At 43.0% G+C, this 72,089-nt stretch overlaps 2 protein-coding genes and 1 pseudogene across 4 annotated transcripts; all 3 read left to right on the top strand.

Annotated features, from left to right (window-relative positions):
• LOC125749489 (ubiquitin-conjugating enzyme E2 E2-like) overlaps positions 1-21,474 on the top strand; it is a 30,175-nt pseudogene extending 8,701 nt beyond the window's left edge.
• Positions 21,475-25,564: 4,090 nt separating this feature from the next.
• LOC125749491 (ubiquitin-conjugating enzyme E2 E1) lies at positions 25,565-35,714 on the top strand. 3 transcript variants are annotated; one of them, XM_049026795.1, is made up of 6 exons: positions 25,565-25,828; positions 26,650-26,810; positions 27,292-27,342; positions 31,774-31,906; positions 32,625-32,772; positions 33,889-35,714. In XM_049026795.1, the coding sequence occupies exons 2-6, from the start codon at positions 26,656-26,658 to the stop codon at positions 33,984-33,986; spliced, it is 585 nt and encodes a 194-aa protein (XP_048882752.1). In that variant the 5' UTR covers positions 25,565-25,828; positions 26,650-26,655; the 3' UTR covers positions 33,987-35,714. The 3 variants fall into 3 exon arrangements, with proteins under 3 accessions (XP_048882752.1, XP_048882751.1, XP_048882753.1); XM_049026794.1 differs by having other exon boundaries at positions 25,569-25,828; positions 26,628-26,810; XM_049026796.1 differs by having other exon boundaries at positions 25,580-25,828; positions 26,719-26,810.
• Positions 35,715-40,982: 5,268 nt separating this feature from the next.
• On the top strand, positions 40,983-48,969 carry nr1d2a (nuclear receptor subfamily 1, group D, member 2a). The gene is made up of 8 exons (XM_049026779.1): positions 40,983-41,353; positions 42,881-43,093; positions 43,753-43,841; positions 44,666-44,810; positions 45,308-45,993; positions 46,465-46,650; positions 47,009-47,219; positions 47,823-48,969. Exons 1-8 carry the CDS (start codon positions 41,335-41,337, stop codon positions 48,017-48,019), a joined length of 1,746 nt encoding a protein of 581 aa, XP_048882736.1. The 5' UTR covers positions 40,983-41,334; the 3' UTR covers positions 48,020-48,969.
• The last annotated feature ends 23,120 nt before the right edge of the window (positions 48,970-72,089 follow it).

Below are 72,089 nucleotides of genomic sequence, written 5' to 3'. Positions count from 1 at the left end.
ATAATAGGCCCTGTGTGTGTGTGTGTGTGTGTGTGTGTGTGTTTAATGTTGCTGTTTTTCTGGTCGTTTTGTCTACAGTGGCATTATTATGCAGACCTGACTTATGTTTTTATTTTATTGTTCCCTTGTTTGTGTAAAATGGGAAAAACAACCTCTGACCTGAGAATCACAAAACAACTCCAATTAGCCGGGGTGGGGGGCAGGAATTGCCATATACATGCTGAATTTTGTAGTAGCGCTGGAGGTGAGTGTCAGTGTGCTTGCAATGAAAAATTATTAAAGGTTAAAGCAGCTTCATTTCATGTGTAAAAAGATTTTTCCGGTGTTTATTGCATTGGGTTTAAGAGCCAATTGTAATTGAGATACCACAGGAATAAGATTTAATGAATCATCCCGAGTGAATAAATGTCACAACCAGGGGTCACGGACTCCAGAAAACGCAGTACATACCAACTGAAGCGGAATTATAACTGACAAGCCATGTAACCACCAAGCGGCCAATGAGCGTGACACAGCTGTGCCATGTGACCACAAAGCATCTAATGAGGAAGACATAGCCATGCCCTGTGTCCACAAAGTAGCCAGTGCAACACACAGACATGTCGCGCTCATTGGCCGCCTAGTGGTCACATGGCTTGTCAGGAAGTCGTGATTCTGCTTCAGTTCTCATATCCGGCAGAGGTGGGGATTTCAGGTCCAGAGAGTACAAATCCAGACCAAGATTTTGTTTCAACCAACCAGTTGAGTATAAAGAGTAACAATGACAGAGGACTCAACTGGTTGATTGAAACAAAATCTTGGTCTGGATTTGTACTCTCTGGACCTGAAATCTCCACCTCTGATATCCAGTATATTTCATTAATTACATCCCTCAGACAGTTGATGGCGATTCCGACAGGGCTACCCCCCCCCCCCCCCCCCTCCCCATGACCTGTTAGGAGGATCACTCGCTGTACGAGAGGACGCCGTTCACCTGACAAGGTTTTCACTGCGTTAAACGGCCAACTCGTGTATTGATGATGCCTATGGCCGTTGGCCCCCGACTGCATCAATTGTCTGTATAAATTGTAGGCTGCGCAGAAAGGCTTTGCCACTAATAGATGGATGTGTAATAGATTCAAGCCGGCAGAGAGAGAGAGAGAGAGAGAGGGAGGGAGAGGGAGATGCAGGCTACATGAAGATGACGGACTCTGAAAAGACACTACATGACAAGCCGAGGATTTTCATTCCTCATATCAGCATGCTGCCCGGCGCGAGAATTCTGGAAATCTGCCATCTCTCTCCCTCTCTCTCTCTTTCTCTCTCTCTCTCCCCCTCTCTCTCTCCCTCCCTCCATCCTGCGATCATATAGCCGATTAATTCTCACGCCTGGAAGAAAATGCGGTCCATATCTTTTACATGCGCTCAGCGGCCTTCTAACGGGGACCCCTTTGCACTGAGCTGCATTTCTGGGGACCCCCCCCCAGGTAACCTGTCCCTTGGCCACGCCTGCATTTTCTGATAGATTATTAGCCTTTGATTTAATTTAAGTAGACTTTATGAGCTGAAGTTCAGAAAACCACATATAACATAAAATGCTTTTCATCAGCCTCTTAGGACATTTGTTTTTTGTCGGTCAGGCTGAATTTCAGTCTTTCTGAAGCAAGTCGTTACCCCTAATCTGAAAACATATTGTACTCCTTTGCTAAATTCTATATTTTATTAAATGTGTCCAGCCAAAAGCGCAATAGTACATAATTAGTGGTCTGCTCGGGGTAATGTATTGTTTAGTGCGTAAACATGCCTCAACAGTACATTTTAAATGCCATTAGTGACTTTAAATTTAATCTTTCAGGATTTAGAAAATGTCTGGAGTGTGTGTTCTGTATGACCTAATCATGTGTCATGGGAATAAAGTTTTCAGCAAGGATTTTTTTTAATACCCCAAGTACTTTGAAGCATTGTTTTCGCCAGCATGCACATGATTAAAGGAAAAATATGTTTGGATCGCTGCTAGGAAAGTAGAATTGAGGCCTGATTTTCCCCACAGTCTCAAGGTGGCTTTACTGTGCTGTGAGTCTAGCCTGTGTAACATGTGTTTGACATCTGCGACCTGTGCAGTGTCTCATGCCCTTTCACGGTTAAAAGGTACCATCTACTGGATCTGTTCAGTCGCTGTGCTCATGGTTCCACGCGATTCGTGGGGATGTTTACATGCACTGGTCGTGAACCCTGTTGAACATTGAAGGAGGGGATGTGTTTTTTGGGTTTGGGATAAATTTGTGATCTGCAGTTTCGCATCTGCTCAGTAACGTTTCCCCCTCACTGCCCTCTGCATGTCTAACCTTTCTCAAGGTGAACAAAATGCAGCCTGGGGTCTCAGGATCACATGACGCGCCTGAGCATTTTTCTAAGCTGACCACGTGGGGCTGGCTTTGTCGAGGTGGTTTGGCCAGCCGTGGTGGACAGAAGGATGGTGGGGATGCTGTGGGGTAGGAGTGAGGTCTGGCCACGTGGCCGGTTTAGCTAAGCATGTGCCGCTTTCGATCAGAATTAGACGTGACGATTGACTTTTTGACGCCGATGGGTATTTGCTGCGGGCAGAATCGTCAGCATGACCGACGCCCTTCAGGGTAGTAGATCTCCAAGCTGATGTCTAGCGTCCTTCGCAGCTTGTGTCTCCTGGTCGTGGTTATTTCTCTGGCGTGCAGCTCTCACCTTTCATGTCTGACACCGCATGTTTGACTTGCAGCTCCCCTTTTCCAGCCCTTGTTTGGCTTCGCCGGCGGCTCCTTTATCTCTGCCGCACAAAGCGGAAAAATGCGCTCAGTGCCGTTTTTACAAAATAAGCAGAGTTAGTCCTGTTTTTTAAAAGGAGATTTCACAATGAAATGCCGTTCCTTTTTTTTGGTGGGGGGGGGGTGTCCATGGGGCCGCGGGGGTTGTAATCCGCGGCTGATGCGCGAGCAGAACGGCAGGACCTTGGCACGGGAACAAATAGGCGGAAAGCAGACGCCCGCCCTGGGATTCCATTACCGTTTTGGCATAGATATCATCGGGAGCAGAATGGATTCCTCCCGGCCACAAAAGCAGCACTGGCATTTCTATTGCCTTCCGCTATCTGCTCTCCGGATGAAGTATCCGCGCTTGGCGGCGGCGCGGTATGAACCGGCGAGCGGAGGAAATAATTACCGGCAGAGTGACACGGCGCGCGGGATGGGCTGTGACGAGGCCGCATTTACAGTGCAATCACGTAGGCCTCCTGGGGGGGGGGGGGGCTTCATTTCACTCGTTTTAAAGACTCTGAGCTACAAAACGAAGCTGATGGATTATGTAGTGTTGTGCTTCTTTTAGTCAGACTTGGCTTTGAAAGGTCTGATTTCATTTCTCAATGGCGATGCTTTTACGTGTATTTTATCTGTAGCGATTTTTTAGGCTGCTTAATTTAATGTATTTCAGGAGTGTAACACTACTGTGGTTCGGTTTTATTGCCATGTGTGCAAAGTACAATGAATTTCTTACTGCCGTACTTAATATTACGGCACCAATAAATACAGAACAATAACAGTAAATATCAGATAAGTAGCAGTAAGGAGCAGCATCCCACTAACAGCACCTCATGTGTGAACAGGTCACTCTGCGTGCCATAGCACACTAGCAGATGTATGTCCTCCATTCTTCAAACATGGCAGACTGGAATGTTCCGTACTTCATCCTTCCTGTCTGCACGACGCTGTTGGTTAACTGCGTCCCGGACGGACAATAACGTGCCCCATACAGCTGTGGGTTGTTCACGCAGAAATGGGATTTCACTTGGCCTGGGTCTCGTTTTTTGGATCGGGTGTGATTATGGTAAAAGACCGCAGGGGTTATTATTGCCTGTTAGGAGCATTACCTGTTAAATTAGTTTTTTTTTCTGTGGGTGATTTGAACGCTAATTGGTAATCTGCTTTTATTTACTGGTACAGCACAGAGCAGAACAGAAGGCCTTTTGTTCTTAATGTAGCTGTAAAATTTGACAGAGCTCAGTTTCTGAACTCGAGCTGGAAGACGGGCCAGGGAGCAGCCTAGGTGGTGCATCTCAAACCTCAAAGACCCTATAACTGTACACAGACCACCCTCTCAGGAAATCTTTTTTCGTCACCCCGTGGCTTTAACACCTCCAAATACCATAAAAATATTGGGCGTATTCAGTTTTTATCACCATGCAGTGTAACGTCAGGTATTTGAAATAAACACACACTGACGCGCCGCCGGACACGCCCGAGAGCGCCCTCCACAGCCTGATCGAGGGCGCGCACGTGTCCCTGTGATCAAACGTCGTTTTGGGGTGCTGGTATCATGCGACTAATCCTGCCTCTCGTCAGTCGTCACATGAAGAAGGGAAAATGCCATATTAAGCTGAACTATAATCCTTCCTGTTGATACCTGGGCCGTATGCAGATAAAACAGGGGGAGGGAATGACCCACAGCGGAGAGGTCTTCAGATCCAGTGGCCCCACTGTCTACTAACTATTCCCACTGTTAGCAAGCAGGAGGCGATGGAACATGGATCGACGGTGACGGGAGACAAAATCCATTTTATAAATCCCTCAGCCCCCCCGCCCCCCTCCCCATCCCACATAGGTAGGCGGATAATTTATTCTCTGCTTATCAGGCTTGAAAACAGATCGCGGAGATAGTAACGCTTATCCGCCGTCCCGCTTGACTCCAGGATAATTGCCTCACCGAGCCTGTGTTGATATACACTTAGCAGATGCCCCGTGCGATTGTTCCGGGGGACGGTGATTCTGCCTGCGCAGGGCTGTCGATTTTACCGGGGGAGGGGGCCCGATTTCAAAGCACGCTTAAAATGTCGATGTCCTGTTGAGGGAACAGGGGACGCTTTATCTTCTCAAAAGTCCGCTCTCGTTCTCCAGATGGGGCTGGTCCATACGGGCCGTACAGGTGCTGTTTTGAGTCTGCTGGGGCGGCTTTTTACTGACTGCCCTTCTTCTGGGTTTCAAGGGAAAGATATGGAAAATTATCAACTGGTATTTAACCCCTGCATGCCTTTCATGAAGACAAATAATTATTATTGAATGTAGTATTTATTTTTTGGTGCGGCATGCTGGTGCAGTGCTTAGCGCTGTTGCCTTACTTCCCTGGGACTCGGGTTCGAGCCTCCTGCCTGGTTCCATGTGTGTGGAGTTTGCATGTTCTCCCCGCGTCATTGTCAGGTTTCCTCCAGGTGCCCCAGTTTCTCCCCACAGTCCAAAACATGCTGAGGTTAATTGGAGTTACCAAATTGCACATAGGTGTGTGTGTGTGTGTGTGTGTGTGTGTGTGTGTGTGTGTGTGTGTGTGTGTGCCCTGCGATGGGTTGGAGCCCCATCCTGGGTTGTTCCCTGCCTTGTGCCCTGTGATGGGTTGGTGCCCCATCCTGGGTTGTTCCCTGCCTTGTGCCCTGTGATGGGTTGGAGCCCCATCCTGGGTTGTTCCCTGCCTTGTGCCCTGTGACGGGTTGGAGCCCCATCCTGTGTTGTTCCCTGCCTTGTGCCCTGTGATGGGTTGGAGCCCCATCCTGGGTTGTTCCTTGCCTTGTGCCCTGTGATGGGTTGGAGCCCCATCCTGGGTTGTTCCCTGCCTTGTGCCCTGTGATGGGTTAGAGCCCCATCCTGGGTTGTTCCTTGCCTTGTGCCCTGCGATGGGTTGGTGCCCCATCCTGGGTTGCTTCCTGTTTTGTACCCCCCAGGATAGACTCCTGACCCCCAGTAACCCTAAATAAGACAAGCGGTTACAGAAAATTGATTGATGGAAATATTATATAATCATATTTTTATTTTAGTTAAGGGCAATAGAAAGCCAAGGAGCTCTGGCTTAATATTTCCAAAGTTGCACAGTTTTCTTGGGGATATGGGTGGCTCCATGGTTTATAACCAGTAGGTCACTGGTTCAAATCCCACGACCGACAAATTAGTCATATCACAGTCGGGCCCCTGAGCAAGGTCCATAACCCCAGTCGCTCCAATTTGACTTTGTTTTGAATAAAACTGTCTGTTAAATAAATAAATGCCGGGTGTAATTAAATCGATTTCTCTCATTCATGTTTCCTGTGTATCGAAGACCATCTGTCACAGTGTGGACCTTGACCCCATCCTGTACAGCCAGTCTGCCTCCACACGAGCACTGTAGCCGTCACAGTGTGTTGCGGTTCCTCGTATTTATAATGAAACTTCCGTTTCTCCCGCACATGTATGTACCTCACACTGTCTCCTCGCAGCAGGCCGCTCTCAGGCCTAGTTCTGAGCGTGGGTAGGAGGGCGGTTTTCGCAGCATTCCTTTTTCTGTGGGGTTTCAGAGGCTGGAACTTTGCTGGCATGGGTGACTCTCGTCAGTGAAGTAAAAGGTATCGACTGTCCTGGTTTGGGGTCGCTTAGACCCCGCCCACTGCTAGCCTGTTTTATTGCACTGCACACCGAAATCAAACAAGGTTAATTTATCTCTTTGTCTGTGATGTAATGAAAGCTTAAAAAGAATGTGAACTTAATCTGAATAAGGCTCTTTATTACACAATAATGGAGGCAGATGTGGGAGGAGGATCTGTCATTATCTGTTGTGGTTCTGGGGAATAAATTAAATAATCAATGAAAAGCACGCCCGCTGGTTTTAATGGGAAAAAAAGCATATTGACGATTTGATATCAGCCGTCTAGAAGAAAATCCCCCTCAGCACTGAACGATTGTGACATATTTTCAAAACGGCAATTGTGCGTTTCATTAGCATTTGAAAAGTGCGCCGCTGTCGCCCGCCCACGAGACAGGCCGCGTGTCCTTTCAGAGCGGCGTTTTAATCCGGCCGTTTCTGTCCCTGAATGAAGGTACTGCGTGGGCAGCGCGAGTCGCGCTTCCTTTGACAGAAAGACAAGGGCGATTGAAAATTCGCCGGTTTGATATCGTCACATCCGAAAGTGAGACTGACCTAAGAGTCACATCCTAACAGACTTTGAAAATTAATTTGTGACTGGTGGCCAGAATTGTGGACACACGTAGCAATTTTTGGCATTACGATTGGCATTGCAGTGATGTTTATGAACAATCAAAGAATGCTTACAAATATTATACATTGGATGAAATAATTCATGGGAGAAACTGGGATAAAGATCTGCAATCTCTGAAATTTGGAAGCGTCAATTTAAACCACCAGTGTATGTGCTTGTGATTAAGGTTAAAATCCGGACAAATACATACAAATGTAAACGGTCTTTATTATGATGCTGTCACTTCCCTCACACGTCCAAGGTTGTGGGTTCAAATCCGACCTCTGCACCCTGTGTCCGGAGTTTGCGTCCTCTCTGAGTCGAGTGGGTTCCCTCAGGTAGGTCCCAGGCTCAATGCAGCCCTGCAGTGGGTAGATGGTTATGAAAGATGGAGAGATGGATGTACTTATGTGCTTGCCAGAAGGTTATCGGGGCAATGGGCAGCCTGTGAGGTTCAGCCTTTTCAGCTGATGTGGAGTGACTGTGTGTTTTGAGTCACATCCTACCTACATTTCGATCAGTAAGACCGCCTGCTAAAGACTGTGTTTTAAGGAGGGACTGACTGGTTCCATACATTCAATATGGGTTTGTATTTTAAGGAGCTAAAATTCTAATGGTAAATAATATTGGCTGATATGATTTTATATGGTCGGGAAATAGAAAACAGACACCCAGTACTTTTAGCTAAGCAGTGCCTTACTAAGATATGATTGTTCCAATACGACAAACTTAAACAGAAGAATACAGAAGTCCTGAATGACTACAAATAAAGATCCAACCACTTCATGACCATCTATTGCTCACATTTAACCACTGTATCTTAAGATTGTTATAAAACTTGTGATCCTTATTTGTCCATAACTAAACACTTATTGTGCCACAGCTTAGACCGAAACGTAACCCTTCCCACTCTCACCTTCGTATTATTGGTATGTTGTAATGTTGGATGTGCAGCTTCTCCTCATTTTCTCCAGTGAGAAAAGCTCCTTTTCTTATCATAAATGTTTAAAGAGGCATCATTGGTTTTTTATCGGGGGGTTTTCTACCAATGGACTCGTAGAACATTAATAAAAACCGATTTCATCAACCAAGCAATATATTAAGCCCTATATTTAATGTAGACTTTGACATATTTCCTGGTATTGAATTCGTGCTTTATCAAGCACTGTGTGTGTGTGTGTGTGTGTGTGTGTGTGTGTGTATCTACACACACACACACACACACATATATATACACACACATTTTATTTTTAACAGCATTAATTTTGTTAGGTAATGTCTAATTAGTACTAGATAAAGTTAATAAATCTCAACAGATTTATGAACTTAGCTGTAAATCTTTTTATTTCTAATTGAACATGTTGCATTAACTTAATCCATCGTTACTTAACACTGCTGTTTAAGACACCAAGCGGGCAGGATTCCCAGGGGTCAAATGTTAGGAGTATTTTAGTGTGAACCCTGCTGTAATGCCCTGAGCTTTGCACACCGTGGTTTTCAAGCCGCCTTTTTGTGGAGTGAAGAATCTTGACATCCAGCTTGTTCAGAACCTCGCCAAAAAGTTTGATATTTTTTAAATTTATATGTTGGTGTGTTTTTACACACACATTGAGTGCACGGTAGCTAAAGTGCCAAATCTGATTTAAGCCTGTTCCCAGCACTTACTGGATAAATGATTACAAATTTGTTTTGCTCCTAAAGCAACCAGAGACAATGCAAATGTGGATGTTTTATTTATTTATTTATTTATTTATTTTTGTTTAGGAAAATTGGTCTGTTTTGTGTAAATCACTATATCTGCTCAGCCCTTCCAGAAAAAAATGAGAATTCAGTCATAGATCCAAATGGCAGGATGCTGTTGGGTGCTTAGTTTTATTTATTTATGCTTAATTGCATACGTAGAGGTTAAAAGGTCTGGCACTTGACTGTATACAAATGGTTGCTGACCATTAGGGGGCCCCTGAGCCAAATTTAGCTGAGGCTTGTTAACAGAAGCTACTACAATGATGAACTTGGAACATTGTCTCTGGAAGCTGAGGAGCTCATGTTTCAGCCCAGATATTTGAATAGTCACTTGTAAGCATTAGTTTTGGTGAATGTCACAAACGCAATAAGAAAAGAAGTGTGACAGTGTGGCTTAAAAGGGATTTGAGATGTACAAGCTTGGTTTTTTTTTATCTTCAAACTGGGAAGTGCGCCAGTTCCCGCTTGGAGACTAATGGTTTTTCCCTACTGTGTGACAGACAGTTTTTCTGTTGGGGTCAGAGTTCATCAGTACCTTCTTTTTTCCCCTTTAATAACCGAACGGGGACCGAACTGAGCTGCTGCTCTGCTGGGGGCTTCTGGATGTGGGACGGGGGGGGGGGGGGGGGATGACGGGGTTTCCAAGCGCGTGCAGTCGTTATGCTAACACGTGGTGCCCATGGCGGATGATGGGGAACAGACAGGGCGCTGTGGTGCGTTCCAGCTACCCGGAGGCCTGTCCGGTAGTGTGCGTGGAGTCGGAGCGTGGGGGGGAGCGGGGCAGGGGGGGGGGTGTAGCTACTGGGAATAAACAAACAAATATATCATTTAATTAACGGAAGAAAAGAAAGGAACTGCTTTGTTATCCAGTCAGGTTGGGCTGCATCGGAAACTCCCCTCCATGGGGGGGGGTGATCCAGGGAGGGAGGGTGACTTCTTTGTGGATGAGAGCACAAAGCAGAAGGCCTCCCCCTGGGAACGGCGCCGGAATGTGACCCTCGGTGCGAGGAATGTATTTGGGGGGGGGGGGGCATTGGGGCTTGGAACCCAGCCGGGGGGGGGGTGCTGAGCGCCGGATGTGGCAGGGGCCCACGCTCTCAGACATGCAAGCGGCAGGCGGATGCAGTGTCGTGTGCTCCAAAGAAAGGAGCCCTGCATGCCACCTTGCCCACTCCTACAGCCACCACACTGCCCCCTGCAGGACAGGAGTGTTACCCGCCACTGCTGGCTGATTTAATGCCCCTTGTTGTGCCATTGAATCGATTACCCATCCCATGCAAATGATCCCTGGACACTCTATTTCCCACTTGGACTGCGCTCTGCTTAAGGTGTCGGTTTAATGAAACAGGACACACCCCCCTGACCTGTAGTTACTGCCTAACTACGCCAGTTCCCCTAGAAGCCCCACCAACCCCCCCCCCACCATATACAGCCTCCATGGACACCAAAATAGGATTTGAAAATTTGAAAATGAACTGCAAGTGCGAATGCTCCCCCAGTGGTAGTCACTGCACCCCCCCCCTCCCCCCACACACACTTTTTAAAATGGTGAGTTTTCACCCAGAAATAGTCCAACATTCACACTACCCCCCCCCCCCCCCCACACACACACACACCTGCCAGGGTGGTGAACTTGTCAGAAACCCCCTTAATTTTCACAGCACACATGTCTTGCTGTAAAACATTGCTTCAACCAAATACAGTCAGTCTTGGGGGGCCGTGAATGCCAAGGAGATCCAGCTGCCGGCCCTTTTCCCATGTACTCTTAATCCCGGCAGAGCGATTCAGGCCTTTTCTCACAGTCACCCCACGGACACCTCTCACTTCCGGGACACTTGTGGCCCAGAAGCTCCCAGAGTTCGTCCCGCCGTTGATCACCAGCAGCCTGGCCATACACATTCCTCTTGTAGTTACATCTACGCCTGTCAGCTTTAACTTTTCCGTTTTAACCAGCATCTTTAAATCATTTTTAAATAATTCATATTATTTTTAGCAGATTCTTTTATCCCAAAGCAGTATCCAAAACTGCTTATGTCAAAGCAGTACCAGTCCCTGAGTAGCAGGGGGGTTTAGGGCCTCACTCAGGGGCCCAGTGGTGAAATCCCTTCCCCGACCACAGGATTTGAACCTGCAACCGTCCGACCCACAGCGTCCTAACCCTGTAAGCCACTCGCCACCCCCCTCATCTTAAAATTTATCCTCACTTGTGGTTCCAAATAGACTTCAACTGTAGAAAAATTTCTCTTGACCCCTGATGGATTTTCGCAGTGCCGTCATTTTCCAGGCATGTTTAGCACCCATGTGTGGAAGCTCGCTGGCCAGCCTGTCAGATCCGTTTGCACATTATCCTAATGCTGCTGTGTTTGCTAATCTTGGAAACACCTGCCCTTCGAATTTACACCCCTTTCCTATTAAAAACTCTGTTTTCTGTCTGAGCATCTGTAGTTCTTGGGTTCTACAAACATCTCATTTCCCACCAGAGAAACCGGAGACTTTCAAGGTAACAGTTTCTGCTTTTAACTGGTTTTTTTTTCCTCGTGAAAACATTTGTATCATCGGTAGGTCAGTCTTGTTGGTTTTTGACTTAGGAAATGGTCTGGTCATGAGGTTGATTTCTCCAGTACCCCGAAACCAACAGGAAGCAGGGGCTATTATACCTTTAGGAACCAAGGTTCCTCTTTTGCTTGGCTGAAGCCACCCGACACATACAACATGCTGCTGTTGGGGGCTCGAAACCCCAAGCGTTCGAGTCCTCGGCTCGGTCGGCCACTACGGAGCGACATTGTCCTCGTAACGTGGTTGCCAGGCAACAGCCTCAGCCAGCAGGTGTTCTCGCAGTTTACCTGCGGGTCAGACTGGGACCCGCGGAGGACAGCCTGCGCGCTCTCCCGCGCCTCATCTCTCCACAGATTCCTTTTTACCTGTTCGGTGATCACATTTTATTTTTATGCTCGAAAACATGCCTGTTGATTGCTAGCAAAGTGCTTCCAAAGGCACGCGCTCACCGCATTGACATCAGCTCGCTTTAGCTAATTATTTCTGTTTCTTTTACGGGAATTGGCTCAGTAAACAAATCATTTGAGTAGCTGTAGTTGGAGTGAAGTGTACATATGGTAGGGGAGTTCACTTATAAAAATTCACATGCACTATAAAAAACAGGGTTTAGGATTAATACAACAATGCTTCACTTGCGTTTTATTTATGGAGATAAAGTTGAAGGTTGGTTTGTAGACTGTTCCCCTGAACAGAACTGAATGAGCTCCCAGGTCATGTGACTCGAGTGATGTAAACCGTGGAAATCATTGCTGCATGTTTCCGTAATTTTTTCTTTTTTGTTGCTTGTGTCTCCGTTAAGAGGTACAATAATCTCAAACTACTAACATTATGTTATTGCTGAAAGGGGAGTTTTGAAAATGAGCTTTTATTTCGGTGTGTATCTGTGAAATAGATCAGCGGCCAAGTTGGCGCTTAACGCAGATGCCGCGATGCCTGGTGTTTTACCGTAAAACTTCAGTCGTTTGTTTATAGCGAACTGGGGCCTTTCCATGAGAGGGAGTGATTTGGATAAAATTCTAAATTATCGCAATCTCCAGAAATCGGCTAATGAGTGACACGGAATAACTGCAGTGATCCGTCCTCCTGCAGAGTCCTACCAGCCATTAGTACACGCACTGTGAGGTAGGACTCCTTTCCTGGGAGCTCCTCTGGGATGATCCTTTGTGTGATTCGTCTCCGTCAATATGCCTGTTACTAAATAATACATACTTCAGGTGACAGGAGATGCAATAAGAAATCTGGACTGAGTGATGATATCTCCCATACACACTCGGGCACGGTGTGACTCCCACATGGTGCTTAAATATTGGTTAAGCCATTTCATCTTTTAAAGCTCCATTTGTACATCTTGGCAGCTGTTTGCATTTCACTCCATATTCCCCCCCACAAAATGCTTTATTTTAAGAACATTCTGGTGGGAATCACATCGCCAAGCTATTGTGGCTTAGCTGAATGCTGTTAATGATTAATGTTGTCATTCAGCATTCGCTTTTATTTTATTTGTATTCTTTAAGAAGTTTGCCAGATCTATAATTGAGACAACAGCCAGGCAGGCAGGAAGGCTCTTTGTTTTTGATTCCTTTTTCTCAGCTAAATTGCGTTGGGATCAAGTGTTTAAGGGGTTGAACGCTTACGGAAAGCCAGATGAAGCCTTTCCCTTGAAGGGACCCATTTGGGTCGCTGTCCGGGACTTCGTAATTGTGACACGACCTGAGCTCGAACCCTGGCTCAGACCGAGTTGGCTCCATTGATATCCATTGCGATTTGTGTGCCTTTGTCTCGCATGGCCATTAAGACCCCGAGAATCCGGGGACGATCCCGCTCGTGCCCGTGTGAGTCGGAACATGCTGAATAATTACCCCCAAACCTGGGAAGCTGTTGTTTTCCTGGGCTCTGTAAACTGGATCTGGTCCCAGAGTGGTTCTGGAGCTGATCCAGTAAGGAGCTCGCTGACCCTTCCAGGGGGGGGGTTGGCGAGCGGATTAAATCCTAAATATGGAAAGAAAATTCATCTCAAGGGGGTGCAGCAGATGTGGCTCTGTTTGCCCAATTCCTACCAAAATGATTTTATTAAACAAATAATTGGTCAATTTTAAGATTAAGCTTCATTAAAAAATATATTTTGGGCTTACAGTAGCTCGCATATATGTGTGTCCTTTTCTCTTTTGTTGTTTATGAGAAACAAAAGAATATGTTTGACTGTTTGACTGTGGAAGTTTCTGGAAGTCGCCACACACCTGTTGCGAGTCTGAAGTTTTCCTGGATGTGCCTGAAGTTTCCGGCGAAACAGACGGCATTTTTCCCGAACACCCTCGGCTCCTGACCTCGGGGCAGGGCGGCGTGGTGGGTGTTAGCTGGACCAGCCGCGAGTGTTTAGGAAGCAGCCGTGAGAAAAGCCTCTTACGGTGGGAACCGCCGGAATGAAAGTGTGCTTGGATTTGGGAGTGAAAACAGCCCCTGGCAGGTCATGCGCCGGGACGGATCTGTCTCTTTGTCTCGTGCCTGCCTGGTGTTCCATTTGTGTTATCGTCTTTGTTTTTCCTTCTGCATATGCAGTGGATCATGTCTTTGTCTTCAGGATAACAAACCTCAGGCTTGCTGGGATGTGATCTCTCTGACCCAGGCGAGCTACACCGAGATATCAGAACTATCGAACGAGATTCCATTTTTAGTGTAGCGTCGTTATTTTAAGGCCTTTGATGATGTCGTCTGCTGATCTCTGTCTGGAAAGGTTTCACTTCGGTCCTAGAACAAGTCCGCAAGAACGTTTGCGAGGGTCACCTGGGGTAGAAGGTGGCTGTCTGGGGGCCGTAAACTGACGGACGTGCGGCGTCGAGGGAGGAGGGGAGTTATGAAGATCTTTCCTCAAGTGCTTCCTCTGCCTGAGCCGGAGGGGTGGCTCCCCCAAGGGAATTCCGATCTTCGGTGCTCATTAACCTCCGAAGCGAGAGAGATTGAGGACCAGAAGACTATGAGGAGGAGAGTCCACGGGTTCCCCTCATGTCCCTCACTGGTCTGCTGGCTTTTTGTGTAGAATGGGAGTGACAAAGTAGCTTATGAATGTACGTTAGATGCTTATATAATTTGTAATTAAAATCTTTATTTATGAACAATACCTGTTTTGTGTAAGTAGCTATAGAATATATGACTAGTAGTATTTTAATATGTACTACACAAGATTATCACCAACTAAAACATTTTCATAAACCGAAATTGAATGATATGAAAACTACAAAAAACCAAAAACCATGAATATTGTTTCCAAAACTAACTGAAATAAAATAAAAACATATGTCAAATACTTTCATTACCATTTTTATTACTGTTTAGCTAAAGACATGATTTGTTTATCTTTAATTACCATTAATAATACCTGGGACATTAATTGGCCATTTTGGGGACATAATGCACATTGTCTTCTTATATGATTTTTTAGAAACACAGGAAATAGTTTTTAAAGTTTAAAAATTAAAATTAAAAAATTAATCCAATTACACTGAATAATAACTGATTTCAAATGAAAATTGAAAATAATATAAAAAAATATTAATAAAACTACACACTGGTGCTATTCCAAATTCGAGGTGAGTAGTTGCCCTGATTAGACCTTTCTCACTGGTAAGCGCATAGCTGACTCCATTTGTCCGTGTAACAGTTGCTGTTTTGGAAAGTGGGTATAAGAATGAGGTGAAATGGTCCGTGTGGCAGCGGAAAGCGGAAGAAGAATTCTGGTCCAGGAGCGAAGCCCACGGCGTTCACCCTGAGGCAGAACGCTGGGCTCTAGCTGGCCTCTAAATAGCGAGTGTCTCCGCTTCTGAGTGTTGGTCTGTTTTGGCCATTTGGGGGGGGGGGGGGCACAGACATGTTAAACGATGGGAGGGTTCGATTAGATCACTCCTGCGCATGTCGATAGAAGCACATAGCATCAAACAGAACATTACATTACAAATAAAATGGAACAAACTCTCATTAGCTAGCGTGAATGCTGCGCCCTGAGGTTAAATGCAGTCTGAGTAATTTAACTCCGGATGAGTTTTAACCTCGCAGCAGGTTACGAATTGCGGCATGGGAATGACCTTGTCGCCAAGTGTGGGACCAAGCCTTCAAACAGACGGTCGCTTTAGCGCTGCCGCGTAGAATTAGCACTGTAGCATTTTGTTAAGCGGCCCGTTATCACTTGAATAATAACTTGCGATAAGAACAGGAATAAGGGCATTTGAAGACTATTATGGTGTTTCTGCCATTTGTCGACGTGGATGAAAATGGGAATCCTGCGTTTCTGTCTGTGTGCTTCCTTGACAGATGTACCGCGCTAAACCCTAGTAAGACTCGGCAGTCTAATGGTTTGTCTTGCACCGACCTTTGAGCTTAACCCACGGCAGTTACACATGCTTGTTACTCATGCGGAAGCCCTGATTAGTCATTATATACGTGCCATACACATTCCACTAGCACAATTCAATGTTCTCGTCCTATTTTAACCGAGGCCTCATGTACGTCCCTGCACCTGTACACTGTCACGCCCCCAAACAGGCAAACGTTGGGGCACCTTCCTCCCTCGTCTTGCTCACCTCCTATGAACAGAACAAAAAGCAGTTGGTAGTGAAGCCTTAAAGTTTCTACACAAAAGTATATAGTCATTACTCTCTTGTTGCTTGTGTTGCCAGGTAACGTGACTACATTTACATCAAAGAATATCTGTTTTCTGTAAATGATGATATTCTTGAATGGTTATTGAATAAAACTGCATTGAAGATTGGTACCCCTGTTAGTTATGTGAGACCTCGCAATTCTCAAGTTCTTAAAATATGTGCACTTGATGAAACAATTACCTCTTGTGGCGTCTGATCTCTGAGGGAAGGCTGGGCAGGGAGTCGCGGAATGTGCCGGTAATTGGCACAGTGAGACTATTTAAGCACAAAGTAAGACTGACTGAATGAACAGTCCCTCTCCACTCCCTCGGTGACTTGAGAGTCGAGAACGTATTGGTGTCATTATCGTATTAAATACACTCTCTCTTAGCCAGCCAACCTGGGTGCTTGAATTTGATTTACAAACATTTGTTTATTTTTGCTTTAATTTGATCCGAACGTGGGACTGAATTTCAGAGCTCCACACTCTTACGCATGCTGCTATTCCTTGTATCCTGTCCAGTGCTGGTCCAAAAGGAGACAACATCTACGAGTGGAGGTCCACCATCCTGGGACCCCCCGGGGTCCGTGTACGAGGGGGGTGTCTTCTTCCTCGACATCGCCTTCACGCCCGACTACCCCTTCAAACCACCTAAGGTGAGAGTTTTCCTTCGCCTCCGATTGCTCACAGCTGCTAACTTCTTTTCGTTTATATCTTGGCCTCAGGACTCGCTAAATTATTCCATGGGCTGGACCTGAACTTGGTTCTTTTGGATGTCGATATTGTGGAGGATATTGTTGCTTACAGCCTTATGTACATATAATAGATACGTTATTTCCCTCTTCGTCCGGGCCCATGCTCAGCTTAGTGCTGTGGTCAGAGTATCCGGATTTTGGGAACCTTTCAGGGCCTCATTTTCAGGCTCGGTAGGGGGGACGTTTTGGATAGCTAGGGGTGAATCAGTGATATTGGTCTTTGGGAGAAAGAAAAGTTACATTTCGAGGTGTTAGGCAAAACCTTGTTTGTAGATGTAACGCGAAATATGAAAAAAAAAACTGTAGTCATACAAGTTATGATTCCTATGCAGTTATATAACGGCATGGAGCTTGAAATTTGACTGTGCTTGTGTTTTGTACGTTGAGAAACGCTAAATGGTATTCCACAGTGGGGAATCAAATCACGATCTGAATAGTCTGTTTCAGTATTTGATCTTTTATTCACGCAAAGGTAGCTGGTTACGTTAAAATATTCCCTCTGTATCGTTAATTATATCCACATTACAAGACCTACGTCACGTGCCAACATCTTGATTATGCTGGACCGAAGGAGCACTTTATATTCCATTATGCATAATAATTCAGTGTGTTTGAGGTAAAATAAGGTGAAGTAAGAGCACCACAGGGGGCGGCATGGTGGTGCAGTGGTTAGCACTGTTGCCTCACACCTCTGGGACCCGGGTTCGAGTCTCCGCCTGGGTCACATGTGTGTGGAGTTTGCATGTTCTCCGCATGTCGTCGTGGGGTTTCCTCCGGGTACTCCGGTTTCCCCCCACAGTCCAAAAACATGCAGAGGCTAATTGGAGTTGCCAAATTGCCCATAGGTGTGCATGTGTGAGTGAATGGTGTGTGAGTGTGCCCTGCGATGGGCTGGCCCCCCATCCTGGGTTGTTCCCTGCCTCATTTCCATTGCTTCCAGGATAGGCTCCGGACCCCCCGCGACCCAGTAAGACAAGCGGTTTGGAAAATGGATGGATGGATGGATGGATGGAAGAACACCACAGTGAAATACACCTCTATATCACATGCAGCTCTGGCTTTGCTGGCTCTCTCCCTCACACGCTGTTTCAGAAACACTGTCACACGGCCTGCGCTCAGGCAGCGGGAGCAGAGCGCGTTACGCTGTGTTACGCTGTGTTACGCTGCGTTACATTAGTTACAGGTGCTACAGGTTGTTATTTTTAGGGACTGGAAAGGTGTTTCGATCAATATGGCAGCTGTTGTTAAAATGACACTTGTGGCTGCAGGAGCTGGGTGGCCTGTGGATTATTGCCATTAAAAGGAGAATGTGCGTCTGTAATGTTTGGCGGGAAGGTAATTCCCCGCACGGCACAGCGGAGATGGTGTCACCTCAGCACACGGTGCGGCAAACGTCCGGCTCTTTGAAGCTCAGCCGTGCGCCAGTGACCGGGTTTGCTGCCAGGTCGCTGATGTCATACTTCATCTTCAGCGAAGAGCAACTGGACTCCTAATCCTGTCACCCCCCCCCACACACATATACGCACTGTTACCCTCCCTCCCCTCAGATATATGTCCTGTTACCCCCCTCCCCTCTCATATAAACACCGTTACCCCCCCATATACATGCTGTTACTCCTTCCCTCTAGTATTAGCACTCTTACCCCCCCACACATATACACGCAGTTATCTCACCCCTCCCCTCACATATAGACACTGATAACCCCCCCCCAACACACACACACATATAGACACTGATAACCCCCCCCCCAACACACACACACATATACGCACTTTTCCTCTCCCTGTCCTGGCCACCTAGTTAATCTTCTGCTGCAGGCAACACAGGCAGTGCAACTGAAATGAGTATTTTTATCACGTCTGCATATAATGTGAGTAATATTATAAAGCCCTTCTTTTTATGTCATTTTTAATATCTTATTTAAAATAAAATGTGATCACTTGCACAAAACTGACACTGAGCCCAAATTATATATTGAAATTACGTTTAAGGTAATAATTATTCCTAGGCTTTCGACGTTATAATGTGAGAGTGATTAAGTCCTTAGATTGGTGATTCTTCTTTTCCTCATCTCCCCCTTTGCATCAGGTAACATTTCGCACAAGAATCTACCACTGTAACATCAACAGTCAGGGTGTGATCTGTCTGGACATCCTTAAGGACAACTGGAGCCCAGCTCTCACCATCTCCAAAGTGCTGCTGTCCATCTGCTCCCTGCTGACCGACTGTAACCCCGGTGGGTGTCTCTGCGGCTCTGCGGTACTCGTCTGCCCTTGGAGTTTTCCTCTGGCGGCAGGAGGAGGTTAACTGCTGACCGAAGATTAATCTATGGCAAGAAAATGTCAGACCGCGTGATGTGGCAATCACATGTATTTAGGCATGATTTTGGGGCGATTTCTCAGAATTTGGGTGCATCCATAAACCTATTTCCAGTTCCCATTCGTACATCGTTTTATTGGTTTATATGGTGTCGGGTGGTTCGCCAGTTCCTGTTCACACGTTCCCAGTTAAGACGGCTAGAGGACGGACCGACGGACAGAGAGTTAGAAGGACGCCTCCCTTCACTCTCTCCTCGCCGAAGGGAAAGCGAGAAGTGCTCCCCGTGCTGCTCTCACACCCGCACGTCCGCTTCGAGGGCATCCAGTGATTAGCCGTGATTTTGAGCGATATCTCAGCCCTGGTGAAAAGAAAGAACCATCCAGCATTTAGCGAACCAGGTTCCTCCTGATCCTGCCGCTGGGTGTAAGTTACAGTTGGCTGCTGCTTTATTATAATCGATCTGATGTCCTGTTAGCGACACGCCGGCTGTAAGGGCTCCGTTTGCCCCCCCCCCCCCCCCCCCCCCCCCCCCCCCTCGCATCCCAGCCATGGCTGAGCCGGAATTCCCAGGTGGTGTGTGGGACAGCTCCGCCTGAGAGCAGAGGAGCACAGTGACCGATAATTAAACCGTCACGACCGTTCATTATCTCGCGTGGCGCTACGCTTTCCAAGCGAAGGCGTTTGTGCGCTGTGTCAAAACACACCTAGGAAACAGGGTGGGGGCAGGGGGGGGGAGTTTTACACAAAAACCACTAATGATCTCTCTGTTGCACCTTAATAGCGCAGATGGTCAGAATGTTCTGAGGCGCCTGGATGCTGGGTCCTCAGTTCTAAATATTTATTCCGATACCTCAGCCAGGGCCCCATGTCTGCGTGGGTCATGTTACTGGGCCGTGTATAAGTCTCGTAGCTTATAACATCAGTGTCCATTAGGATTTTAACACCCTCTAAACTCTTAATCACCATCACTTCTGACATCTAGATATGTGTCGCGCCGGTAGAAGTATGATGGATGTCTGGGGTTCTCCAAACCACTTTATTTAACGTAAGTTGAATTTCAGCGAATCAGAAAGCAGGAAAATGAAACGGTTGTTCAGTTTCATTCTTGTATGAAAATACTTTTTTTTTTCCTTGAACTGATATCAATAACAGAAATAATCTTATGGTGTATATTGTAATGCTCATTTTTTAGGCAGCTAATAGTACTGCTGTATACTTCAGCCTGTAAATCCACTGCTAGCATACACATTTAACATTGTATTGCATCAGCGTAGACCGTTTCCCGTAAAGATTCACAAAAAAAACACATTTTGGTTAACAGTACAAAATCTGACCCCAGAACTCTCAGTTTAGGCCAAAATCAGTAAAGCCTGGTTATGTGTTTTGTCAAACGTCCATCTTTGTGTTATGATGTCCAAGCACCTCACTGAACCGGCTTCATTCTTGGTGTTGATTCATGATGTTTTAAAGTTTTCCTCTACATTAGTGTTTCTCAAACTGTTCCTCGGGGGGGGGGGACGGTTCACATTTTTGCTCCACCCAGCTCTTGGTAAACGTGGACTGTCTGCAGGTCTCCCAGGATCGGATCGGGAGCATCGGCATGAAGAGTCTCCTTAATCTCTCCTTCCTTCCTTCCTCTTGCAGCTGACCCGCTGGTTGGAAGCATCGCCACACAGTACTTGACCAACAGAGTGGAGCACGACAGAATAGCCCAAACAGTGGACCAAGAGATACGCCACATAGACTCCATGGCGGCCCTGTACCCCTCCCTCCAAAAAAAGAAAAAGAGAAACAAAAAAACACACTTCCTCTCTATCCCTTCTGCACCTCGTCAAAGCACACTCACTAAGTGCGACCGTCGACCCCTCTCCCCCACTGCCGTGAACCTTTTGTTTACCTTTTGTTGAGAAGACCTGTCCTTTTTTCCTTGTTGACTTGAAAGCTTCTTTTTTTATACAAAGAGTAGATTGGGATTTTATTTTTCCAATGACTGAATGTTGGATCTCTCATAGAAAAAGTATATATTATAATTATTGTCACCCAAGCTTGTAAATGTGTGTGCGTGTGTTTTTTTTCCTTCATTTTTAAGTGGCCCCACGGACAAATTGCAGATTTCTATCTTGTTTCTACTTTATGGTAGTGTTTAGAAGTTTTGTTTATTTTTTGTACCGGAGTCATTAATGGTATGTGCATGTTAAAAGGATCGAGGTTGATGATCTTTATCATTCTCCGCAGTCACGTGACACCAAAAGTAGCGTTCATGCCCTACCTTCACGACTTCTGTTTGTTCGTATTATTTTTTAAGATGGGCTGTTGAGGCGGACTGCAGAAGTATCAGCTCCGCTTGTGAAGAGACAGGACTTGTAAATTTTCCGAGCTCCCCGCCACTCGTGACACTGGGAGCAGTTTGTTGTACACGCGCATTATTAAAGTACTCAATAAAACACTGTGGTTGAACCGCGGCAAAGAAACGTGTGTTGTTTTCCGGCTCTCGTCTACTGCTTTTTCGCTAGGCTGCTCACAAACAGAGGCCTGTTTACTCAGACTGAAGAGGTGACGTCAGCTCACTCGCTCTCGTTTTGAGTTCAATCTCATTTACTTCCTGAAAATCGCTTCCTTTCTGACCGCAGACGTTACTGTAATTTCTCTCTGCCGTTGTTCATTAGCCCGGCATGGCATATGCTTGCTTGTGACTCGGGGAGCAATCTGTGAAAATATGGGAAGATGCCGAGATATGAAGATACTAGTGGTGACCTGCCATTAAAATCTAACATGGTGTCCGTTACACAATCAGATGCATCGTATAAGATTGTACCTTGTGGACGGGAAACTGACGTGTAGTGTTTTCAATCGGGAGATGTTTATAGTTTTAATATGGCTTGAGAGATAGATGGATGATTCTTCTCCAACTCCAGTCAATGCCCTGAAGGAGTATGCACCCTGCACACCTTGAACATTGAACCAACTGCTTGTTTAACATCAGATGTTTTAGTATGTACTGGAGATCTATGGGTAGTAGCTTGTCCTGGCCGTCCTCTCCTGTGTGGGCCTCTGACTGTCTTCTGTCCATCGATTTCTCCAAGTCTCCACGCTCCTTTTAGGACGATACTTAAATAGCCAGCTCCGCTTTCCAGCTTTCCATGAATCCATGGAACTAAAAAAAATAAAAACTTTTTGGTGCAGATTTTTATTGGTGATGTGTAGAACAAACAAAGTATGACGTCAAAGTATTTTGACATGACTCTACTTTTCTACGTGTGCTTTTGTGAGGAAGGGGATGTGGAACATGAGAGTGCCATATGCCTTGGGTTTAGCTACTCTGATAACTACAGCGCTGTAAGGATCCAAGGGCATAACATTTCCCTCTGGACTAAGGTCTGATCCAGTACTCCTACATAGTATTATATATCCTACGTAGTATTATATATCCTACGTAGTATTACATGGCAAGCTGTCTTCATTATGTTGGCTCTAACAGTTCAGACTTCCTGCTCCCAAGTGCCGTTTATGCTTGTTGATTACAGTGAGTAACACATGCAGAAAACGCACCTTTGCAGTAACCTTATTTCCACTAGGATCACAATAGAGCCTGTGAATATAGATCGGCGTGGGGAAAAGGTCCATTTTTATTTATTTATTTTTTTAACCTTGCTTGCGCCAGTTACGATTACTAAGCCTGTTTCTACATCAATGATCCCATTGGCGCCAAAGGTTAAGTAGCCTGTGCATTGTATTGTATAGTGAGTGGTAAATTAGAATACTGGTAATTGTCCCACATTTCCTTTACACAAACGACCTTTATTAAATATGGGTGTTCAATAGAGACCCGGTGTTTCCAAAACGGTAGTTTTACTCAGGGTTTTTCTTAGTGCCTCGTTCCTTTCTGGTATTTTTGGTTTTCCTGCTGTAATATGACATCTCATCTCTGCTGCAGTCGGGGCATCCACACTGAACTGAATCTCTCAGCTGCAGTCAATTCAGATCTCTGAAGCTGCTTATGTTACATCAGTACCATTCAAGGCTGTTCTGTAGCACTGAGGAATCCCCCTATTGCATTCCCTGTTTAAAGAAACACAACATAGGATTGTTGGAGATAAAGCTGCGAAAAGTATTAGCAGAAAAGTAAGTAACAAGCTAAGAGCTCACAGTGAGATAAGGTTCATATTTATGGGCTCTGCATATTCTTGTAATGCCTAAGATAAGCTGGGCAGCCGAAGCAGAAGAAACTGCTCAGGGTAAGAAAACGCAGACCTGGTTTTTCCTGAAAAATTTACACGGGAAAAATGCTGATTTTCTTTTAGCTGCACCTGAGTTCCAACGCTTGCTGAGATAATCTCCACGCATCTACCGAACTGCTCGCACGGCTTGAACACAGATAGCCGCCCGGTGGCCTCGTGCCACCCAGAGCTCGATTCCTGCCTCTGCGTGCGTGTGTGCTTGCACGCCTCTGCAGTTTGCACCTTCTCAACGTGCTTGCCTTAGTTTTCTTTGGTTTTCTCCCACAGAATATGCCATTCAGGTGGAGTGATGTCCACAAATTCCCTATAGACTGTAAGTGTATGTGCCCCCTGTCTGGAGTACTGTGCTGGGATAGGAAGCATGTATGCAGATATAGAAGATGGATGTACCAGTACATATGTAAAACAGTACTGTCCTCTTTAAGAGTCTATGCTCCATTCCTCAGAGTCTGCTCTAGCTGTTAAATCATAGTGCTTTCTGTGGTCTTTTCTGCAAGCAGAATGGGATTATGCTAGAAGACTCTAGTCTTACAGCACGGAAGATGTGCTTTTCAGAATAATACCAAATGTTTGAGAGTCTGAGGAAAAGGAAGGTCCCTAAATTAAATGCCAGAATCTCTTACACCCTGGGTTTGGTATTGTGTTAATATGTCTTGCCCGGATTGTAGTAAACTACAGTCTAACTCACTATTTTTGGTCAGGTTTCTTAGATATCCATAACACTGTGTTAGTGTGTGAAGGGCCGTTGTTTTATCTATTTCCAGCAAGGCTAGTTGCACCGTAACAAAAGAGTGCAAATACAAGAATAAGCCAGTTACGCTCTTTAGCTCTCGGCAGCCACACATTCTGAGCAAAACGGTCTTCGAGTTTAAGGAAGAGCATTCTGGACAAAACAAAGATACAGTGTGTGCGTGATGAATGCACAATGGTCATTGTGGCCAGGATGTCAGGCCTGTTTTGTGCGATTCTTATGGAATATGGCATTTTGAGCCATCTACGGGCCTCCATTGTCATTTTTTTACGCAGCATTCTCAGAGCATAGGGATGGATTTCAAAGTGGAACTGTTCAGTAGATGTCTAGTGTGTAATCATTCAGCTTTAACATAAGCCCGAGGAATCCATTACGTTAAGAGTAGACAGAGCAGATGTGATGTTAAAGATGAATTCTCAGATATCTCGCTAACAAAACAGGAAATACTGTGTTTCTAATCTCTTTGTGACGTGACACTATTATAAGTGCTGTAAATAATTGCTAGTATTTGAGCCCTTCCCAAAGCTCATTATACTGATATGACACAAATGACAAACACCGCAGACTGCTATGCTGCGTGACCATTTACATTACCTCCACCTTTTACCTGCTGCTTGTAGAGGCAATAAAAACCACAGTACTGCATCAGCTGTAACGGAAAGGCTTTACTCCTTCTGCTCATCCCCTCTTCTCCAAGACCTGACAGGGTGTATTCCTTGTGCAAGGAAGCTAGACAGTATCACCTTGGCCAATTACAGAATGTGTTAAAGCGTGATTAGCATGCGTGTTATGTTTTTGATTTTGCTCATAGGCATTTCTGGCTAAATGTTGTCACTTTCTGAGGTGTAGTCTACAAAGTGTGTCAAGTAGACCACCACATTGCTTACAACCACAGTAATGAGTCTTCGCACAACACTATTACTTAAAAGGCATTTACTGATATTACAATATTTATTTCAAAAGATTTCATTGTATCAAATATCTGGATGATCCTTCGAAGTCTTGTTTCCATCTGCCAATGATTTATTTAGTTTCTTTCTCTATGTTTCACCTACTATAAACCATCGTGTGTTTTTGTGGTAGTTAAATTATAAATCAACCTCTCTGATAACTGGTTGAGCCAATTTTCCTTCCACATTTTTATAGCACTAAGGAAACAATGAACTGGGAGCACACATGTGGATTAAAAAAAACTAATTTAACCACTCACTAGGCAAATTAAAGAAGGATATTGGTTAAAATGAAAATTAGCATACATGATGTCTCTGAATTGTTATAAGTATTTGTCATATTATACAAACAAAACATTCTTTTACCTTTATTAAATTATTTATTAATCGATGCCATCTCCAATCGAAAAACGTGAGAAATCGTTAACTATTTCGGTAGTAAACAATAAATATCACATTTAAAATAAACACTGTCGTTTTTAACGGTTAAATGGCTTTTTTAATAACACTGGAGTCAAATAAAGGAATTTAGTGTGGGAAGTGCTCAAAATAAGTTTACATGAGAAGGTTGTGCTTAAAGGGGAATTAAGTCCAAGGATACAATTGGATTGAGTTTTATATACTACTATATAAATTACTTTTATTTGTGAAAGTGGAGGTCGGTTCCGGGGAGGGGAATTGCTCGCTGAATAGTTATTCTGAGGTGGTTTAACGTCTCTCGGCTGAAGTGGAACCATATCGGGTTTCCGCTGAAGTCGCTTCTTTCCACGCCTGAACTTCATCACCCGCGAGTCCGGAGCGTGACTCCATAGCTACTGCCGCGGCCGCACTTCCGCTGCGCGAGGTGGCTAGAGGCGCGGACACGGAGAGCGGCGCGTTCGCCGAGGTAAACCCAAACGCCGCTGGCCCGCTCATCGAAGTGCTCGGCAGCCGAGCCGGGAAAGTAGATGGGTCAGGGGGGGGTGAGGACCCGTCCGACCGAAGTGGCTGCCTGGCTAATTGGTTAGCGAACTGGGCTTTCGACGGAACCGGCTGGGTGTGTAAAGAAAGACGCTAGTCGGGCTTCGCGGAAGAGCCGTCGGGTCTCGACGGCCCGGAAAGGTCCAGCCGACCACCTTCTGGCAGCCGCCGGTCGAACGTGTGCTTACGGTCGGTCACAGGGGACGCGCGGCTCCTGTCACGTCAAACTTTTCCAGGCAGCATAAAGAATTAGCCAGCCGGCTAGTTACCCTAACTAATCAGCTACTAACCCAGCTACTCAACTTAAGCTGTGGGACGTCTCCGGAACGGACGAGCCCGCTGAGCGCTGGTGTGGGCGAACCGTAGCGATAAGTCAACGTCTATGCTGACCTCGGTCAGCTAAGTGCTAATTAACCCATAACCACCGAGCTGCAGCCACTGTGCAGAACAGACTGGTGTCGGGTTCGGGAAGTACCGGCCCGTGTGAGACCAGAGCGTTCTCTCGCTATCATCCGAACCGCTCGGCCATAGAGACACCGGCTAGCTAAGCGGCTGCAGTAGCCAGGCATTTAACTTCATATGTGGCCGTTTTATAAGTAGCCGCCCCGCTAACCGAGCCGCGTTCCTAGCCGGTGTCCCTACCCGCAGGACGGGCCAGAACTCGGCTCTTTCGGAAACTTTTACGGTGTGCTGTATGGCTTTTCTTTAAAACAACAAAACCGTAGGTACGCTTCCTTTTCGCCTGAGGCCGGCATGTCGGATGAGGATTCGAGAGCCAGCACCAGCTCTTCATCATCATCCTCTTCCTCGACCCAGCAGCCCAAGCAGAAAGGCGCCCCCACCAACAAACGGGAGGGCAGAGGCAGCATGAGCAAGCCGACCAAACTGCTGTCGACCAGCGCGAAAAGGTGAGGAGTCCACCGGGAGAAAGGCGACATGTGATGGGGACTGTAAAGCGGTCCGAATACGAACCGTACGTTTTTTAAGGCTGGCCCTCGGGGACTGACTCCTGGTTAGGAAGGTCCGGATCGGCAGGAGCTCTTTCGTGTCGTGTTTTCACCGTGAGGGATCTGGGAGCTGCGCTCCTTGGTGTCAGCGGGCTCATTTGCATATTAAGTTAAACAGCTTGTTACTCCGACCCGATTGACCGAATCGCGTGTACCGGTTCGGGATCTATCTGTGATCGCCGTATAGTTTTTGTTGTCTGCGTCAGGGGCACTTTGGGGGGTAGTTATTGATGCTTTTTTGGGTGGGGAAACGCCATGCAGTGGCGTTTAGTGTAAACGGCCATGTTGTTGTGAGTGCGGGGGGTCGGCGAGGCCGCGCCGATGATCGGGAGCGTGCCGAGGGTGCGGAGGTAACGCGCGATCCGCTTTCTGTCCCCGCCAGGATTCAGAAGGAGCTGGCCGACATCACGCTGGATCCACCGCCGAACTGCAGGTAAGTCTGTTTACCCATCTTCGGTAACTTTTATCTAGTTTCTAATCCTTTTTATCCATGTTTAATCGTCAAATTAAGATCGGATGATTGTAGGTTATACCAATTTTAGCATGTTAATTTTTGCGCAACCTTTCTCGTTTTAAGCTTCCGACTACCTATGATGGTTATACGTTGCACGTTTGTTTGTAAAAGGATCGTGTTTCTGTATTTGCTTTAATTGACGTTATTTACCTATTACCGTATTTTGTTTAGAATTGTATATAAAGCACGCAGATGGCCATGGCTTAATTGAAATTTTTTACCGTGAATTGTTTAAACCTAAAGCCTGCTCCTATACATTTTGGCTTTACCTGAGTGGAAAATTCAGCATGAAGACAGATTTTTAATTATTATTTAATTTTTTTACAGATTGTGGTTAGAGCAGCATTATAACTTGTAGGTCAGACTAAGTTCTTCAGTTGTTCAAATGTAGTACTGCAGTGTGAGAGAATATCACGCATTGGCACTGAGATGTCTGATTTGACTACATTTTAACCAAAATGGTTTCAAGTGTGAAAGTGTTGTATGATGGTGAAAGGTTGATGCTTATTTTTGAGCTTACTTTCGCTGTTGCATTGGTGGTACTTAAGTTGCTAATGCATCTCCAGAGAAACTGCCTATAGGAGTTGTACCCACATGGAGTGCTATGCAATTATACTATATATATATGTAAACTGGGTGTGGCTGTGTAATTAACTGGGTATTATCAGTGTTTTAACTAAAGTTTGCACTAGTGAGGTTAGGCAGCAACCATTGAAACGTGAAACAATGAGTGGCCTGCGTTGGATTTGATGTAGACACCGGGCCTATGAAATGTGGCACCTCACTGAGAATTTGAAACGATTGTCATATTGTCTGCAAAGAACAAAAGTGCTTATGTGACAATTCTGTGACAGAGAAAGCTGTCAGTCTACGGAAGTTAATTTCTGCTCTTGGCTATTATTTGAGTACATTATTGGTACTTTTCAGGCTTAAATCTACCTCTTGCTTAAAAATATTAAATGAAGCCTTAATGTTTTTGTTATTTATCATGCAGCAACCAGAAAATTCTTTGTTTTAAGAGTTTTCAAATAGGATGTTGAATTTTTAATGTACATTCCGTGCCCTGACTATACAAATATCTGCATTTCTCTTCTATTCATGAGTTTAACTGCCAGTTGTCCATGTGTCGTTTTTATTTTAATGGCTTTGCGAGAGCTGATGCTCATGACTGCCCCTGTATAGCGGTTCATTAGAGAAACCACAGAGGTAGAGCCCTTGGTCACTGTGATTTGATAGTTCACTTCTCAGACTGGTAATGCCTTCAGGTGGTAGCATAGTTTTATGGTTGTGTGAATAGCATAATTGTATATTTGCTAAAACATTTGAAGCAGCTGTTAGAAATACTGAAGCAGGAAAAAAAAGTGCTTAGTGTTCTGTGATATGCAAATGCCTGGGTTTAATTTACGGTTAGTTAATATCTCAGTATGAGTGAACCTTGTGTGATAATTTCAGCAAGAGGTTTAAATGATTGCCCAAAGTGGCTCCTAAAGTAAACAGACAGGGGGAAAATCCCAGCAAATTATATGTAAACAAACGATTCTTCAAAGCATATGGTCAGACCTTTTGGTCTGTAAGGCAAAAGCAAGCAGAAGAAAAAAGGGATGAAGACTGCATGCACAGTGGGTCTCCAGGGACGATCTGCGTTTAGACTTATATTCTTTTATTTTGTAAATAAGCTTTGTATGACCTGTTTGGCATCCTTTCTTGTGGCAGTTCCTGCCCAGATTCTGCCTCTGAAACCACGGCACTGAGGAAGCAGAGGGGTGAGCTTGCCCTGTGGCCTCTGCGGCAGAGCCGCTAAATGCACGTTGGACACAGGCTTTGCCAGAGCGAGGGGCCAGCGCCGGCTGTGTTGCTGTGTGGTTTTGCTGCTGCATTTCTCCCACTATGGACTCCTGCCTGCATGTGGAACACAGCAGGGAAATGCTGCACCACACTAGCCAGTTTATTAGCACATTTATTTGTGACCCTTTAAATCTCTTAAAGGGACAGACCCACTCTACCATTACAGCTACCTGCTTCAGTACTTGGCCAGGGAAATGGCAACAGTTCTGTTCTGCTTTGATCACAACTCTCTTTGGCACTAAGGGTGGCAGCCTCCTGACAGTGCCAAGGCTACAGAAAACCCATCCAAAAGTACCCATGTGCCTCCATCTGTAATGGCCCATCAGACCATGTCAGATTAGTCCTGTGGACTGCAAAGATTGCACCTCGGAATGGTCTGTAAAACCTGACTTCTTGCACCCCTCAATATTGTCCACTTGGGAACTCTGCAGAGTGGTAGTCACTGAGATCCTTTGTAGTTGCTGAATTAATTTGGTTTTTATGTGGGTGTTCAGGTAAAATAAAGCATCCATTTTACGTTTTTATTGACATGGCTTGTCATCACACTGGTATTCCTAGCTCACTGTGCTTGCAGTTTTTGTTATGAAATGACACTGAGATTTAACATTTATTACACTATCATAAAAAATGCATGTTTTATAGAACTATTGTAGTCCTTTTTCGTCTCTCCAAAACACTTTAACAAGCAAAACTATCATCGCTGACAACCTGGTCCACTTGAATTATATGTGTTCACAGCAGAATTTAAATGACTGCTTGGCACAGATTTCCTCTAGGGGAAAAAAAAATTGAATCCCTTAATCAGGAGTAATGCATCACATTTGAAGATGGCAACTGACAAATGTTCTTGATATAATGAATTTTTTTTTTTGTGCAACATCAGAACCTGTAATGAGCTCTGAGTTTGCACTGAGTATTAGGTACAAGTTGATGGCAGATTTCCCCCTCTTGAGGCTGTTGTATGTCCTTATTCATTGGTTCTTCATTTTGATGAAGTGTTTCAAACACTACTGAGTCATTGTGTTGTGTGTATGTGTGTGGTTTCATTTTGAGCAATGTGCATTCACCCTGTTGAGTCTTTATGCAATGGTGGTAAAAACACTTGATGTTGGTAAACCTTGGGATTTCATAATTCTGTACGTGGCCCAAAACCACAGTCCATCCCCATCTGTCTTCAGTACCTGCTGCTTGTGTCCACAGTAGCTTCATCTTCTAAACAAAACTAATGGGCTGTCTGGCAATTTTCCCACCAATGAGTGGCCATGTTTATGCAGAATGGAGAAATTGTCTTTTGTTAGACCACTCTGGAGATTTAGATGAGTTAGGTTGTATTGTTGGGTGTTTTCTGAGCTGTTTTGTTAGTATCTCCTTTCCAGGGTCTTAAAGTTTTTGAGGTTGCAGTGTTGTCAGATACCTGGCCTTTTTTTTTTGGTATGCTGTGAAGTAACTATGCTGTTAACAATTGCCTTTGGGCTAACATTGGCCGCTATTGGACTTGCTAGAAGTAAGAGCTTTTTTGTTTCTCTTCTCACAGTACAGATAAGGAATGGTAGACACATTCGACGTGTGCTCTTCAGTGACGACATTTTTGGTTCAGAATGCACAATGAAATGAATACATTTCTTGAAATGAGCGGAACCTAAATTAACAAATAGATCCTCAACACAGATAATGAATACCGTGAGTTGGCTAGGGCTGGTTAGTCAGTCGTAGTGGCGAAGTGAGAATTTTGAAAACCTTCTCACATCAGCTAAATCAGTAGTTTAGGAACATTTTTGTTTCCCAATAAATTCTACTAACACTGGAGAGAGATGAGTTGATAAGACTGAGACTGGCTGTTATACCGAACTCGCATATTGCCAGGAAATTCAGACTGAGCCAAAAAATAACTAAGGCTATACCAGTGTTTATCTCTGCAGGTATACAGCCATACTCGGAACACAGGATACTGGATATACTGGATTTAGTTAATTGTCATTTGATATGATGCAAAATAAAAATTCAAACAAGAAATCAAATATTTATTTTTACAAATTTGCATGTCTTTTGTTATACGGATTTGTTGTAAGTCAACACATTACCTTTTGTTTGGTTTATTATCGCTTTTAAATGCAGTTTAGATAACAAAAATGAATTTTTACTGGACTAAAATTGCACCAAACATAAACATTATACCCAGCCATAAATTTTTGTGTACTGTTACACCTCTAGGTTTTTTATTGAAGCAATAGGTGTTACCCAATTATTCATGTTCTTGTAATGTTGGTATTTGCATTAGGAGATGAGTGGCCAGAAGCTTCCGAATTCTAACTGTACCACCAAATGTCTTGAAATCGCAAAAGTGTGTTTGTCCAACAGTTGATTTGTATTGTAGTATTTCACACTATACCTTCACCAGGCTTCTAGAGAATCGCCCATTTATATCTTGTTGTGACAGATTTACATTTTGGACAGTTGCTGTCTAGATCCTGTATCCCGCTCTAATTCAGTGGTGATATTTTTCAGTGCTGGACCGAAAGGAGACAACGTATATGAATGGAGGTCCACGATTCTTGGGCCCCCTGGGTCTGTATATGAAGGAGGGGTCTTCTTCCTTGACATTGCATTCACACCAGATTATCCATTCAAACCCCCCAAGGTACTGTCAACCCTGCATTCTGTCGATTTTCAAATACAGGAATCTTAGCAATGACTGTTCAGTGTGTTTCAGCATGATGTTTGTTTAATAACAAGTATTACTAGGTATCGTACTGGAATCTCTTACCAGAAAAGCTAAATTTGTATAATATCATTCATCTTTAATGCTGCTGCTTTACTTCTAGAAACGGCATTTTCTCCCTGTAGGGTTCACCTACTACAGGAAACGTATTATAGACATTATCTAGATTCAGTTTTACTCCTGAACCTTCAATTTAGCACTAATTCAAGGTACCTGTTTAGGGTCCATGATGTGCTTCTCTTCAGATATACTGGTTTATAAGTTAAATGAACATTTGCAGTAAAGCTAGGCGGACAGGACACCTTGAAGCTTACGCCATTCCAACACTCGTATGTTTGTCTGCTCAGAAATGGCAAAGTGCATATTTTTACTAGAGGATGGGTCTTGAATGGTTTAGTGACTGAAAAATGCCATGCATATATTCTGCATAGAGAACTTCATAAAGAAAAGCATTCTATGCCTTGTGCTCCCTGCTTGCTGTATTTCTTTCCCACCACCAGAGGGTAGTGTCACTGCTTGAAATACCAATATAACACTGAATGAATGAGAATGAAACGCAAATATGAATAGAATGTTTAGTATAAGTACAAGTGTTTTAAGGTAACGGCAAAACCTGAATTTTTTTTTTGTCTATTAGGTAACATTTCGCACAAGAATCTACCACTGTAACATCAACAGTCAGGGTGTGATCTGTCTGGACATCCTTAAGGACAACTGGAGCCCAGCTCTCACCATCTCCAAAGTGCTGCTGTCCATCTGCTCCCTGCTGACCGACTGTAATCCTGGTAGGTGTCTCTACAGCGCTCCAGTCCCTCCGTCATTTACTTAAAAGGTGATCCTTTTTGGAAGGTGTTTAGTGGTTAGTGCGTATTTTATTAATTGACTGACTGTGTAGTTTTGTATGGTACAGTATGGTTATGGTGCCCCCACCCCCAGAGGGCAGCATGTGCCTCAGTGAGTTAGGGATCTGTGCCTGCTGTGTGGTGAAGCCTTGTGACTGACAGAATACTCATATCACCATTAGGCCCTTTAGCAAAGCCTTAGCCCCAACACTAGATGACCTGCACTTGCTCCCTATCTCTCCTCTCACCTGTGTGCTTCTGGCCATGGGGATCAATGAAGTACCGGTATTCCAATAAGCGAAATGTTTATTTTCCTGAATCGGGTGTGTTGAAGTAGCTTTAAAGCCTAATCCTGATTTGCTTTCGATTCATGCGAACTCCTGCGTCGCCATGTCAGTTTTGTGTCTTGATGTTTCACCATATTTTTCTATTGTAAGAGATTCTGCATCAAATAAAGATAAATTTGACAGTTAGTAACAAGGAAGTAGCTTCACTGCGATACAGAACTTATTGTTCTGTAATGTTTTTCCCTATTTAGTAGAGTCAAGCTACAGAGAGCATCCATTCGACACTAGTGGAGTTTTTTTCTTTTTTTTGTGAGGAGGGTCTGTAGTAATACAATTCAAGTAATTAAAATGAGGCACAGATGTTTGAAAGTGATGTTAAGTCCTGCATTAAAGTGAGCTAAATATAGAAACGCGCCATCTTGATTTGTTTCTTTTTGTGGGGCTGATTTAATAATTTCTTACTGTTACGATGTATTGCTAGTAAATGTTAGCGGATGCCATGTGACAAACCCACAGCACAAATGAGATCTCACTAGTTCCATTTACAGCGACTGTCTGCAAGACTGTCATGATAAGACCTGGCAGCTTTCCTCTGGTACTTTACTGAAGCAGGGACCGCTTATGAAATTACTCGGAGCTACGATGACCTGTGCTTCCATAACAGTTTAGTGTTTAATAATGAAAGTGTCTTGTGTTTAATATTAGAACATTTATATAATGTATAATGTTCTGTGTGGAATGGTGAACACATCTTTTTTTTTTCTTTGTCCAGCTGACCCTCTGGTTGGAAGCATCGCCACCCAGTACATGACGAACAGAGCAGAGCACGACAGAATAGCCAAACAGTGGACCAAACGGTACGCGACATAGGCAGGCGGCCCCAGGCACCCGCGCGGAGCCTGTGCTTCGACAGCTGCTCATGGAACGCCAACTGGGTGGGGTGGGTGGGTGTAATTTCTATTGCCGATTTTTATTGCAGTCTTTTATTGCCCGCTGACTGTTGGGTTTCACCATTGTAAGTCATCATACTCCTGCTAGACAGTAAAAACAGCAATACGCTAGATTTGTCAGTTACTCTTTGTGTTCATGGATTTCAGTGAGTTTGTGCTTTTGAAATTTAAAAATACATTTTTACATTGACTACTTGTAAAGAATATTAAAGCTTAAGTTTTTCCTGTTTGGAGATTTTCAGTTAAATATGAACATTTTAATAAAGCCTTTTGATGAATAATTCATTTATTACAAAAAACAATATTTAATATGCTTGGTTGCCAGAGCCTGTGGTCATTCAAAATTTTCCGTTCTGGTTGTTTGTGGAGACAAAGTAATGTATTTATTACGACCGTCATTATTTATTATTGATACAAGAAATTAGGAATGTTGGGATGTGACATGAAGTCGGCTACAAAGTGAACTTAAATCCTGTATCTACTCCATACTCCATTTTAAGTGCATGTGGAACTGCTAATAAGTTTGTTGTAAACCACTGGAACTGTAATTTGAACCCCACTCCCCCTTGGATGTTTTGCATTAAATTTTATTCTTAAAATTTAAGGGAAGTGTTCAGGTCTTCACACTTTTTTTTTTTTTTTTTTTGCTATTGAATATTCAAAATTGACTCTGATATGAATCACTTTACCTTCATTGTCTTGTGAATGAGACTTGGAGTTTTCTGAAAGAATAACAATGTGTAAATGCTTAACTGTAAATGATGTTTTCCCAGTATCAAATAAAACGTGCGTGCTTTTGCAATGTAAATATTGCAAAGAATCTTTATTAATAAATTAGGGCAGCAGAGCTTAAGAACGCTAAGTAAAGATCCCTGGCTCCTGGTCCCAGGAGGAGCTCTGCTTTGAACAAAAAATACAGGGGTTTTCCTGCATAGTCACCAGATGGCTGTATACATTTTCACCAGTGATAAAGAAGCTTTAAGACGCAGTCTGGGCGATATCCCCCACACCATTTCTGTAATCATGTCCTCACAGCATTCTCAGCTTTATTTCTGGATGCGTAGCGCTGTCCTTGAAGGTCGTCTTTTGGTTTTGGTATAAGTTTGAAGTTGCAGGGTGCCAAGTATGGGCCGTGGTGGAAGAGGTAGGATGTGGAGATTCAGCCTCAGTTATTGCTTCCATGGTGGTCAGTGAAGTGCATGGCTTGGCGTTGGCATGTTTCAGGATAAACTCTCTTGCCCCCTCAATTCCTTCATAGTTTTATTTAAACCTTTGAGCAAAAATGTGTTAGACCTTCATGAAGGCAACTTGAAATGTAATGTGATGGCTCCACAAAACTTCTGCATCATTGGCGGTTATCTGGTGACTGGAAGAACAAATATAAGTAAAGATTAAAGAGCATATTGGAAGAATTGCTTATTCACATATTCCAATCCAGCTGTGAGTAATAGGGATGAGGCATCACTTTTCATTCAATCCTTGTAATTATTTTTTGTAAGATTGCTTTGGATTAGTGTCCACAATTGAACTAATATATTTTTAATGAACAGAGCTACTTGTGCTTTTTCTTCCAGCCTGCATCTGTCAATTGCTGCATTTTCCAATGTGAGTCTGGTCTCCCCATCTAAAATAAAGCAGGTTTTTTTTTTTTGACACTGTGTGAAATTGTTTTGATTTGGCTCTTTTATTCCAGTGGGATATAGGGGAAGTACTGCAGTACACGCAAAAATGAATATGTTCATTGTTTTTTTTAATTTTACATTAAAAGGAAATATTTCAACGCGTTTATGATGGATGCTCCTTGACGCTAGTAGCATCTCCTTTGACGTAGATTTTGTGCATTTTTAAGATACAAAACGAAACTAATAGAAGTACTCAAAAAAAATATATATTTTCGCTTGACGTTTTTGTGGTGAATCGCAAAGTATTTTGTGCAATGGAAACGGAATTTGTGACGTAGCCATTATGTAGGACATGTTAATTGTTTTTTCTTCTCTGTTTGCAATTTTACTTGTAGACTTAAAATTCGGTGCACAAGTTCAAGATGGCGCTGCTGCAGCAGGCTGCCGTCACAACCGCTCCGCCATTGCCTCAGAGCTCTGCGATGAGCATTTCACTGCAGGCTGTACTGTGTGTGATGATGCATGTGACAAATTTGAATTTGAACAATTTCAATGTAAACACAGCTGTCTGTTGGCCTTGCCCAGGCTCCAAGAGAGGTCAATGTGAGCATGTTTATCCTTTCAGGGGAGAGTCTACTTTGCTCTTGATAGCCGCCATTCGTTCATAGTTCTGCTAGGGCACATATTTGATATCCAGGTGTGAACCTGCTTTGGCATGTCTGTGAGGAAACCGCTTGGCCAAAGCCCAGTTTCTGAGCACACCTTCAGTGCTCTGTGAACAAAGCAAATTTGCCGCTCATGTCTGGGCCAATTAGTTGTCAGTAACTAATTTAAACTGTAGAACCGAGAATTGTTCTGTCTAGATGATTTTAAATCAGTTGACAGACATTTACCAGACGAACAGTTTCCAGAGCCTGATTGCCCAAACACATTGAAGATGGCCCAAAACATCGCAGGTCCTCCTGTGCCTTCAGAACGTTTGTTTGTTGGAGAGCCCACAGCATCATTGAGGGTCCTACGCTTATCAGCAACACGCTGTTCTTTCTGGCAAGCTGAACATACACTTGGACAGCCAAGTTCAGAGAGCACTCCTATGCAATCGATCAGAGTAGGTAATAATGTATAATAAACAGAACTATCCTGGACTCCCACGTCAGATAACACTATTGCAAAAACATTACAGCATTTATTCAAAGACTGGTCAGTGTTGGTGATCTTAGGAGGCTCTACACAAGCGTATACCAATGTTTCTGGTTTACTGTCCCGTTGTAGGTGTTATTTTAAAAGTAACTTTTTACATGAATGTAGCGCTTCATAAATGTTTGTCCGTTTGTCTTAAGTTCTTATCATAGAGAACTTCTTACCCAGGGGTATAGCTAGAAATTCTGCCCCCCCCCCCAAAATGGCAGTGGAGGGGAGGGGGTCCTCACATTAGATATTGCTGATCGGGTCCTTCAACTTGGGCCCCCATAAAGTTGTGGGCCCCTTTTAATTTTGCCAGGGAGTCCATGTCCATTCAACTTCCTTGGTGTTACCAAGGATGTGTGGAGGTTTTGCAGTAAAACATTCAATCATTTTACAATAGCCACATCAGTCTTGTACTTGAAATCACTAAACATTTAAAGCTAACAAAAGCATCATTCACATTTAATCCAGTTTGTCATTCAATCCACAGATTTCCTGACTATAAATGGCATAACATTTGGTTAGCGCTTAAATTCATAATTATGTTTATTCACCACAACCCTACCCAGTACATATTCAATCACAGACCTCTGGTTTTTACCAGAATGCACTTAAAATAAATTTTAATTTTAAGGCCAAAATTTCAGCTTCAGCTGGAACAAAGAGTTTGTATCCTCTAGTGTATCAGAGTGACCCAACTTTTAAAGGGTTCTGTAAGCAGTTGATGTAGTGGGACCATAGCCACAAGGAGGGTTACATAATTGTGCTATGGAGGACAAAGGTATAAATGACAAAGTAAATTTGGAAACAATTGTTTCACTAGGTCATGCTTCACACGTTATGCATTCGATGCGTTTTTGTCGCACCAACCCACTTCCTGTCAGTGCAGATCTCTTCCTGTTTTTAATCCTCAAGCCAATGTCTTTCTCCTCCGAGTATTACGCCACAATGATGCTTATTATTATTATTATTATCATAAAAAAATACTGGCATACTACCACAGAGTCAAGAATTTTCCTTTAGTTTCTGAATGGGGAGATTGCCCTTAACCTTCAGTGATGGTAGCCTGAGACATTCTGCCTTAAGTGATATTAGCGATTGTCAACATCAGTCTGCTCCATTTTCCAAATAAGTGCTCATGCTCAGAAGCTCCATAACAACAGTCTGCCCTTTGCCCACACGGCGAGTACACAAACCCACGGAGCAGACAGTCCCTTCGTTGGAGCAATCTGCTCTGGAAAATGTGAACCCTGCATGGGTAGCGTTGCTCTATTTTAAAGCTGTTTCCAGTGCTGCTTGCCAAGAGGGACCCTCCTCTCCCTCAGTAAAAAGGGGAAATACCTGATTATACAGCTAATGAATTAGTAATACAATTCGTGATCTAGTTATTGTCGCTTGTATGTATGAAAGTGAAGAACATTTATAGTGTGTTTCTCGTAAATGAGTAGCTACATAACCGGTGGCATTTCAGTTTCTGATAAATCAATATAAATCTTCAGTTACTGTGAGCACCGTTACACCGCAAGCACTTGTTTTTTTCACCAGGAAAATAACAAAAGGGTCAAAATCCAGCACGAACAGACTTGTTTTTAATAAAGTCATACAGCTTGCAGCTTGAATTACATCTGTTTATCAGATGGGCACGTGATTTATCGTGTCTATTCCACGTTTGCAATGGCATATATCTTACACTGTCCATTTGCAAAATGCAAAGTATTTCGGATTAAAACTAAAGTTGGTGCCAGCAGTCAGTCACCGTAGGAGCAGTCAAACACAAATTAAATATGGGTTTAATGATCTGAGTACCGTAATACTTTTGTGGGCCATCCCTGACAAATGAACTTCCCTACGAGTACAGAGGTAACACTGGCAGGTCAAAGAGGTGATGTATATTTTTTGCTGTGGTCCATCTCAGCCCTGGCATTTTGCAAAGCAAAATTGTGGATAGGCACCATTTCAAAACCACACGTAAGACATAAAAAAACATACATACGCAGATATTAAAATTCTTTAAACTTTGTCACTATTATACATTGAATCATGTGCAGCAAATGACAACCGCTACTTATCTCCTACCAGCTAATGTTTAAAAAGCATTTCTAAAACTGAGTCACACATGCACAAAAAACAACTGCCTCATAAATTAGGCAAAAACACCCCATGTAAGTACAACTATTTGGATGATTCTCATGAAACCATCAACCTCACTTCCAAAATATCTGTGTCCGTTTAATGCTAATTTAATAAATGTATGTGTAAAATCTATATGTTGTGTTCCATCAGGATTGCCACATGATTATTTAAAAAATTTATTAAGTTTCAGTGAAATATGAAAAATATTAGGTTGTAGACTCCAAAAGTTGTTGCGGTAATGACAAATCAGTCAAAATCAAATAAAAATGTTAATTAAAATATATATTATTTCAGAGTTTCAAGTAACTGCGCATGACTGTTAAGCAATTTTTAAAAACGTGAACATGTATTGGCTTTCCTAATGATCTTGATGTTTTCAGACTGTTGTGGTAATGAGATTCGCGACTTGTTTTCGGAAATGTCAAAAAACGTTAAATTTGCTGTAAAGGATTTAAAATTTACCCTTACTTCAGAACTTTAGAATTGCTAAAAAAGAAATTTGTTGTTATAAGTCTTTTTAAACAGGCCTAGTTCATGATTGAAATCTTCAAAACCAAGATGACGTGAGAATAACCCATTTACGGATGGCATGGTTAGTAAGGAAATACTGAAGGACAGTGTAATTTGTACAGGCAAAACTACAAACGTAGTTGGCCTGCCATCTACTGAGCAGCGTAACAGGATCTGGGCTAGCACATTGATTACATAGATACCAGAGCAGACATGTGCGTCATATATTTTGAGTTTTAGGCCAATGAAGCATATGTCTGTAGAACAACAACACAGAAACAATTCAGTCACCTTCTTATACTTGCAGTAGCACGTTTACGTGGCTAGTTATTGTAAACAGCCAGCTAACCTTGTTTACTAACGCTGACGGTGTGACAGTTCATAGAAGATGACAACCGCTACTTACTGTAAGTTTAACTACCTGTTATTCACAGTCAGTGTAAGCACATTATTATATTATATGAATAATTTATGTTACATTTAAAAAAAATATTGGGCAGGCACGTGCACGTAATTGATTGGCACACCGCCACTGCTGGGTTTAAACGGTATTGTGAGATTGTTGGGGAGAAATTCGGATTCCATTCATTGAGAGCTTAGAAACTATGCCAGAAGGGTTTCGAAACTTGCTGGCGTGGAATACATGGACTGGCCATTAATTCAAATAAAACTTCTCTGATTTTTTTCCTGACTGATTTTCAGTGCACAGTTAAATAGTAATAGTTTACATTTTAATACATCAACACTATATGTACTTGGATTGGTTTAGATGTCAAAAACCAAATGAAAAATTATTTTACAACCATATCTAATACATGTGCGTCTGTATTCTCTCATTTCAAAACAAAGCATTTTTTTATCAGCTTATTCAAACACGCTTCCACTTCCACACCAAACTAGTGCGATTCCTTTCCTAATAAAAGAATACCTTTCATTCAAACATCATCAAAAATGTATTTTATGCTTTAACCATTTAAGCGATTAATGCAAAATTTAATGGACGCGATAAAATTAAATATTTTGTACTGAGTTTTAATGGTCCGTTTTGTATCTAGGCAGAATGGTGTAGTTGGTTAGCATTTTAACTCTTATAAATTAGGATGGGTTATACATATTTAACGATTAAACAACGGCCTTTCCATTTGTCCGAGTATTTTAAGATACTGACATAATAAATCTGATAACTTCACACACAAAACATCTCAGCATTTCGTGCCATTGGAAACACCAAACACTTTTCAATAAACCCACACGAACCTGTGCTGATGAGATCGGTACCAAGTAGGAGGCAAACTAAGGCGGGCGAGAGTTAAAGAGGTTCCCTGAGGATCCTCGTCTTTGAACTGCAGAAGTGTGTCACTGGGTTAAAATGACTCAGGGGCAGGGGGCGGGGCCGGGGACTGGGTCACGTGGTAGCGCTGCTTAGAACATTCAGTCCCGGACAGCCAGTGCGGTTGTTCTAAAGAGCAAAATTCAGTATTACGGTCGAGGTTACAGTAGAACAGTCAAAGTCACAACTCTGATTTCCAGCAGCGTCCAAGTACCCATTTTATTTATCAAGTGGGATATCTCGCAGAGGCAAGAAAGCATGGGCCAATGCTGAACTGTCTATTCACCGTTGTTTGCTTATTTTATTCAAAATTGTAAACTTTGTCGACTGCTGGATCACATTTAAGTGTATAGTGTTCCTGGCTTGTTAGGTGTGTTTACAAGTCAGTGCCAACCTACAAAAACAAATAGCTTCGATACAGAAAGACACATACCTCTGTTTCAACTACTTCAAACTTTGGGATTTCGGGTCTTCGACGGTCGGAAGATATGGAATCGACAAAGGCTGGTAAGTCTGAAAATCGTTAATATTGTGGAACAAATGGAAATGTGTAATCCATAAAAATGTATCATTTTAACTTGATGCACTTTGCGCGATCTTAAGTATTCAGCAGCCTGTCTGTAATGGGAAATAACCGTCAGAATGACATTTTCTTAGGAGCTAAATGACTAGTAACAAATATTTCTTCAGTCTACGTGCAAGGTTTTCACGCACTTTTCTTTCTGTTTCGCCATTATATCTCTTACATGCATATAAGGCTTCGGTCGTCTTGTTTTGTTAATTCGATTACATTATGTATTTATATATTTATAAATGTACGTTCGTATTGCACTCATAGCTCCCTATAGAAGTACATTTACTCACATGGACCGAACACGCTAGCCATGTGCGACTGTGTACACGCTCCCAGCTCGCTGCCGCTGATTGGCCGAGCGCTGCGTGTGACGTAGACGTTGCATAATTGCGCGAGGTATATTGGTGCGGCGACAAGCTGCGAGTCCACGTGAGGGGTGGGAGCTCGCGGCCATGACCTAGTTTTCCGCTTTCCCGGAGAAAATGTGAGAGGCGCGCGCGGAGGCGTGTCCGGGAAGCGCGTTCATTCATCTGCGTGTCATGCGTGACCCCCGCGGGTCGGAGAAGCGCCTGCCGCAGTCTCACTTTCAGGCTCCTATGCCATAAGGCACTTTAAATAGCCGTTAGGGAGCCCTTGTTGTTCATTCATAAGGCAGTTTATAATCCACTGTGGCCATGGCTTTAAATAGAAGCCATAGAGAAATCTCACGTCGTCATCGTTTTGTGGGAACACACTGTACAATCGACAGAGATAAACAGCGACGAATTGTTTTATTGCCGTGATAAAGTGCTTAACCCAGTTGCTACGTGGTCTGTTTATATAATTTGTTCTATGTTGAGCAGGCTACAAATTATAACTAGTGCCATTTATCCTTACAGCGTGGTTGTTGAGAAAACTACAATCCATTTCATTGTACATTCCTAAGGTTACTTCAAAAATAGCGTTTTAATTTGCTTTGCTTTTGACTGTAGTGTAACAATGTACATTGTCCACAAATTACTAAATTATTAAGTTATGTGGGACAAGGTCTAAATACAAGATCTGTGGAACTTATTCCGTTTTAGACTGTAGATTTGTCTTTGTATTCATTTGTGTGGGAGAGAATTTAATTTGATATTCATGGAGGGGGTGGGGGATCGGCATTGCTGAATAATTTAAATGCAACGGTCTACTTTTGGTGGGGATGAATGATGCCAAATTAAATATAGGAGGAACACCTCCCCCACCCCCTGGCTACTACACCCCTGGTTGTAATGAGTACCTCTACAGAAGTTACCAAAAATAAACTTTAAAAATATACATTGACATTACGCTTGTCAAACAAGGGGGGAAACGCAGGGGAGGCAGTTAGCAGACACACTGATGACAGCTTTGCGCAGTCTTGGAGCCAGTTCAAAGCAGCTCTGCAATGGGGCACTTTCTGTACTGACACCGCTTGTCCGTCACCCCTGTCCTCCAAGGGGGAGTCATCGCGTACATCCACTCATCGAGCTCGGAGTCGTGTCTCAGCGACAGCTCTGACAGCAGCCAGCAGCCATCTCCGCCGCCCCTCCACCCATCCCGGAGCCAGAGATGTGACGCGTTTGCCAAAACTCCTTTTGCCGTGGCCAGGCCCCCGCACGGGTCAGAGAGGATGGCACGCTCTGTACCCAACACTGATTGTGGCGCTTCTAGTAAGTCATCCGAGATTGTCACGCAGCCTAGTAAAGACAAATAAACTGCTTATGCAAACCTTAGCCTGTTTGTGGTGTTGCTGGTATGTAAAGAGATTATAAGCATTCATTCTAGTAAATATATTTACAGTTACTTAGGTAGTTATCTGAAGTGACATGCAATTGTGAAAACATGGTCAACCGGTCCCTAGAGCAGTTGGGGTTTAGGGCCATGCTCAAGGGCACACTGGGGATGTGACTCTGCCTACTGTGGGATTTGAACTGACGACCTTCTGGTCACGGTCCTAACCGGCATTATTACATACCATACCCAGAGAAGGATCACCCCATGTGGGATCTTACACATTACTTACACTACACATTGCCTCCTTATATATATATATATATATAAGGAGGCAATGTGTAGTTCAGTGAGCAAAGTCTGTCATCGGTAGGTCTCCTGTTTGAGGTCCGGCCTTGGCAGAATAGTCACATGTCTGTGGGCCCTTGAGCAAGACTCTTAACCCCAACTCCAGGGGTGCTGCTCACTGGCCGACCCTGTGCTGTGATCGTCTCAAGCTTGCTCTCACTTGTATATGTGTCTGTGTGTCTCATGGAGAGCAAGCAGCTGGGTCTGAGCTCTGTTATAAAATGGGTGGTTTCCCTTCCTGTGTTGGCAGAGGTCAGTGGCTTGGTGCTACTCTGCAAGGTTTGCGGTGACGTGGCATCAGGCTTCCATTATGGCGTCCACGCCTGCGAGGGCTGCAAGGTGAGGAAGTCAGGCGGAGACCATTAGACTGAACTTTGAGATAAACGACCAATGGGTGTCCTGTACCCCCTGCCATACATGCTGATCTGCCCGGACCCCCTGCAGCCTGCACATGTGCAGACGAACAAAAATAATTAGCCATTTAATTAACAACTTCATCTTTAAAAAATAGTGAGAGCTGCCTTCTAAAAGCTAATAAAATTGGTGACGTGAACAAGTGTCAAAGTAGCCTAGACTAATAAACCAGAAAGACGAATGGCTCACACTCTGCGGAAGGTAATAGTACTTATTGAAAATGAATATACTGTAAAGATTATTTGTCAAGCATTTGTAAGCAGGGACAAACATTTCTTGGGAAACGGGCCTCTTCTGTATGATGACAGTGATCAAATTGAGACTTTTCGTTGATTGGCTACATATATATATGACATGACATGACATGACATTCCGGAGTGCAAATCCATTTTCCTTTTCGAATGAATGCAGAATAGGTGCATATCTTTCCCACTTTGAGCCTCTGCTCACAGCTCCATTTATGAAGAAAGATGATTTACAACACTCATAATTAGTCTTTGAAATGTGGGTTTCCACTTATAAACACAGCCGAAGCCGTATTCGTCTTCCTTGACTGTGAGTTTGGCAGTTGATGACCACGCGTGCTCCAGAACGCACATACGAGTCACAGATTCACAAATGGAGATAAACTGGATGGTTTATTTTCACTCATTTCTGCAGACGAGCCAAGTTGCACGCTTGTTATGTGGGTGAAGGGTGGCGACGCAGTCAGTGTCGTAATATAAGACCTTTACTGTAAAATCCCACAGGGTTTCTTTAGGCGGAGCATCCAGCAAGACATCCAGTACAAGAAGTGTCTTAAAAATGAGAATTGCCCCGTCATGCGGATAAACAGGAACCGATGCCAGCAATGCAGATTCAAGAAGTGCTTGTCAGTGGGAATGTCAAGAGACGGTGAGCTAAAGAACAATATGCTGGATTTGTAGGGCAACCTGCCTTCACCTGACTCCGGTGGGGAGATAAACTCACTCAGACAGTGACTCCTTTGTATGGTTTCAGCTTTAAATGTCAAGATATGTGATGTTCTTGTTTTGTTAGATGAGATTGTATAACGAAGGAGGTGTGGGGGTGTTCATCTAATTACGCTCCCCTTTGCTTAGTATTAATGCACAAAGTTTACGAAGGCAAATACATCCTTACTTAATCAATGACACGAGTTATTAATGATCGATTCTTTCTGTGGATCTATTACTGAAATGTATTAGTTTTAGAATTTCTCACGCACGTAAAGGCCGTAGGAATAGATGGTAGAAATCTTCGACTAAAAATGGGAAGTATTTTTGCTGTGAAATGTAAAAAATAACCTAATCGTAGCTGATATTTTGTGAAATCGTAGCTGCTTTTTGGTATTGATGTCCCCTATTTTGATTTTATCCTCTGTCCTCCCTTAGCGGTCAGGTTTGGTCGCATTCCCAAGCGTGAGAAGCAGCGCATGCTTCTGGAGATGCAGAGCGCCATGAACAGCATGATGAACAGCAGCCCGCTGCATAATCAGCTCCACGGCAACCATGCGCCTCTCTGTCCCACCGAGCAAATCTTCGGCGATCCCAAAAGCTCCCCGACGTCGTGCTCGCTGGCTTCTTCCCCTCCGAGCCCTCAGGAGAAGTCCTACGACGTCAAACCCCGAGCAGCCATGAGCTCCTCCCCAAAATCCACGTCTTCCTTCTCTTCAGACAGCGGGGAGGAAGAGGTCATTGGGACGGTGACCACAGCACACAAGGAGAACTTCATGTACAACCAAGAGCAGTGTGGCACGGAGCCCGAGGTCCCGCCGCCTTCTGTCGTCCCCGGACAGGGGGGCGCCGGCAGTGATGAGAGGCAAGTGAACTGGAATCGCTGGAACAATCACGTTACAATGGGACACTGTAGCCTGCCCCCCCAACAAGACCAGCAAGGGACCAACAGAGTCTACAGGGACAATTTCTTCAACCACTGTCCCGACCAGCAATATAAAAGCCCTCCTATCAGCCACTGCCCCGCCTACACAGACAGCCAGCTATTCAAAGGCCATCATATCGTCGAGGCTGGTAGAGGATTTGCTGGGTCGTCCTGGGCCACTGGGAGCAGGATGCACCTGGTGAGTGTACAGCACAACTGCCACACTTGGAATTAATTTCCATTTTGTTTAGATTGTCAGATAAACGCAGCTAAAAATAGCTTTAATTACTAGCTATTTTATTGGTGGTTTGTAATCTTTGGGCTGTTCTAAAATTATTCATAGGATTCAGGCTGAAAGTATAATATTTTATACTTAAAGTTTTATAGTTTTATACAGTATAAAATTGTATTATTCTGTTACATTTGTGTTTGTTGAACGAATTCTTGAAAGGACTGAATCTTTTAATTGGTTCATTTGATTTAACGGATATTTCACATTGTGACACGATATGTGAACATGTGTGTCAGGATATTCTGCGACAGAGGGGAAGGCACCTTGTCCAGTGTTGATTTCTTATCAGTTATATTGACTGCTTGGTTAGGAGGAATACCGTAAATAGACGTCCGCGTGACTAACACCACCTCTGCTGCCGTCATTCCTCCACAACAGGTGTGTCCCATGAATATGTCACCCTTCGTGAACCCGTGCAAATCCAGCCAAGAAATCTGGGCGGAGTTCTCCATGAGCTTCACTCCGGCCGTCCGCGAGGTAGTGGAGTTTGCAAAGCGAATTCCTGGATTTCGGGACCTCTCCCAGCAAGACCAGATCTGCCTGCTGAAGGCTGGAACGTTTGAGGTATGAGCGTCTGTAAATATAATAAATAACGCATGAACAGACTTAATCTAGACTTTTTCTGTTTGTTTCTTTAATCTCTTCCTCAATTTTAACCCCAGTTTTTTGTGTAACTGCTATTTATGCCAATGGACATTATTTTGATTTATATCAAAATCAGAGCAAAATATATAGCATGAAGCATATAATTATAACAGCATGCAGTTAATTTCTGGGAACATATTGTCTTTTTCTCACTAAATTGTAGACCCTTCTAGAAGTCGGTCAATTACAGTCTTGCTGTAGGCTTCTCCCTGACACCAGGCTAAAATCATGCAGTAAATCTTCTCAATCTCGACTGAGAAAGGATTTGTTTCGGCAGGTGCTAGTTGTACGTTTTGCATCGCTGTTCGACTCGACGGACCGCACGGTGACCTTCCTGGGTGGTAAGAAGTACAGCATGGAAGCGCTGCGCTCCATGGGAGCCGGTGACCTGCTGACGTCCATGTTTGAGTTCAGCGAGAAGCTGGCGGCCCTGAAACTCAGCGAGGAGGAGATGAGCCTGTTCACCGCCGTCGTCCTGGTTTCTGCAGGTCAGTGCATAAGTCTCATGCTTCATGGGAACATACTTCACTGTAGAGTATTTCTGTCTCAGAATAAAGATCCTCTGAGTGCATCAAGCAGTGGGAAGGTGGCTGTCTGACCAAAATCTTACCTGCACTGTCACTATGTCCCAATTATATGTGGACGTTGAGAATGTTTTTCTTGCGAAGATAAGTAAATGTGTTCAAAATATACCACAAATAGAGATATTATTTATTTTTTTTACCTATACTGAATCAGCAGTGATGGATGGATGGATGGATGGTTGGTTTTCTTGCAGGAGCTTTAGTGACATTAGTTATATAATCAAACGTTATCAAATGGGGGTGGCATAATAGTTCGCACTGTTACCTCACATCTGTGAGACCAGGGTTCAAGTCTCTGCCCTTTCGTTAAAGGCGGAGCAAGGCCCTTAACTCCGCCCTAGTTGCTTCAGTCTCAAAAAATGCACATCGATTTGGGGAAAAAAAAAACAGGGTAAATGGTAAATAAATAAAAACATAATATCCTGTGACTGTAGCTAAATTATAGCTACATGACCCCATATCCAGGTGGGTTGGCGTAACCTCAGCCATTGTGTCCTCCTCATCCAGACCGCTCGGGTATCGAGAACGTGAACTCCGTGGAGGCTCTGCAGGAGAGCCTGATCCGCGCCCTGAGGACTCTCGTCATGAAGAACCACGCCAACGCAGTGGCCACCTTCACCAAGCTGCTACTGAAACTCCCAGACCTGCGCTCCCTCAACAGCGTGCACTCAGAGGAGCTCCTGACCTTCAAAGTGCACGCCTGACCTGCGGCAAACGTGCATGTAAACGTGTCCGTTCACCTTGTACAGAACTGTCAGAGAAGGGGGCCACGAGTGAATGGCACTGTGTGCTTCACAGAACCCCTCCCTCAAGCCCAAATAAACGCACACATTTATGAAAGGTTTGCTGATCTGTGAGCTGTTAGAAGCACTTTGTTATCGTTCAGTGCAATATAAATCTATCTACTTTCCAGTTATTTCCATTTTGATGTTATTTCCTTTGTGTTTTTGAGACATACTGTACTTAATAAGCATGAATGTAAGTCCAAGCCGAAGCAGAACTTGTGGAGGTTCTGGTTTCACAGAAGCTGGTGGTGCTGAAGAAGGAGTCTGTAGTGACCCAGCACGTTCTCCGCAGGAAAAGCTTGTTTGGCTTGATCGCGGTGCAGATTTCTGTCCGCGTGCTGATTTCATTATAAACATTCTACCTCTTTTGGAAATTCAGACAGACATATTGCGGTTTTACTGTTTCAGTAGCCTTCAATATTATATCAGGCAAGAGCACTGTTGCTGTTCTGGGGAGTCGTTTCAGATATCATGTTTTTCTAAAGCAGAGGGACAAATGTGAAACACATAACTGCCCGTGTGTGTGTGTGTGTGTGTGTGTGTATATATATATATACATATACATACACTACTCTCCTCATTTTTTGCATTGCTGTGATGTGTAATGTAAAAGAAATGGGTTCTATCTAAATGGGCATGTCATGCTGGTGCCTAACTTGAACCCTGGCAATGTCTGATACTGCTAGTTCAGTGCTGAGATTCTTTCGGATATGAGGTGTGGTTTGTGTGCGCGTTGCGTCTAACTCGGCTAGCTCGTCGCTGACACTTGAGATGTACGCAGGCCCATTTTGTGCATCGTGCATTTCTGCGGCAAGAAGACTCCCGGCAGATGTGTGTGTGTGTGTGTGTGTGTGTGTGTGTGTGTGTGTATAAATGACATTCACTTCAACTACTCAGCACAGCTACAAAAACCCGAAACTTGCAGTGTGGCCCAAATATGAAAATGATTTGCTAATCTAATAGCAGCCTTTCTATTTTTGGAAATTGTGTTAACTTCCTGTTCATTTTTCTTGCAGTCTGCCTGACAGATTGTCTGATATTTTGCGTGGATCTCTATCACATTTGCTTTCCCTAGTTCCCCCAGTCCTCACTTTCTTACTGTAGTCTGTCTGTGGTCTTTCCAGAGAGACACATCCTTAAGTATATACATGTTTTCACATAAATATCAGTCTCTCTGTCTATGTCTCTCCCTGTTTCACACCCTATTTTGTCTGTCACTATATATATATATATATATATATATATAATGTAAAGGTATAAATAAACAGAAGAGCAAGTACTGTTGTGGGTTTTTTGAATAATAGGGAGTATTAAATGTTCCAGCGTTTGTTATAATTGAAACAGCAAACACTGATTGACACATCATTACTCCAACATTTTTTTTTCTTCAAACTTTGTGGCACTATACTTTAGGAATTTGATGGAAGGTGTATTCCAAATTGACTGTGCTCAGAAATGACCAGAAATATGCACTAAAACAAATAAAAACATAAACACACAAAATTCTTCACGAACAACCAGTCTATCAGGTATACATTCCAGTATTATCAAAATGTCTTAATAGAACACCGCTAGAACACACAAAATTCTTTTTAATCACCACGTACAAAGCTGATTTAATGAGTCACAAACAACATGAACAGAAGGAATCCATCGAATATTTAAAACATTCACTTTATTGTTCTACTAATACTCTTGAAGGTTTAAACCAATGCCAATCAGATAAATCCAGATTAATAAATCCGATCTAAATGCCTCAAGCCAGCTGGTAAAAGTGACTCCGTTGTTCTATGAAGTCTCACAAACCTAAGTACCACCTGTTACTGTAAAAATGATTAAATTACCGCCTACCCCAAGCTTGTTGCAATGTTCTTTGAAAATTCTGGTAAATATTTGCTGGTAGGGGGCAGCATGGTGGTGCAGTGGTTAGCACTGTTGCCTCACACCTCTGGGAAGCAGGTTCGAGTCTCTGCCTGGGTCACATGTGTGTGGAGTTTGCATGTTCTCCCCATGTCGTCGTGGGGTTTCCTCCGGGTACTCCGGTTTCCCCCCACAGTCCAAAAACACGCGGAGGCTAATTGGAGTTGCTAAATTGCCCATAAGGTGTGCGTGTGCGTGTGTGAGTGAATGGTGTGTGAGTGTGCCCTGCGATGGGCTGGCCCCCCATCCGCGGTTGTTCCCTGCCTCATGCCCATTGCTTCCGGGATAGGCTCCGGACCCCCCGCGACCCAGTAGGATAAGCGGTTTGGAAAATGGATGGATGGATGGATGGATATTTGCTGGTATTTTCTGAAGTAGAGTCATGCTGCCCACTTGCTGGCTTATAGATATAATATAAGGGGGCAGTGTGTGGCTCAGTGTGTAAGCCTGTGTGCCTGTAATCTGTGGGTCCTTAGGCAAGGAACCTGAGAGTTCTATGTTGTGGTATTATAATCTGCTACGCAGATCCATCGCAGTAGTAAAAGTTACAGTATACATATATTTTTTAATGCCATTGCTTTGGGGAATATGCTTCTTGGCTTTCTTGAAATATAGCAGCCACGAGGCGGAAAACATGGACCAGCGCTCGGCTGTTCTCTTGAATCTTTTTCAGCCAGGAGTGAGTTTAATGCCCAGGATGATCGACAACCCTTCTTACTCCAGCAAGCACACCTGGGCTGGCACAGGCCAAAGCCGCAAGATAAACATTTATCCAGAAGGCACATCTGTACCCATATGTACGTCTAAAACTTTGTCACTCTTGTGTAATGTGTTGTTTTTCTTCTGTTGCCAGTAAAGTCAAATTCCCATACTGGTTTCTATTTAACTCCAGCCCACAACTGTTTAGTTGCTGTTAGAAGTGCTAATATATATTTTAATTCATAATTAACGCGCAACACTAAGGCGCCTGTTCGTATCTCTTCGGTTCCTCCCACAGGCTGCCTCCTACATCGGGCTGCCTCCCACATCCTGTGTCATTGGCACTTTCAGTAAATCCTCTGCAGACCAATTTTGCCTTGTTCTCCGTCTCTCTTGGAAAGATACGGGTAACGGGTTTACCTGCGAAGTCAGTCTGCCTAATTTTAGTGAATAAATATAGAGTATTTTGTTTTTTCCCGTATTGTATCTGTAATCGTTCCTTCCAGACTTCTCATCTTAAAACGTATGGCCAAGAATGATATCATGGGTCAACAAACAACTCTTTACTGCCTCCATGTGGTGAGATATAAGAAGTGATATGCGATGCGTACATGGTAGGTCATGGTTTTGTAACGAATTCATGTCGTGGCATTAGAGACAATTGAAGAAAGTCAATCAGGTACATTTCTAGTTTTTATTATGACAAGCATTTATTATAACAAATATTTGCAGCTCTAGCTGTAGAATGTAATTTTGCACACGCTCAGTCTAAAGTATATTAAGTAAATTAGTCTTAGGCTTAAAAGGATAGCCTAATATCCCCCCTCCCCCCAAAAAAAGACTACAATCCATTTTTTTCAGCACAGAGATGGCTTCTAAAGTACACATACTCGTATAATTAACTGCTGTATTTCATCGTAGAGGAATCATAAAGAGGGAATCTTCATGTTTTCATTTAGGGTCCTGGTGTTTATATGTGCTGCTCACTTCCTCGAGGGAAAAACCTGACACGTGCGCGTCTCCCTGTCCGCGCGCCGCCAGCGCGGACACCGTTCCGTGGCATTGCCCGCTTCCTCCTGCTTTGCTTTTTGTTTGGGGTGGGGGGGAAATACCCCCCAGACGTCTGTCCCGCGCCCGACGGCGTCGCGTCTGGCAGTCGCCTGGATGACTTGGAGAGGGATGAAAGGCGACGGGCCGGCGGCGGGCTCGGCTCTGCCTCATTCCCTCACACTAATAAGCAGAAAAACAAGTGCTCAATACTGCTGGCACGGCACTATTGTTCCTATTTCGCAAAAAAATCCTGCCCCACCCAGTAACAAACCCTTGAAGAAAACAGGTATGCGGAACCCTCCACGTGCTTATTATTATTACCACAGGTGAGTACTTCGAAAGCCTCCCTAAACAAAACTCTTAATTAAAACTCATTAGGCCTCTGGTAGAGTTACGTCTTTGATTCAACGTACTGAATTCTGTTTAGCATTGATCCTGATGCAGAAAACAGACTCCAAAGAAATCCGCAAAGGATTGAGTGTAAATACAAAATATTTTTTAGGTGGAAGCGTATTGTTGACATAAGTTTGCTTCTTGGGGCTGCTCTCATCCTAACGATTATTTTAATTTTTAAATTTAATTTAACCCCACACCCAAGGATGATGGTAATGCTTTACAATGGACAGACATCCTGTAACCCCATCCAGTCCAGAATCCATGCAGGGTCACGTTGAAGCTCAAAACATTTGGTAACGGTTTCCGGATCGAACGACATATTTTCTCGAACGATGTGAAACGACGTGCAGCCGGACTCGTACGTTTCCTCTCGTTTGGTGGGCGTGTCAGAAGTGTTACCCAGTTAGCAGCGACGTGTATAGAAACCCTGCCGAATTAAAAAGCCAGCGATCGCAATGCATTCTGTGCCGCAGTCGCGACGCTCAGGACGGGCTGTTTAACGCACCACTGTTTCTGTGTCGTAAATAAACGTTTTGCAGTCGTTTCGTCGGGGCTGAACGTAGCTCAGTTCACACGTCACCCGATGCAGTCAGAGTCATCCTCCACATTAACGCCCACCAAACATTCCCAATCAGTCTATCGGTCTGTTCAAGCTCACTCTTGTCAGTGCTTTGAAGTTTGATCTGTCTTGGCATGGGTCCGGCTTGGTGGGGGTCTTTAGGTGTGTTTTCTTTATTTAGCTGGCTTGATGATTAAGGTTTTGGTTTGGATTGGATTATTTTCTGGTTTAATGTCTAACTTGGAGTCCTTGATCTTGATTTTTATTTTTATTTATTTTATTTTGTGAACTTGATCCTGATTTTACCTATGATTTCATCCTTGATTACTCACGCGAGTCTAGTGCAGCCGTCTCATCTGCGTATATCGCAGTCTGTGGCCCCAGGTCAAGTCAGCACTGAGCACTCGGGGACCAGAAAGGTCTGACAGGCAGAAGGACCTGGCACCATGCGTGTACGCAGTTTGGGGTGCATCCAGTTGCTGTTGCCAATATTCCTTGTTCGAGAACTTTATAATAAACTTCTTTTTTATAATTCTGTCAGGTGGCCATGACAGTGCCTTATGCTGCCTGGGATCCGCTCCAGGCCCACTGTGACCCCGTATTGAATAAGCAGTTATGGAAAACAGAGGATGGTCTTTGTTTATATTAGGTTTGCTAGTGACCTTGTAGAAAAACACCTGTGGCAAACTTTCAGTCTAGTTTTGCCACTCTGTGTAATGCCAGAGAGACCAGTCTGCGTTTATGATGAGCGTAGAACACAAATGTTCTGCAGTAAATGTAATGTATTTTTAAACTCCGTTAATGTATAGTTTTGAAAGCGAAAACTACAGAATTACGCATGTTCAGTTGAAGATTTTTTTTTAAAATTTTGTATCCAACGTACCGAGACTTCTTAATACTGAAATGTATATAGTTCTTTATAAATGTTTTTAGAATGTAATGATGTATTACAAAACGTCTATGTACGAAAAAACGATACATTAATGTGTATTATTTACAAGAAAGGCACACTTTCGAACGATGTCGCTCAGCCTCATGCAATTACAATGTTTTATCAGCAGGTGGCAAAACACAATCAGATCAAAACCACGCGGCGTCACAGCAAAGGGTATTTGCACTTTTCATTCTTTATGAATGTGCTCTTTAATCGCTAAGCCAGTTTTTTATTATAATTGCTTACCTGGTGATTTGCAAACCTACTTTAAAAACGAAATCCTCTTCAAAATGTTTAAGGTTTTTCACGTGCTGTTTTGCACATCCGAATAATAAAGAATACGGTTATTGTTTTATTGCTGTGTCTCCTCTCAAAGTGCAGCACGCTGAAGTTTTGAGATCCTTATGCTCGAACATTCAGAGTAAACAGCACACTGGCCTCCCCATACTTTAGCAGCTGAGGCAATATTACAATTACAGGTGCAAGTCCAAAGAGAACAGCAAAAGAACACCAGACTTAACCTGACAGTTTTCTGGTTGAGTTGCTTTGAAAGGGAGGCAGGTTGCCCTTAGAGATGCAGCATATGCTAATTCATTACAAAATCTCCAAATAAACCCTGGTCCCCTCCCACTGGGGCAGAGTGGGACTCCGGGACCTGGCAGGTGGGATGAAAGAGAAGCGGCCGTTTTGTGAATATGGCACCCAGTTTAACACCAGGCAGACCTGTCAGTGTTATATAACCACCAGTATGACGTGATCTATAAACAACCCCCAAATCTGCCTCACTGGTGCATTAAGGTTGAAAAGGTTCATTTCGATTTCCAAAGTTTACTTTCCCTTTTGGAATCCATATGTTTTTGCTGCGGATCACCGATTTTTCTCAGAAGAATTTGATGTGAATCATAACAGGAGTCCTGTTTCGCTGTCGGGGTGTGTGTGTGTGTGTGTGTGGGGGGGGGGGGGGGGGGGGTGCATAGATCACATTTGAGGACCAAATTGTCCCCATAGAGCAGTAAAACCTGAAATTTCCCTACTTTCGGGGACATCTTTTGAGGTCCCCATTTGGATAATCTCAGTTTTATAAAAAAATCTGTGAATGCAATCAAAAAAGTAAAAATGCCAAAAGTCTTGAATTTGGGTTGGTTACTTATGGTTAAGGTTAGAGCTGGGTAGGGGTTAAGGGTGTTGTGATTGGGATTAGGGATTTTCCCATAGAAATTAATGGATGGTCCCCATTTAGATAGGTAAGCCAACTTGTGTGTGTGTCTGTGTGTTATCCATAGTTCCCCTGTCATGTGCCCCATTTTTCGAGACCATCCATAAACCTTGTCATTATGAACATGACTGTATAAATATCTGGAGGTGCATGGATGGGTAACGTTAATTAAAATATTCACTGATGTTGCTGAACTAGGGTACCAGTTAACATTTTTGTGTGTGGGGGGTGGAGTGTTAAAGTACATACATAAATGTTGTCGCCTGTATTGAGTAGATGATGGTAAATTTTAAATTGCTGGCTCTCATATGTTCTGTTCAATTCAGTTCATTATTACTGTATATAGCACCAATCACAACGCGGCATTTTACATGGGTGTGTTTACATTACATCATCGTTAGAGAGTATGTATGTAACTTATGGCCGAGTGAAGTGCAGGTAGGACAGAGGGGCAGAAGGTTTCCTGCAGCTCCCAGGAGGTCGGAGCTGCCGTCGGCCCATTAATAGCAGAGCACAAAATTTTTAGTGCAGAACGAGTTAAGTCAATTCAGTTGCTGGATGGTTCCTCTCCTTAAGAGTTTGTCCAACCCTTTAAGAAAACCAAATCTGAATGAAAATAGTGGTATATAAAACAAAGAAGAGAATCAAAAGGAAGCTAAACTATAAATTTATTTTTAAACTATTAAAATTCTCAAAAACATTCATATGCATTCAATAAAAATAAATTCTAATTCATGACAGTTCAGAAGACAGCGCTATCTATCTATATTATATATCATTTTGTGCATTATTTTCTATCTCGTTTATTTTTGTAGTGGTCCTGGGGCTTCTTGCATAATTGTGGACCATAACAGATTTGTGAGGTTTCTTAATAATAAAAGACTACCGATTTTGCAACACTTTGTTACAACTTGAGAGTAAGATTTTAAGTACAATCACGATTGCTGAGGATTTAGAGGTGACCGCTAAAGTAATCGCTAACCCTTCCCTTCTGACATACGGACATATGCAAAGTCTTGCTTAATTAAAAAAAAATTCTCCTGACAGCTGAAAGAGAATCAGTGCTTTTTTAGTTCTGAGAACTACATGGTTACCAAATCACCAGTTCAACAGGGCAAAGACCTTTTTTATATTACCCCAAGGACTTAATTTTGCAGAATTAGACTGTTAGGTTAAAAAAAGCTATGAGTTTCTCTTAAGTTTCACTATAAATTTCTACACTTAAGTACTGAAGAGAATAACTTGTATTACCTAAATTGAAGAAATGCTTCATTTGAAAAGCATCCTTCTAATTTTCTAACTCCTGTCTAACAAAATCAGACTAAATTATATAAAGCTCTTTAAAACCTTGGGTCCTCCTGTGATCTGTTACATTTCCTGGAATATCAAGCAAGCCCGAAGTAACTAAAATTAACTAGAATGTCAGTCCCCCCTGTTGTCTGAGCTGTGTTTGCGTCCTTGCATATTTTTCAGTCCCAGGTGAATTGTTTAATTTGTGTGTTTAGCATCCAATGAAAAGTAGGTACCCTTGACATTGGTAGAATGAGTTGCATTTTATCTAGTATTTAATACATACAGACCCAGCATCTGTCTGCCCATGTTCTTACAAAGAAAGTATCATCTTTGATCAAACCTGCATGTATCAAAAAGAAGATGTTTTGCATCTTGATGTTTTAATGCTTTTCATCCATTTGCTTTTCTGTCTAAACCCACGCAAAAGGAGGTTGCGATCTTGGCGTACTTTTGCCCTCAGTTGACCATGTCCTGAACTGAGCACTCAAAGTTCATGTGCAGTACAATCAGGGCTGGAAATTAAGCTCACCCTCTTGCCTTAGGCAAGTAATTTAGACAAAGGGAGAATACAGTAAAATTGAACATTAGTACAAAAAACTGAACATTAGTCCGCTAACTAGTATAGAAATTGTATGTCAGACTGCATTTTTTTATTGAACTAGTCCGGTTGACTAGTAGCAAAAATAAAATTTCACTTCTGAGCATAATAATTCCTATACTCATTTTATACCAGTAGCATTTGTCTCCCACTGAAGATCCACCTCATCAGACACATAAATCAAGGATAAACACCAGTCTGATTATTTAGCCTGTTATATATACTGTACAAAAGTCAATGGTTATTGTTCATCTATCGTGGCACTGCTGATCAGGATTATAGGTGTCTTTTTAGGGGAGACCGGGAGCAATTGTTGAACGGGGTTAGTTGTTTGAAGGGATACAGTCTTTCTGCATAATTTAGATTCCCCCAAAACACTACTGATGTTTAGCAAACTACAACCAGAGGTGTAGTGACAGGACAGGCAGGACAGGGGTCCTGAGCTAGCAGGGCGGGCCCTCGAGGACGGCTGATTACATAGTACATTGCAGCGACAAATGTGCTTTATTAGTGTATTTATTTGTGTATTCTGTTTTCCCCAATAATGGAAATGAAGGAATTGTGTTTATTAAATTATGTTTGTTGATATTATTCATACTCCGGTTTCCCCCCACAGTCCAAGAACATGCTGAGGCTAATTGGAATTGCTAAATTGCCCGTAGGAGTGCATGTGAGAGTGAATGGTGTGTGAGTGTGCCCTGTGATGGGCTGGCCCCCCATCCTGGGTTGTTCCCTGCCTCGTACCCATTGCTTCTGGGATAGGCTCCGGACCCCTCGCGACCCAGTAGGATAAGCGGTTTAGAAAATGGATGGATGGATATTATTCATTTCGACTTCACCATGTTGGGGGAGGGTGAGTTGGAGGGGCCCATGGAGTTTTTTGTGTAGGGTCCCTGGAATCGCCTCTTAGAACATTACTTGGGAAGGGAAAAATGTTATTTTCCAATGTCCCATTTCTACATCATAAAAATGAAAGTTAAAAAATGCAATAATTGTCCTGCCTGTGGCAACGATACTTCACAAGACCGGGCTGTACTTTCAGGCACTGCAAATTCCATAAGTTATGTGGGGGGAGGGGGGGGGGCGCTAACCCAGCGCTACATACTAAACAATTCACCATTCTAGGTCATAAAAATCACCTAAACTGTGTGCAGCCCAGCTTCTCTGATCTGCTTTGGTGTAGAGTGAGAGAGAGAAGAAACCCCTTGTATAGTTAGTCCATAGCAAGCTGAGTCTTGTCAGCACAGAGAATCTCTGAAGTAATAATTAATCATGAGATCCCCAACAAATGAGGTTCCCTTCTCCTTTGAGAAAAAGAAAAAAAAAACATCTGGATAACAATTAAAAGGCTGACCCAGTGCGTGATCCCCGGTGAACAAAATCGCTTTACTTGGGCTCCGACAGACCAGCTGTTGATTAAATAGTGTTTCTCTCTTCTGAAGCTTATTAAGAGGTCATGCTGTTTGTGACGGACTATTTGTCGTAGATAATGACAAACATTGTTTATACTGTATACCGTTTCAGTTGATTATGTTTTGTTGTTCTTGAAGGAATTGATTTAGAACTATTTAGATTAAAAATTATTTAAAAAAAAAAATATCGAAAAAGGAGCAGCTCGGGACTTTGGGGATGTTTTGGTGACGTGGGATTTCGCTTCAGTTCAAATCGGAGAAGAACGGGCAGGCGTGGCAGTAACCCTGTATGCGACGTCGGCGCCCGGCTAGAGCCCACTGCTGAGGGGGGTGCCGACTTGCTAGGGAATTTCCCATTGCCTCTTACAGGGGGCACCAGTAGTGATGTTCACCTAGGGTGCCGTATGGGCTGGGACATGTACTGCTGGAAGGATATAAGTGTCTTCTTCTGGCCAGGCAGCCATCGTGGCCCTGACCACTCAGTTAACCGTCTTAACACAATTTTTCACTAAATCCTGGAGAGGTTAAACAAAAACACCAACAAGTACACTTCCGGAGATGATAGTATGCACGAGCCCTCTGTATGAATGCTAACTGCGCCCCAGTAACCAGATGCACCCTGCTGTTATTGATTATTTTGTCACAATTCAACCTGCTGCTGGTGTGAAAGGCTGTATATAATTCAGTTATTATTCCAGCTATGATGGGGAAGTAAAGCAGGCAGATTGATTTAAATGTCAGCGCTACCCCAGATGACATCAGCTATCGGCCCAGCTTGGGCAGTTTCGTGTGCGGCACCATCTGTGAATGGCGTGAAATCACTTATTGGATCCGGCGGTCAGTTCACCGCTTCGGAGCTGTTGTATATTTCTACACGGGGCCGGTATTCCTCTGAGCCGGCTGCAGATGTCCCCTGCCCCCACCCCCTACCACCCCCCCCCCCCCCCCCCCGACCAACACCGTTCCGTCTAGTGATTGGACAGCTGCAGACTAATGATGATTTGTACCACGTTTTAAATGAGCATTCAGTGCTGCACTTTGGACAGATACACAGAGATGGATGTGACCCTACAGGCATGAGACCCATAGCTAGTTCTTGACAGATTGGGTATGTTAACAGAAAGGAACCTGTCAGGGCGTATTAATCATGGGGGGGGCTGTTGTGGCTAGCTAGTCGTACTTTTATAATGAACATATTCACATTTTTATGCTAAATTCAGTGAAGTGGAGGAAGGTTTAAATACATGCTGCAATAGAATTTTTGTTCTTTGAGAAAAACCTTGTGACAGTCACAGGAAATGTTTAAAGCTATTAATCTAAGTAGTAAGAGTATGTGCTCAGGACAAAAAACATAATATAACATAAGAACAAAAAAAAAACGGAATTTCTTCTGTTCTATGAAGAACAGCACTGCAGTTCCCAGACCTCTCCTCTGGCGCCCTCCAGCCATTCCATGTATAAACTGAATTTCACCACCAGCTCACACTGGTTGACTGACCAACTGACTAACTAGCTAACTATCTTATTATATATAAGATATATATATATATATTTTAAAAGTCAATGAGGTACTGATTAACCGTGTGAGTTGTGCAAGACGGCATATTGGATGGTTGCTGCAAATACTGGCGTGATTTTATGAGAGGTTTTGATGTGGCTAAGCTAACACATTTTTGCCGACATAATATCATGGCTTTACACCAGCATGAAGATCATTTAGACATAATTTTTTTTTGGACTGATTAAGACTTTTCCCTAGTACTGTATATCTGGGAGATGTCAAGCATAAGACTATGTTTCATGGAAGAAGGAATGATATCTTCATACTGGAAGAAGAACAGATTCTCAAAATGGTTCTTCTCCCATCACTGTCACAGGAGTAAGCAGCAAAACAAGACGGCACAGTCAGTACTGCGTTTTTCCAGCATGCTCTGAATTTTTCTTTGTCTGACTGCCCTGAAGCCACATTCCTGGGATTTGAGGACAGACTTACAGAGCAAGTGCAAGTGAATCCTGGGAAGCATCGCGCCCTGGACCAGATCCGTCGGGTGTGCTAGGCTAAGGTCTCCATTCTGGCAGAAGGCGAACTCTAAACTCTGACATTCGGTAACTGATTTGAGCCGGACGGTGAAACGATAGCGGAGAACAAGAATGACGGCATGGCTGGACCTGGGCGTGTCTCAGGTGACATCTCACATGCCTGGCTGTCCCATTTATAGACGCAGAAGTCGCAGGTATATTTAAATACTGACGCCATGATCTGCCAGGGAGACGTTAGCAAATGCACGTTCCCTAGAAACCATGCTGGATAAAAGCGTAAATTGCCTCTGAAAACTAATGTTATTCTAACGATAGCCGTTACAGCCTTGTAGGGGTCATATCATTCGAACAGGCGCAAAACACACAGGCATAAAAATAACTCGATCAGATGCTTCTCCGCATCAACATGTCTCTGATGGGGAAGAGATAAGGGATAAAAAATAAACTGAAAATAAAGGCCTAGGAGGTGCTTTAACAGCTGCACAGTAGGCATAACTGTCTCTATACATGGCCAATGTACCATAATTGCTGACCAGAAGATGATAGATACTTAGACAGAATTGCTGATGCTGTCAGTCAGTGTTATCTTAACATTGTGGTCTGATGAGGACGGTCTTCATTTGCATCTGAAGGTCATTGGTTATGTTGCAGTTCTTAACGTCTGTCTACAACTCATGCCACCACTATGGATACAAGGAGTAATAGGATTATTATTCAACAGTATCTCTTTCTGTTCTCAGGAAAGCGCACAAAGGTTTTAACGTTTCAGGGCGGCTTGTGGCACAGCATCACATGACCTTCTAGATTGATTGGAGGATTAGGTCGACGGCTAACGTTACCGCCGCTATAGTACTGGTCTTCGTCAGCTCATCTTTGCAGGGGTCACATGGCAAATTCTGGTGGAATTGATAGCAGCTCTGGGGGCCCTAGGCAAAAACACTCCAAGGGCCCCGCCAACTCACCCTCCCCCGACATGCTGAAGTCTAAATTAATAATACCGACAAAGAGAATTCAATAAGTGCTTTATTTTCACTTGTGCGGAGAACAGAATACACAAATAAAGCCAATTTTGTCTTGGTTATCGACATAGTCTGCAAAGATAAAGATAGTCTGCATAATTTTTTTTTCTTTCAAAATATTTTGCCACAGATATGGACAAGTCTTGCCACAGACACGTTTGTCCGTGCGCGAACAGGTTCACAATCCCTGCACGTTTGTGTGTTTTTTACAAAAATCTGCAGTCCTATCATATAACGAAGGGCCAGACACATGGAGGTAACAACGGAATGCTCTTATTTTCAAGGTCTCTTGTCTCCAACACAACACAAGTTGTCTCTAACAAACAGTCCACCCAGAAACCTGCGTAGACGTCACAATGGATGTAACCGATCCTTCTTTAAGAATGGAGTCATTACCAGTTTTACAGATGCTTTACCAAGTGGCATTTATTGCTTATGATATAATATCACACTAAACTGAGTGATCAATTCAGTGTTATCAGTGTTCTGCTCGTAAAACACCTCCAGTGTAGGAACATGTAGAACTGTCTTATTATTGCCTTTAATACAAAAATCTGTGGTATGTATTGGCATTACCTTTATGTTATGTTCAGATATACAGTTGTGTATATTGCACGTTTATAGTTCTCGTATTTCCACTATAGGTAAATGAAGATTTAAGGATATACATGTATGATGCCTGATTTAGTAACGCGCCTTGAATCTCAACTGCAATGTCCGAGAGTTTATGTTCATTGTGCAAACTGAACTAGCCCATGTTCCGCGAGGGTCATGCGTCATCCTTTGCTGTGCAGACCCCTACAGAGGCAGTGCAGAGGACATAAACTGTAAAACCTTTGTTTTGTCTGTAACTAACCCAATTCAAACAGCCATTAAAGGTTTCACTCCATAGATCTACTAGATAGGGCTGGTCATTGAATCCACTGGCAGGGGACTTAAGAAGACTGCCATTGCCGTTACAGAAATCACCACTGAGGAGAAATGTGTGTAATGTGTATCGGTTACGAGAGAGATAGATATGAAAAATTACATTAATTATGCTGGAGAGGAGTATATATCAATACAGGAAGCCAAGAGAAGCAAAAATCAATTAGAAAAAAAAAAATCTTAGCCAAATCTGTCCCTGCTGAGTGAGAAAAATTAGGTCAGTTTCATTATTTTGCGATGGGGTCTGGAAACTGAAAGTACCTAGTTAAAAGGAACCTAGGGGATATCAAGAAATAACGGAAAATGCGGGAAATCCAGCTGAGAAAAATGATGCTGACTGCTGTGACAAGCAATTAAATGAATTAAAAGAAATATGTATCATTATCAGTGAATTAACTGCTTCTAATTCTCTATGCATATGGATATGTGGTTTTGGGTATATCCACTCTATTCTCTTTTTTATGACTGTTTTTTGTTTTCTTAATTTAAAAAAAAAAAAAATGTTCCAATGTAGAAACTGCCTACGTGATATCGCTTTATAGCTCCATAGATCAGAGTAACAAAACTTATTTTCCATCTCAAAACGTTTGGCAGTGATTTTTTTTTTCTTCTTTTCCCGCATTAAATGATGTAAAACATCACGGTGGGTGAGCATTACAAATGCTCGTGATCGCGCATTTTAAAAGGCGGACTAAATGATGCTTGTCTTGGCAAAGCCTTTTACAGTGTTTTTATGCTAACCAAAGCAGCTAATATAATTCCCCAAATTAATCTTCTGTATTACTGCATCAGTTATTGTATCTATTAGTTATACTTAAATTATCGTTTTAATCTCAGTCAAGGGACTGCAATGATATGCATTAAAAATTTCTTTTACAATCAATATATCAATAAAATAACTCATAAGAGCAGAACAGTTGCTTTTACTCCAAGTGCCGTTGACGTTCGCGATATTGAGTGTATTCATTTTGAAAGTCTGTGTCAAAACACTTCAAGGCATTTGCCTTGGATACATATTTCATTTTTATCACCTTTTGGTGCAAACAAAGCCGTCAGCCTTGGGTCCTCTCCAGAAATGATTTGACATTTGGCATTTTAAGTGAGAGATTCACACAATCTTTAATTGTTTTCCACTGTTACCAGCTGATGTATGAGGCAAAATTTATTTCTGGATAATTAGGTAACCTACTTACTGAGCACTGGAGATTTGAATTTTGGCAGGAAATTAGCCTGTATCAGCAGCGCCTGGTATGATCTACAGTGGCTGAAGGACAGTATTGCAAAAAAAAAAATAAAATCAATGCCATTCATTTAAGGTTAACATTTTTATACGTGCAGACAACTATTGCATCTTACATGTCTGCAAGAGTAAAATAATAGCGTATATAGTCATGTCTATTGTGATCATTTTTCCCCCCAAGAACTGTTAATGTTACCGTGGGTCTCTGTACCACTTGTCCCCAAATCACACACCGTATATTGTGGGAAGTCATCAAATGCCAAGCTCAGGGCTGATCATACAGTGGGGCTTAACATGTAGCTGTGAACACTTAACAAGGTCAGTGATTGACTTTGTCCACTTTACCCAGTTGGTACCTCTTTGCTAACCTTGCTAAGTTTGGGTCAAAATTCATTCTACAGCAATGAATTTTTTTATATATTTCAAGCACTTTGGTCCTCACTTAATATATAATCACAGGCACAGTACATCAGAACTCTAAAAAGACTTTGGCTATAACATATTGCAGAATATTACTACGCATTGTTTTAATATTTATTTTCTGCGCTACACTTTCATCAATATTCAAGATGTCTTCATTCTTCAGTTGAAGAGATTAATATTCCTGTAAAACATTCTCGTACTCACAGAAGAATGTATCTGAGGTACGGTTATAACTCGTCTCGAATGAATTCTCATGGCGTGAATTTTAAAGATTTTTTTATATCTTCCGTCTTATGTATGACTGGTCCCCTAACATGTACTTCAAAGGGGGATGCATGCACCGTATTCCGAGGGCAGATCCAAGTGAAATAGTAGCTGCTGGTCCATGAAAGGAGGAGGAGAGCAGCCGTTTGTCCTATTGCTCCTGGGAAAGATCAATGAGGTCCTCGTTTTCTCATCCACTGTGAAAATAAATAAATATAAAATAAAGCGTGATTAGGCTGAGGAAATGAAAGATTAAATGCTTATAGGCAAATCCAATGTGTTCTAATAAAACTAAATGAAACTCACTATTGCCTGCGTCAGACACAACTATTTAATATTTGGTTATGGTCCTTTTTATTTGTCTTATGTCTTGTTTAAGAATGTAATAGAAATGCACTAGAAAAATTGCAGGCTTGTGATGCTAGTAGTGATTATTTTAAAAGGGATTTTTTTTTTGATTATATTAATCTTTGTCACTAAATCTGTTCCTTTTGGAAACATGAACAGCATCTCACGACCATCCACTGCCATTTCAGTCCCTCAGCCTCTGGTCAGCACTCCCGGGCGGCCACACCCCCCAAGACTACGCCCCACCTCCCCTGAATACCAGACACTGTAGTAAATCCCCTGATCACGTTAAGTAAGGGTTAATGCATGACCAGCGAATTTGCTGTGGAGGCAAAGAACCATCCGACGTGCAGCTGGTTCTTTTTACAGCGTGGAATGCATTTGCCTGTCTACACCAGGATTAACACAAGATTGTATATGAAGACATACTTTTCACGTGTATGAGCCAACAACACATTGATTAGTAAGAATCTAACCTCTGTGAATGGTTGAACATTTGAACACTTGGGTACGACCCAGGCCACTGCTGTTCATTAAATAATTGTCCATTTCTAAAACTATAAGCCTGATGTTCAAAATTGCCTGATGCTAAGGCCAAATGTCAGTAGTACATCGATACACTACAGTGATTCGCCTGGCTGGTGTTGCCTGTGCAGTTATAGACAATTGATCAGTGCCCTTCTGACCAATCACATTTGAGAATTCAACTGCGCCATGGCATACAGGTATATAATGACCTCTCTCACGTGTAATCTCAGTGAGGTGTTGAGCATATTCATTGCCGATTCATTGTGTGCCGCTCTGCTTTCTGAGCTCTAGCGTGTCTCCCGGACCCTTTGCCGAATGTGCTTGGGGTTTGCTATGTGTATTGCCTCAGACTGTGTTCTGCCCTCAGCTGATGTCGTGACCCTGATTCTTGGACTACGTCTTGGCGCTCGCCATTCCTCGTTGTGAATCATTAAACCCGCGCGCTCTGCCTTTAGAGCACATTCACTACATCCTGTTCCTCATTCTTACCTCAAGTGAACTTGAGCGTGAAGTACTCTGCGTTCCACGCTGCATATCGTACAGGTTCAAATTAACCTCATTTATTGAAAGGAAAAAGAAATCAGGCCGAGTAGCACCTCTGCCCCTCCTCCTATTGTCCGCCAGCGCCATGGCTGCATAGTTAAATCTAGGTTTAGAGGCTGGTCCACCAGACGTTCCTCACCAACTAGGTAACATTTAGACTCATCGCTTGTCAAACACATGGCATTTGGACAGGACGTCCCACCCCTCCAAAACTCCCAAGGCTCACAAGTGCTTTGTAGAACAGATTAGAAAAAAAAATTGAGGACATGTGTATATGACTTACAATTAGCATCAGCTTCTCCGTGTGCTGGAATGCGCCGATGTGAGTTTGTTCCCATTCAGCATGAAAACACGATACACCCTGTGGTGAAGATCTGCAGCCTGATAATATTTCAGCAAGTGAACAAGGCGAAGTAGTGGTGTGTTCCATTTGAGTGAATGAATGTTACATTTATAAGACACCCAAAGCCCTTTGCAGAAACAATGGGGAGCCACTTCAAGCACCACTGTACAGTAGCTGAGGTGGTGAAGTGGCAGGAAAGAATCCACCGACTAGATGTAGGGGACGATTAGGAGGCCACCCCTACTCCTTCAAAAGCTGCCCAGGGATTTTTTTAAGACCTCAGACAACCAGGACCTCAGTTTTACATCTCATCCAAAGTACAGCACCGTTTCACAGCACAGTGTTCCTATCAGTGCATTGGTGCACTAGGATCCACACAGGCCACAGGACAGGGTAACCTGTAGGCCACACCAACACTGCTTCCAGCGGCAACCCCAGCTTTCCCAGTTTGTTGTCTATCCAAGTACTGGGCAGGCCCAAGCTTGCTTAGCTTCAGATAGTCAACCTAGTCTGAAGTACAGGTGGTATAGCTGCTGATCCATTAAAAGAGGGCATTTGAACTCCCCTAATGTTGGACTTCTGACCATTTTAAGATGAATGCACACTTCATCATTAGAAGTGAAAGCTGTAGTTATGAAGTGTTTATTAAGATTTATGTTTTATTCTGTCTCATTAAATTGGTCGTACACACAGTACTGTCTAACCTCTATCTGTGGACATGTTGCTACGTTGTTCGCACAAAATATCACATAACGCATTGTTTTCAACTGATTTTGCCATCAGTGGCTAACAATGAACCTGGCTAGAACTGACATTGCTAAAGGCTAACCAGGCTAGCTGTACTGGAACAGGGTTAACTCGGGTGTGATGTCATTCCCAGTGCCCACTTCCGAGGTGAATGGAATGCAGCATAAAATACCATGCCAAGACCGAGCCGGGGTCCTGCCGGTGACATGTGACCTCAGGCACAGGACTAGTGTGGCATATCCAAGCATCGCCATGTGTGGAGGGAGAGAGGAGCCATGCCCAGATACCCACACAACACACCCGCCATTCATCTTTTGAAGGTGATGTGGATCTTCAGAGTCCTGCAGAGGTTGCACCAAAGCTGAAAGTTATCTTTCACTCCTTCAGTTTCCCGCTTGGCTTGTAGCTTTAAATGTCAATGCGTTATAGTTATTGACTTGGCAAACTTTAAAAATCGGCTTCTGCAGTTCTGAATACCGCAGTTATCATGAATCTCGACAGGATTCCCTTTAATCCCTTTAGTACACGCTTGTTTAAGGTCGGTCATCTTTACAGACTACGAACGGCCGATGCCGCTAGTCTTATCGCAGACATACCTCTTAAAACCCCTCCCCCAGGGAAGATAAGACCATGCTGCTTTGTCACACTTGGTGGGATTAAGGGTAGATAAAAGCCATCTCTTCAGCTGTATGCGAGGGTCATGGTGACAGCCCTAGTGACTCCCTCAGGCCTGCTCCCTATGTTATTTTTTGTGGGTGGGGGGCTTTGTGTGTGTGGTCGGCAGGGAGGGGGGTCGCGTCTTCGGATCTCAGCTCTGCCGTGTTAATAAGGAGCAGTAAGCTTAGCTGTTCCTTGACCGATTTCCGTGCATCGTCCTGAGCATGCAGTGTGCTGGCAGGTGTGACTGTTTATTGCAACTATTTATCAGCAGGGGAGTGACTGACTGTCAGGGAGTATATGGATAAGATTTAGCTACGTAAATGGGGGGAGGGGCATTCTGCTTTGTAGCATCCCTCCCATCTTCATTTATTACACCATTAACATGCTCTGAATGGGATTTTATTCAGTATTTATTGTTCAGTGTTTATTGTTCAGCTCTTCTTTTTTTCTAGTTGCCAGATACTTTGCAGAAATGCAGTTTCATTTCTTGTGTGAGAAATAGCAATTAAGGGACTGACTGCAGACAAAGTGGGGACTGTTAATTATTTTTACCAAGTTACTTTGTGTTATTTGTTTTGAGGATGCATGCTTTATCAATCTGTAATTCTATGATCATTGACTTATATTCTCAGAAGCTTATACTTGATGTTTGTCTACTTGAGTGCAAACAAATTCCATCAACATCATTATGCTGTAAAGAAGATAAATAGCTTTGTTTTTCTCCCCTGAATTTGCCCTCCTTTTAAGTCGTTTCATGTAAAAATTCAACGGCACTGACTGTCTTCCAAGCACCCACATTCATTACTTGCTTCTGAAAAAACACAAGTTTAACCGGTTCCAAAGACTCCTTCAGTTTCATACTAATTAACTTAGCCCACTGTATTTATGCAGTTTCTTCATTGATGGAAAAATAGACCACCCCTGAAGCTGCAGTGTGAAATGGGACAGTTCACTTTGCCCGTTAATTAACCACTGTGTGCTGACGTGTCACTTTAGCAGGAATCTGATTGGCTGTAATTTAATTCTACCTATTGTGATGTAGAGTGCAAAGACTAGATCAGCAGCATTTGTTCAGCATTACACTTTCTTATTCAGTATCATTCAGGCCTCTGCCTGAAAGCCACTAATGAACAGCATTAGCACTGTTGAATCACGGTTACATTATAGCACTGTTGAATCACGGTTACATTATAGCACTGTTGAATCACGGTTACATTGTAGCACTGTTGAATCACGGTTACATTATAGCACTGTTGAATCACTGTTACATTATAGCACTGTTGAATCACTGTTACATTATAGCACTGTTGAATCACGGTTACATTATAGCACTGTTGAATCACGGTTACATTATAGCACTGTTGAATCACGGTTACATTATAGCACTGCTGAATCACGGTTACATTATAGCACTGTTGAATCACGGTTACATTATAGCACTGTTGAATCACGGTTACATTGTAGCACTGTTGAATCACTGTTACATTATACCACTGCTGAATCACGGTTACATTATAGCACTGTTGAATCACTGTTACATTATAGCACTGCTGAATCACGGTTACATTATAACACTGTTGAATCACTGTTACATTATAACTCTGTTGAATCTCGGTTATATTATAGCTCTGCTGAATCACGGTTATATTATAGCTCTGCTGAATCACGGTTACATTATAGCTCTGCTGAATCACTTTTACATTATAGCACTGTTTAATCACTGTTACATTATAGCACTGTTGAATCACAGTTACACTGTACATTGTCAGCTTCCCTGAGATTCGGGCATTGACTGTTACACTTATGCACTGATCTGCATTATAAATGGTAATTTTTTGCAGAATTTAACATTCTCATCTTTAAATGCAGTATTTAAATTTTTCTAGTATAAAAACACTGTATGCTTTTATTTGTATTCTATGTAGTTCTTAAATCTGTTTATACTACATTTACGTTGTCTGTAACTTTTTTCTACTTTGTCTGATTGACACTGTATATGCGGTATGGTCTATGCTTGTCGATTAACTACATCTTAGAAGATGCGGATGGAAGGATAATGCAGCATAGCGTGCCCCAAAGAGCATTCCTGTCACGTTTAAGATGAGGACCAGCTTCCTCCCACCAACTCCTGCACTCTGCCAGTGTGGCCATTTCCTTTTCCTTCCATTGTCAGACTTAAGGCCTGGGTGGCCCAATGCAAGGGGCTGGACAATAACTGGATGTCCTCTACTGACGTTAAAATGCCCTAGGAGAGCTGAAGGGCAGTACAAGGGCCGCTTCTGGTGCTTATATTTTGTTGTTCCCTTGATTGATGACAGATTTGGAATCACTTAAAAAGTGCTATGCTTTTCCTGAACAATAAAACTTTTCTACTAAAAAGAATATTTAAGGCAAGCGTCGATATGAATAAAACAGTAGCCTGTTAATTAAAAGCAATCCCCAAACCTGATTTTTCCATTATTACAGTTTGTTGTAGCTTATCGCTACAGATTCACTAGGTATTTGTTAATGACAAAGCACAGAAAACATACAGATGTTTTCATTTGAGTATGGCAAAATACGGCTTTGCAGGGCTTCTTTTTAATTTCAGGTTTCTAACTAAATTTCATTAATTAACACAGGATTTTTTTTTAAAAGCCTCTCATCAGTCTACTTTGAATTTGCCTGCACTACCTTGTGTCTGTCTTTAGCTAATCGTGCATTCATTCTCCCTGCAATTTCAGCTTTATCTCTTAGTGCTGCTCTGTGCTCGTTTGTCAATGTCTGTCACAGGCGCTCAATTCCTTCAGAATGCTCTCAGTCAAGATAAGAATGCCAGCCAGCCACAACAAAGGAATTCCGTTCCTGTTGTTTTTATCACCAGTGTGACTAAATTATCCCTGGAAAGAGTGCAGACCTTAACATTGCCTGACATTTTTAAGGCCGATGTTGCCATTTAACCGTTGCGGCTCGTTTCAGTTCTACTGAAAACGAAATGACATTTCATTATATTCTGAATGTTTTCCTTGTCTTTATGTGAGAGTTTGTGTAGTGCCGTGGTGGTCAGGTGTAAAAGAACACCTGAGCACCTTGGCACAGTGGCAGGAATTAAGGAATTATGACATAAGAAAGGAGAAGGAAGTTTGGATCCAGGAACGACATCCCCATTCCACACGCCTATGTGTGTGTCCATATAGTCGTGATGTATAATCTGTTCCTTGGTGATCAATCGCTTATCAGCCAAAATCTCTCTTATGTAGAGTGATGTGATTGTCTGATGATATGAATAGTTGAAAATCTTCTTCAAGGTTTTATTTTTCCACTTCCCAGAATCTCAGGCTGAATTTATCATGTGAATAAGAGATGATGGAGCTAAACAACACATCCGATATGTAGGTGTCAACCAGACGTGACAAAATAATTTCGTTTTCATTCAGCCCCCCCCCCCCCCATTCCAGCGAGGTTTAGATTGCAGAATTCATAAAATATAAATGCAGGACGCGCCCAGGGCAAAAAAAAAATAGTCGGCGAGGTTCTGTCCCCGACATTATCGTTATCTTTATATACGTATGAATCACTCGCTGGTGATGTCGATACTACAAGGCATTGGCATTTTCAAGACTAACGGAGTGATTTGAATTGAGCTGCGAGATGGATGGGGCATTGCAACGAGAAGTGATGGCATTCCCCTTATGCTTGCTATTCATAGCGTTAGATTTATGGCAGTGAGCTGCAGAAGACATGGCTGCTGTCCAGCTATGGTTGAGTCGGGCGAACGACCAAGCCAAGTTTTTTTCCGTGTTTTTTTTTCCAGCGCAGTGTTTTCCGTTTTCTCTTTGTATCCCTCTTTCTCTTTCATGCTTTAGAAAGGAAACCAAAGAAGCTTCTCCCACTGCGGAGACTGATGAGCCCTTTAGTTTGCATGCTGGCCAATCATTTTTTTTTTGTTTTTTGTTCTTAAGTGGTTTAGCGGAAAAGGGACCTTGCGTGTGTTACATAGTCACAGCACTAAACGAAGGCGGCAGGAATGATGTTCAATATCATTAAACGAGTCTCACAATAAACGTCCGATTACCCTGTCCAGCATGAACTAACTCTCCCACCTGGACGTATAATCATTCGGCATATTGTTATACTGTAATAGGATGTTTATTTTATTCTGAAGTTGAACCTCAGTTATCCACGCATCAGACATTATTACAGATTTAATAAGGTGGATGTGTTACTTATCTCACATTGTGTCACATACTCCTTACTATAGATACGCTGCTTCCCCGAACTTCTACATAAGTTTCAGATTTTATATCACTTTAAATGTAACTTTTAGTTCCAATATTGCATTTTGATAGACAGTGACCGATAGCTACATTTCATCATTTAATCATAATCAAAAGTATTTGCTTTTACATTTTGTTTTGTTTTTTTTTTTGTCCTGACATCATAGTAATATACAGTATCCCACAAGATAGATTGTTCCTGTTTCATAAACCAAGCCCCGACATTTACAAAGCACTGATGTGCCTATATAGCAGTGATTAAGGGAGCTGAGAATGAATAATTTATGGGGATTGTTTATTTTTTTCTTTTTTGGCTGCAACAATGACTACAGCATTATTTTGTGCCCCATGGTAAGTGAAAGCAGTTCTGCCTGTGCCATAATTAATCTATGGCTTCCCCCAGTTCCACCTCACAGTGGAATCTCTATGGTAACCATACATAAATCAGGGAAATGGACTCTTTTGTGAGGTTCTTAATAGGCATGACATGCTTCTTTAGAAAAGCCAACTATTCTTTGAATGTACTTTGATTAAAAGGCAGTCTTTTCTACAGCCACATTGTCATTCTCATGCT

The sequence above is a fragment of the Brienomyrus brachyistius genome, chromosome 9 (genome assembly GCF_023856365.1).
Source record: "Brienomyrus brachyistius isolate T26 chromosome 9, BBRACH_0.4, whole genome shotgun sequence".
Taxonomy (NCBI): domain Eukaryota; kingdom Metazoa; phylum Chordata; class Actinopteri; order Osteoglossiformes; family Mormyridae; genus Brienomyrus; species Brienomyrus brachyistius.
This window is presented reverse-complemented; position numbering and strand designations above follow the sequence as displayed.

What these genes read in the sequence shown, in the direction of transcription:
- LOC125749491 (XM_049026795.1), top strand. Translation starts at nt 26,656, where the DNA reads ATGTCGGATGAGGATTCGAGAGCCAGCACCAGCTCTTCATCATCATCC. An exon ending in CTGTCGACCAGCGCGAAAAG is followed by an intron (nt 26,811 to 27,291) that starts GTGAGGAGTCCA and finishes TGTCCCCGCCAG; the next exon opens with GATTCAGAAGGAGCTGGCCG. An exon ending in GATCCACCGCCGAACTGCAG is followed by an intron (nt 27,343 to 31,773) that starts GTAAGTCTGTTT and finishes GATATTTTTCAG; the next exon opens with TGCTGGACCGAAAGGAGACA.
- nr1d2a (XM_049026779.1), top strand. An exon ending in ACGCCTGCGAGGGCTGCAAG is followed by an intron (nt 43,842 to 44,665) that starts GTGAGGAAGTCA and finishes AAAATCCCACAG; the next exon opens with GGTTTCTTTAGGCGGAGCAT. An exon ending in AGTGGGAATGTCAAGAGACG is followed by an intron (nt 44,811 to 45,307) that starts GTGAGCTAAAGA and finishes GTCCTCCCTTAG; the next exon opens with CGGTCAGGTTTGGTCGCATT.